At 33.6% G+C, this 72,089-nt stretch overlaps 2 protein-coding genes and 1 non-coding gene across 12 annotated transcripts; 2 read left to right on the top strand and 1 right to left on the bottom strand.

Moving 5' to 3' along the window:
- Positions 1-15,054: 15,054 nt before the first annotated feature.
- LOC121214963 (small nucleolar RNA R71) lies at positions 15,055-15,162 on the top strand. Its single transcript, XR_005910698.1, has one exon. It is a non-coding gene; the product is annotated as a small nucleolar RNA R71 (small nucleolar RNA).
- Positions 15,163-47,576: 32,414 nt separating this feature from the next.
- Positions 47,577-55,713, top strand: LOC107910743 (phosphatidate phosphatase PAH2). 10 transcript variants are annotated; one of them, XM_016838715.2, is made up of 12 exons: positions 47,577-47,684; positions 48,161-49,960; positions 50,295-50,875; positions 51,007-51,080; positions 51,982-52,066; positions 52,305-52,391; positions 52,549-52,621; positions 53,424-53,467; positions 53,946-54,074; positions 54,167-54,265; positions 54,787-54,926; positions 55,325-55,713. In XM_016838715.2, exons 2-11 carry the CDS (start codon positions 48,256-48,258, stop codon positions 54,841-54,843), a joined length of 2,934 nt encoding a protein of 977 aa, XP_016694204.2. In that variant the 5' UTR covers positions 47,577-47,684; positions 48,161-48,255; the 3' UTR covers positions 54,844-54,926; positions 55,325-55,713. The 10 variants fall into 10 exon arrangements, with proteins under 10 accessions (XP_016694204.2, XP_040945282.1, XP_040945281.1 ...); XM_041089349.1 differs by adding an exon at positions 54,616-54,684 and having other exon boundaries at positions 47,603-49,960; positions 50,295-50,902; XM_041089348.1 differs by lacking the exons at positions 54,787-54,926; positions 55,325-55,713 and adding an exon at positions 54,616-54,780.
- A 200-nt stretch (positions 55,714-55,913) lies between these two features.
- On the bottom strand, positions 55,914-56,325 carry LOC107908403 (polcalcin Phl p 7). Its single transcript, XM_016835569.2, has one exon. It carries the CDS (start codon positions 56,233-56,235, stop codon positions 55,939-55,941), a length of 297 nt encoding a protein of 98 aa, XP_016691058.1. The 5' UTR covers positions 56,236-56,325; the 3' UTR covers positions 55,914-55,938.
- Between the last annotated feature and the right edge of the window lie 15,764 nt (positions 56,326-72,089).

Raw genomic sequence — 72,089 nt, 5'->3', positions numbered from 1 at the left:
ACTTGAGCCTATTCATGACTTTTTCACATATCCATGTTGCAGAAGTATTGATTCGACCCATCACATATTATTCCAATCGAGGAGATTCAGGTTCAACCTAACCTTACCTACGAAGAGGAATTAATTGTGATCTTAGCTCGTAAGATAAAGATGTTGCGTAATAAGAGCATACTTTTAGGGAAAGTTTTATGGCGTAATTACAAAACCAGATAGGCTACTTAGGTAATTGAGGACACAATGAAATGTCAATATCCTTATCTATTCGGTTCAGGTAATTTGGAGGATGAAATTATTTTTAGAGGGGGAGAGTTGTCACACCACAAATACTGGGTTAGTAGAATCAGGTAATTAAGACATGAGCTCAAGAGAGATATCAAAATTAGGTTTGTAGTTATTAATTAAAATAATAATAGTAATATTAATTGGGTTAATAAATATATGTGTTAATAGGGATTATATTGAAATGAATTTTAAATTAAAGGTCAAAACATGAAAATAAAGAGTTTTAATTGAAAAGGGAGTTAGTTGAAAAAGGGAGAGAATAGGAAAGGGCCCTAGGCGAAATAAACCAAAATTTGAAAATTGGTTCGCTATATAAGAACACCCACCATCCCTTCCCTCCACATTTCCGTTCATTTGAAAAGTTTGTTAGATCCAAATTAGAAGTTTTCTCTCAAAATTCTCTGCATCATTCTAATTTTCTAAGCATCCAAATACATTTTTTATTCTCTAATTTCAAAAGAAACTCATCCTTTCTCTTATAATTCTCTACTATTTTTTAACACATTTTTGCTTAAATCGATCCAAAACTCATATAATTTTTCAAATCAAAGGTAATAATATGATTTCTTATTGTTTAAATAGATAATATGTGGGTTTTATAGAGTTTTTATAGATCTAATCAGGAATTCATAAAATCTATTGATGTAACACTTGTTGTTGCTTGAAAATGGTAGATTCCATAATAGTGAGCTAAGTAGTTGTTTTAAAACGCTTTTCAAATCATTTTGATGTAATTAAGAGGTTTATAATCCTAATTAAACAAATCCTTAATGAATTTGAATGGATCAAATGAATTTTCTTCTATGAAAACAAACGTGATTTCTTGGAATGAAGATTTGTGGAATTGTGTGAAATTAAAGGTATATATCTGTAATTTAACATTAAAGGTGATGTTAGGAAGTAAGAAAAAGGGATTAAATTGAGTGAGGGTGAAGAAATTAAAGGATCGATGATGTGCATGGTGAGCTCACTAGAGAGGTGTTAAGATGTTAGGAAGGTTATTTAACTTTAAATCAATTATGGTATGTATGTTTTTGTGTTGTTTTGTGAAGCCATGGATCATGAAGGAGCCTCAACGGGTAGAGACAAAGGCAAGTAGAAGGTGACTTAGGTTCGACAAGAAGTAATGAAATAACAGGTGAGTGGTCTTGTAAACTACAAGGGAACAATAGTTTGTATGCTAATAGAAAACTTAGGTAAATTAAACACCTATCCTAAGTTCCTAGAGTAAGTATTTCTATTTATGCAAGCCCTGTTATGTTATGTGCGAACCTATGTGTGAAAATATATTTTGTGTGAACCAATGATTGTGTGAACTCATGTTGTTATGCAAACCCATGTTGTTATGTGGACCTGTGCTATATGCGAACTTATGTTGTTATGTGAACCTATGTTATAAGCGAACCCATGATGTTATGTGAACCTTTGTTGTTATGCAAACATATGCTATATGCGAACTATGTTATGTTTGAACTGTGCTATATTGTGTCAGCTTTGCTAAATTATGAACTTTGCTACCATTTGAGAGCTCTGCAAAACTATAAGCCCTATTAAAATGTGTAATGTGAATGTGTTAAAAATGATATGTTGGCATTGTAAACACTTGAAACCGTTGGATATCATTGGCATGTTATAGGATTGTGCATACTCACCTTTATCATGTGATAGGGCATTATGGCCAGAAGACAATGTTTGAGAGATAATGGAATGTATAACATAGCTCCATTCACTGTAAATAGCGTGGTGTGTTTGGAGATTGCGAGCACTTTTGCTACACTTATTGGAGACAGCGCAAGACTCTTTGAGTCATTTAGAGTGTTTGGAGATCCATTTATCCAATGCATATAATTTTCGATTATGTTTCACAATTACAAATTGTCAATATATGAATATGACGTCTTATGAGTATGTTAATCACGTGAATTATAAATGTGTGAACTATTATTTGGGTGAATTGTTTTATCATACGAGTTGTATTTTGGTGTAAACTGTATAGTATGCTTACTTTTATCATGATTGATGTGTTTACTTGTAGTATGTTTAAGCACTGATTGAGCTTCAATAAGTTCACAGTCCTTACTTGTACATTGTAGAAAAATAGCTTGTGGGATAAGTGGCAAAGTGAACTTTCCAAGTGATCCATCACAAGGCAGATTCCCTGAGTATGTGTTGTGTTTCCAAACCCTAAAAGGTAAGGCAATGTGGGACTATTCTAAGGGATTAGACTTAGATTTACATTTTAAATAAATTTTGATGGGTTGTAAATGGACTTTACGGACATTTATTTTGGATTTTTGGATATTTTATAATTGCTTGATTGGATGATTGAATGTTTAAATTGTAATGCATAATGATTGTTTGATAAATTAATGAACTAACGAGTAAATGAAGACCAAGGAGTTCGTCGAGTAATGAGGTATGTCATTATATCTTATGTTGTTTGAATCAAAGTAATGACTTAGTATGTATAAGAAATAGGTTGTACCATGTTGTATAGATGCCTATGAATTGTCTAAGTGATGCATGACTAGGTAGGTAAAAACACATTAGGGGTCGAAAGTTAGGTGTTCACAGGGTAGGAGGGCATGCCACAGATTTAGGTTCATTGGAAAAAGTATTTTGTTGGGGAGGTTGCAAGTTAGGTGTTCAGAGGGTAGACTGAGTGCTTGGGGATCATTTTGGGATCGCAGGAACACCCCAGCATAGCGGAAAAATTATTTCGGTGATCGACAGCCAAGGATCAAAGTACGGGGAATGAATTAGGTTGAAATAGGGCTGAAAATATACATTCTTTATTGAAAATCTTGAAAGGATGTTGCTGATTCGATTTTGATTCCAAGCCATAACGAAAATGTAACGGCCTCTACGCAGTCCACCCCGTCAAAAACGAACAACCACTTTGTCTTAAACTTTTCAGAGAGAATTAAAAACGGTTACTAGACCTTTTAAATTATTATCTTGGTAACCTAAACATGCTAAGGGATTATCATCCTTTTACTCCTCTATGATATAACATATTAAAAGAAAAACCAATATTATTCCCTTATTAATAGAGAAGGCAAATGGAAAGTTAAAAAAGAAATTATATTCTTTCCAAAAGAATATAGGATTATTCCATTATTAATAGAGAAGGAAAATGTAAAGTTAGAAAAATGAATTATATTTTTTTCCAAAAGAATATTAATTTCCATGTCTATTATATTTTGACCGAAATTAATTAATATAACTATTTATATTAATAAATTCGGTAAAATATATACAATTAATATCTTGTATGAATCAAATTCATATATTAATTTTATCTATGTTCTCTATTTGTATACAAAAAGTTTGTAAATATAATGTGTTTAATATTTAACTATCAAATTAAATTAATTCATGTGACAACTAAATACAATATCAAATGTATTTGGTTTCTATTTGTTTCAACTATAGGGTTTGACCCTGTAGGCTGTTGTAACGTTGTTAGTAATACTAGAACGTTTCTAACATTAGAAGCAATGAGTGACATTTAGCAATGCATCATTGCCACCCAAGTTAGAAGAAGTTGTGATTCGACATAACCTTTCTGTGATAATCTGTTCATGTATTATATCATTTTAGCCTCAATACCTAGATTGGACACAAGTTATGGAATAGTCACACTTGTATAGTCTAATATCATATTTCTTGATTTTCTGAGTAGACTACAATAAACAAATAAGTACGAATATCATATCAACTTATTCGAGCATGGCCATGCATTTCTAGTCTCACTCCATCAAGAGGACTAAGATATTGCTCCCATTATGTGGGAGGGATAAATCCCACTATATGGATTGTGTTATATCCAACATCAGTCTTTATAGAACAACTTGCTACGATAGATGTTTTGACTGTATCAAAATATACGACTCACGATGTTGGGACAATGACGATCTCAAGTCTGAGGATCATTTACATAGTTATCATTATGAGTAATATTGTGACTATTAAATAATAATCCAAGAAACATACTCATAGCAGGTTAGTTCAATATGTTGTTTCCTAACAAATACTCATGTATTGATTTTGACATCCTTATGTCAATAACAACTCTTTGTCATCAATCAACTACACATTAGCCTCAATGCATTATTGTTGTCCAAGCCCACAATAATACTTGACTAAGGACCTTTTAAGAATAATCATATTTTCTTATGACTTTATTACAATTCCATTTATTTATATACACAGAAAAAGAAACGAAAATAATAATGACAATGCCTTATATTAATAAACAATGTAAAACGAGCATGTGATTACAATCATCTCATGATTGGTCTTTGGGCATACTCTAACAATCTCCCACTAGCACTAAGACCAATCAATCATATATCTAATACCGAGTGACTTAGTGTGACAATCATGCTTTTATTGTGCCAAAGGCTTCGTCAGTGGATGAGTGATGTTGTCATCTGTTGGTACTCTAAATAATTCCACATCTCAATAAAGATTTCTCAAATGAGATGAAAGTGAAAAAGTATATGTTTGGATCGCTTTTCTGGTGAGATGGATTCCTTTGCTTGTCCAATAGCTCTGTTGTTGTCATAACGAAGTTCTATAGCATCTGATATGCTAGGCACAACCCCAAGTTCAAATATGAACTTCTTGAGCCAAATAGCCTTTTTTGCAACCTCACTAGCTGCAGTATGCTCAGTTTTAGTTCATTAGATATGAAATTTATCTTGGTTTGAAATTTTCCAGCTCACAGCGCCTCCACTAAGGCAAAACACAAAACCCGATTACAATCGTGAATCATCCTTGTCAGTTTGGAAACTAACATCAGTGTAACCTTTTACACCCATCTCTTCCTCACCTCCTTATATAAGGAATGTATCCTTAGTCCTTCTCAAGTATGTAAGGATATTTTTAAAAGAGACCCAATGACCTTCATCGGGATCTACTTGCTATTGACTCGTAATGCTTAAAGCATACGATACATCTAGACGAGTACATAGCATGACATACATTATAGATCCAATAGCCGAAGCATATGGAATCTTAGTCATACGTTCTCTCTCTTGTGAAGTTGAAGGACATATTTTCTTCGAGAGTGAAATGCCATGTCTCATTGGTAGGAATCCTCTCTTAGATTCTTCCATACTGAACTTTTTCAGTACTTTACCTATGTATGTACTTTGGCTAAGAACTAGGAGTCGTATTGATCTATCTCTATAGATTATATATTTTTCTATGAACACCATAAAGAACTAATCCTTCCATGGGGGATTAGAAAGTAGAGGTATGATCTATTAAATATTTTGTAAGGTTATTCAACGAACCAGTTGTTTGAGAAAGGGAGAACGTGAAACAAACCCTAGGCCTGATAGCCTTGGAAAGTCATCAAGGTGGGAATTTACCTAAAATTGGTATTGCCCATCCATGAACACCTTAACCCCAAATCAGTTTGGGCTGTGAGGTTGGAGGATAAGTAGTTCTTGCTGACTCATTATATTAGTAGAAGATCAGAAGATCCTACTAGGGTAGCGACTAATTGATTAACGTGGAACCCGAAGTGACAATAGATGGAAATTACTGAAGCGAGCTAATCACCCATAATCAAATTTGATTTATTCTTCCCTTTTAATCTTTTGAGTTTTATCTTTTTATGTTGTTTTATTTTTATCATTATAAAAAACCAAAAAATCCTTTATTTTATATTCTTCGTACAATAACTGAATCTAAAGTACTAATTAGATCTTTTATTGCTTAGGTTAGAATTGATCTAGCGCTTGCCTCCCTTGGGTACGATCCTCGGAGTACTCATCCACTCTATTATAAAACTATATTACAATTAGACCAGTATACTTGAGGATATCGCCTCGTAATTCTATATTTTATTGCAGTATTCACACTTTAGATGTTAGTACGTCCGGACACGATGAATAATTTATTGTTTTGTAGGGATTTCTTAACGGATCAGCTGTTCAGGAAAGAAAGAATCTAAACCCTAGGCCTGACAACCCTAGGAAGCCATCAAGGTGGGAATTAACTCAAATTTGGTATGGCTTATCCGTGAACATCTTAACCTTTAACTAGTCTGGACTGTGAGGTCGAAGGATTAATAGTTCTTGCCGACTCAGTATTTCAGTGGATGAATGGAAAGATCCTACTGGGTATTGACTAGTTGATTGAACAAGAAAACCCGAGAAGATAGTTGATTATGATTACCAAAGCAAGCTAATCACCCATGCCCAGATTTGATATATATTTGATTTCTCGGTTCTCATTTATTTAATTTTCTTTTAATTACTTTCTTATTATTTTTAGTATAGTTTATTAAAAACCTTTCTTTTGATGCTTCATACTATACTTTGATTAAAGTACTAATTAGATCGATATATGTTTAGATTAGAATTAATCTAGTGCTCGCCTCCCTTGGGTATGATTCTCAGAGTACTTACCTCCTCTATTGTAACTATATTATCACCTAACTAGTATACTTGCAGATAGCACTTTTCACATCTTTTGTGCATGATTTCTACTTTGGATGTTGGTATGTCCAAAGGTGGTCAACAAATTAGGTTTTAATATAGTTACAATGGAGTAGATGAGTACTTTAAGGATCGTACCCAAGGGATGCGAGTACTAAGTTAATTCTAACCTAAGCTCAAATATATCTAATTAGTACTTTAGAGGAATTATATTATGATCAATATAAAGAAATATTTTCAGGATTTTTAATAATAATAGAAAAAAAGAAATAAGTAAAAAATGAGAAATAAAATAGTAGAATTTATCAAATCTAAACATGGGTGATTAGCTTACTTCAATAATCATAATCAACTGTCGCTTCGGCTTTTCTTATTCAATCAACTAGTCGATACTCCAGCAGGATCTTCTAATCTTCCACTAGAATAATGAGTCTACAATAACTACTTATATCTCAACCTCACAGTCCAGACCATTTCAGGGATAAGGTATTCACGAATAGGTCATACCAATTTTGGGTTAATTCCCACATTAATGACTTCTTAGGGTTATCAAGCATAGGGTTTAAGATCTTCCTTTCCCGAACAACTGATCCACTAAGAGAACCCTACGAAACAGTTAATTAATCTTACCTCCACTCGTTAATCCCCCACAGGAGGATTAGTTCCTCATAGATCTCATAAATAATATAGACTTGATATATAGAGTAAACATAAAAAATAATTCAAGAATATAGAGTTTAGAAGAAGCCTGATTTGTATTGAATAGAATGTTGAATCCTCACAAAGTTTGATCAAGTGAATAAATATGATCTCTTCCACAAAAGAAAATAACAAAACTTCAATAAACCTAAAGCTTAAGAAAAGTGTAAAACTAAAGAGTAAAAGTAGGAATAAAATTATACACTATGAAAAGATATCCATAACATGTGTTAGATGAGCCTATTTATAGACTTTAGAGTGGTCATCATCTTTAACCTAGGTTAGTTGTCGTCGTCCTTAACCTTAGGTTAGTTACCATCCTCGTGCTTAATGTTTGATTGTGTAGACCAAAACGCCTCTGACTCGTAACTATTTCCCATATAGAGGTGATGTCGTGATACACCAAGTCCTTTGTTGCTACATCGAGGGCAGTATACTTCATCTTTAGGGTGTCTTCAAGGGTGTGTTGCGACATCCCTAGGCTATGTCCCAATATCGAAGGCAGTCTTGAAATCCTTCTATTTTGCTCCCTTTGTTGCAACCTCTAGCTCTTTGTGTTGCAACCCAACGACCAGTATTGAGTTAGCACGCCTTCTAATGGTCTCTTGCACGCTGACAAAGTATATTAGCTCACCCTTATACCTCATTCAGCCTCTAAATTCAATAAAAGACTCAAATTACACTATTTATTGAATTTAGATAGAATTACTAAAACTTTGCAAAAGTGCTTTTATTCAAGATCCTAACTGAATTACGGCAGATCAAACTCCTCCACACTTAAGTCATTGCTTGTCTTCAAGCAAAACAAACAAAAATAGTAAATGAAAAGACGACCAGTGAGCAAATATGGTACAAATGTTAGCTTTGGAGCACATGAATAAGTATTTCATATTCACGCATAATCTCGGAATGATATATAGCTAACTTACCACTTTTGTTACCAAACACCTAATATTAGTATATTACAAAGCATAAAAGCATTAAGGGTCTCAAATATAGGAATCCATCTAGAAATTGTACAAGTAATTTGATTATCCTAGCAGAATACAGAGAATCATATATGTGATTGTTTAAAGTAATGTCAGTTCATGCATAAAGCTACCTAAATCACATAGGAATTTTTGGCTTGTAATGTTTTAAGGTGTAGTACAAGTATGGAACTCAAGAATCATAAGCATCAAATGGATTCAAGCACAAAAATATTTTATCACATCATATTGTCCCCTATTCTCCCTTTTAGTGACCCTTTCTCACTCACCGCCTTATTTCTCATTCTCTAACCTTCATTCTTTCTCCTTATAGGAAATCTTAGGATTATATAGTAACTATGGCTAGCTCATGAGTTTTTGTACACTTAATGAACGAGATTTTCTATTTTTGTGACTTTTTTCACTTTTTTTTCTTTTTCACGGTATCTCACTCACAACTACTTTTATTTTTCACGTAATTTTTCTACTCGTATAATTTCCTTTTCAAATTTTTTTTGCACTTTTAAGCTAACCTATAATCACTATACTACACTGACCTCTCCTATTACTCTATTTTTACGAAACCACTATAATGTATCTACTTATCCCTCAATATGTATGGCCAAACTTCTATCACCATGTAATTCAGGACCAAAGAAAATGGTAAGCACAAATTATCGTTTTTAGCTCAGGCTTTTGTATAGAGCTTCATCAAGAAGTGTTTTTTGGCTCAAAATAGGTACTAAGGAAGAACAAAAAAAGGTTAGCATTTTGGCTCTGAGTGTATACCAAACAATGCCTTAGGTCATCCCTAGGTATCTCACTATTAACAAATTTAGTAAACCAAACAATCACAAATTCAAGAATCTATCATTCATATTAGCATGCTCATTTCATTGTATTTTCTATATCATATGGTATATTCAGTTTTCTCAATGCCTATTTACAGTGTAATATATAGAACTTAGTAGTCTAATAGTAAAAATTTTTAAATCACCTATCATCAAGCAAAATTTACTATAAATACAATCAACCTATATGCATTGACCGCTTCCGGATGTACTAACATCCAAAGTTACTGCAACTAAGGATATGGATTTGAGAAGGTGTCTGTAAGTATACGAGTCAGGTTGTAATATAGTTTGTTTACAATGAAACACTTGGTAAGTATTCCGAGGATCGTACCCAAGGGATTGCAGTTTAGGGAAAACTGTTATTAAGCTAATTATAAAAAATAATTACCAATCTACCCGAGTCACAAGTTAGTAGTGTTAATCAAGAATCAAGTTGATAATAATAATAAACTAAATAAATTTAAGTAAACCTATTTCTACTCCTAGGTTCATGTATTGACTTTTCCTATTCCTTGTTTCAACTACGTGAGTTCCTTTTAGCCTAGATCCAATTTTTTTACCTAATTAATTATTTATGTAGAATTCTAATCAATCAAATAGTTGATATCCTAGTAGGATCTTCCGATCTTCCACTAGAATAAGAAGTTAGTAAGAACTACTTATATCTCAACCTCACAATTCAAACTGGTTTGGGGTTAAGGTGTTCACGAATAGGCCATACCAATTTTGGGTTAATTCCCACCTAAATGATTTCTTAGGGTTTTCAAGCCTAGGGTTTAAGTTCTTCCTCTCCCAAATAGTTAATCCGCTAAGAAACTTTATCATTTAATCAATTAATTAAGTTAAAGCAATTGAAACATGCAAAATTTGCAGAAAGTATAAATTGATTCTAATCTTTACACAAACATTCACCAAACAATGTTAAAGAAAGAAATATAAATAAGAGAATAAGGAAAAGAGATGCCCATGGATTTATCGATTAAAGCATGATTATGGAACAATCTCCTCTTGTGGAAGTCTCACTTTAGAATAAGATCTTCCCATTATATGACCATAAAATAACCTGAGTGAAAACTAAAATGAAAGAAAAAACTAAGAATCAAACCCTAAAAATTGTGTGTTTAAATTGATTACAATGACCTTTATATAGACTAAACTCGAAATATTAAAGTGCGTAAATTATCCTTGAAGTCCTTAGAGTTCGACTAAGACAAATACACCTAATTTCCCTCCAAAATGTAATTAAAACATGCAGGAGGTTTTGGGCTGCATAGGGGGTTGGTTACTACACAGGCCTACAGTATTGCTACATCAAAGTCTGATGTTGTGACATCGAAGGTCCGTGTCACGATATCGTGGGTAGTTTCACTCCTAAACTTGGTTTTAGCTTTTGTCTTCGATGTTGAGACATTAGAATCTTAGTGTCGCAACATAGGCATCAAATTTGGCCCGATTATGCACCTTTAGCTCTTGATTTGTCCTACAAGACCATGTAACCTTATTTAGATATATAGAATGTAATAAAAACAACTAAAAAGCATAAATTACTACTTTAAGCATGAAAACCTAAATATATACTAAGATGCTTTGACTTAACTATTAAACAAGCTAAAGTTATGTGTAAAAAGGATGTAAATAATAGTGTATTTCATGGCAGATCATACATGCTCTTAACTAATCACTTGTATTTCTATAAGCTCAAACACACAATTGGCAAGAAAAATCAAGAAAAAAACATAAAAATTAAAAATTAAACAAATTTTTTATGTTACCCCCCACACACTTTAAATAACACATTGTCCTCAATTTGTAGCCCTAAAAAGATAAAGAATGAAGTTACTCAATTGGTCGTGATAGTTTCGTAAGAAATTGGTGGGTGCTTCCTCCTTTGATCGTTGAAGGCTCAAAATCATTATGTCTCTTCCATGTGGGGTTCTAAAATAGAAAATTAAAATATATAACAAATAATAATATATTATTACCCCTACCCCTAATGATGTAAGTAAATAAAAAAAAATCTTCTCAATTTTAATACAATCTTTTAAAAATAAAAATTAAGGGTTCAGTCATCCTCCTCAAAATTCATCTGGTCATCTTCTCTCCTTTTTCATCTCCTTCTTCCCTGTCGCTTTCATATTCCTCTTCCTTCTGCTCCTGATGCATCGGCCCAAACATATATGGCATGTAATTAGGTACCATAATACTATTCTGCTGTTCGAACTCCTGAAAATTTGAGCTTGACTGCTGCATCCAGTGTATCATCCAATCCAACTTGGGATGACTGCTCTCGCCAATTTCTTGTTGAGTGCTCGATTTTGCTTTCCTTTGAGACAAAGCCGAAGCGACCGTAGTCTCTTGTTTCTGTTTGTTCCATTCCTTTATCTGTTTTGCCCGAAGCTCAGTACTGTGTATACAGGGTATTGCCTATTCTTTGAGATGGATTCATTGATTGCTACATAGATGCCACCATAATGCCTACTATTTTCCATAAAGTCATCACTAAGTGAGGAAAGAAGACTCCCACTTTCTGGCTATTGACGCACCGTTCATATTTTGATATATCCAGTTTCCGATGTATACCTTTATTTTCAAAATAACGTAAAGAAAAATCACTCGAAAAGTATTGACATTAGAAACATTCAAAGTTAAAGCAATTCTAGTGCACAAAAATTGAATCCACATTTTTGCTTTAAGAAACATTATTGCTTGATTAGAGGAGGTTGGGATATCAGTACTTGAGCGACATTTACATTCACCCCTCCTTTCTGTTAGGAACTTTATAATGTTATCCATGTTTATATCTCAAAAATATTCTAAATTAGTTTCTTCTATGAAATCTTTTTCATAAAATAGAGCATTATAAAATTCACAAGTAACCCGAGTGGGTGATTCGTACTTCTTCCCCTCGCACAGGTATTGTTTCCTATGAATGTTCTTTTTCTTTTAGACTCTTGGTCCTGTACAGATGTGTAAATTCTTGAACCATAGGGACTACAACAGAGTCTTTTGGGATTGTACAAAAACATTTTTCAAATCCCCTGACATATCTCCTGACAGAGGACCATCGATGGTTCAAATCCCTTCTCTTGAAAAAACATTTTTCCCTGAAGTTCTACGAAATATTTCCTAACATTTGGATTCAGAAATTGGAGAGATTTGGAACCATCGATAGTTTCGGTTCATTAGTTCTTCTAACCTTTCTTGGAGGCATAGTAAATATTTATGCTAAAACTAATGAAGTATCACGCAACAATTTTAATGAAACACTAAAACTAAGTTAAGAACCTTTAACCTTGATAAGAGATTCATTGGATTCCTTGAGAAACTTGTTGTATTGCCTCTAGCCTATTATGCCGATCTTGTACCAAAGAAGATTGCACCGAAAAGAGGAACTGCATAAGGAAGAAGAGAAGATAAAGAAACTTGAAGTTTTTTAAGAGTTTTAGGTTTTAAAGGATTTAGGGATTTTTGGAGAATATTAGAGGTTAAAGGAGTTTTAGGTGATGGTTACGGTGTTTTAATGTGAAAAATAAGGGTTTTAGGGTTAAAATCTGGGTAGAAGAAGGTTTAGTCTGCTGGGTTGCATAATCAGGTTGGGGCAACCCTACAGAAAATTCTAGCGATTTTGCAACACATGGGTTTCGTGTCGTGACACCCCTGGCAATTTGCCACTATCGTGACATCGGGGTTTGATGTCACATAACACTCTGAAATTTTGGAATTCTGGGTTTTCTGTCTTCGGTGTTGCATCACATAGAATCCATGTCATGACTTCAAGTTAATTTTATCAATTCCTTCAATTCTAACTTTGATGTTGCGACACGAGGTTGTCATGTCACGACACTAGCTCTATTTTAGCCCAAAATTCCAATTTTTAGAGTGTCTCAGTTCCTATAAAACATTACTTTAATACCAATTAAAATCTACACTAAACAGTTAGCTAAATATATGATGATTTATATAGAGTTAAATATTAATCCAAAATTTTCAAGTTTTACTGTTGGCTTCATCTGACAACTCCATTAATGCATATGAGGACACTTCTCTGGTTCTTTTAGTGTTAATCTATCACTCGTCGTGCCACTTCACCTTCTTATACTTATCACTTTCCTTGGACCTATTCTTTCGACCTTCACTGATTATAGAAACTATGTCTCTTGATTTAGGCTTATTAGAGTTAAAGATAGATAATTCATTACAATGCTCCCATAACTTCCTCCTATTTTTCTCACTTTATTGGTGGCCACATTTAAAAATTTCTATTTCACCATTAATTTTCATGGTTAGTTCATTCTTTAGATCGATGGTGGACCTTGATGTAGTTAGAAAATTTCTACCTAACAGAATGGGTATCTCTTGATCTTTTTCAAAGTATAAGACTAAAAGATATGCCAGAATAATAAAGTAGTGCATTTTGACTAGCCCATCTTCCAATACTCCATTCGGATGCACGGAAGATTTCTCAGCCAACTGTAGTGTAATTTGCATGTACTTGAGATCCCCTAATCTAATATTTTCACATATAGATAAATGCATTAAACTGATGATGTCTCATAAATCAAATAGGGCTCTATTGAAATTGATGCTTCCTATCTTAATGGGAATTGTAAAATTTCTTGGATCTTTTAGCTTTTAGGGAACTTGTCTAGATATAATAGCACTACAGGAAGTGCTTATATTAACTTTTTCCCCTACCCTAATTTTCCTACTCCTAGACATGATTTCTTTTAGGAATTTGGAGTATTTAGGAACTTTTTCAATTAGTTCAATTAAAGGTACGTTGACATTTAATATTTTAAACAAGTTTAAAAAACTTACAAACTCGTCTTCATCTCGTTTTTGTCTCAATTCCAACCTTGAAGGGAACGGTACCCGTGTGATCGCAGGTTCTTTAGTCAATTCTTTCTCTGGCTCAGCTACTAGTTCAATTACCTCTTTTGGTTCTGGTTCATTGTTAGCCTCTCGAGGGTCCTCCTGAAGATCTTCGGCACTCTTTCTTATCTCCTATTGTCTCAAAGTTTCTGGGCTACTCAAGACTTTGCTCGAACGGAGCACGATTGCTTTCACATGCTCTTTCCCCTCCTTTCAAAAATTATTTTCAATATTACTAGGAATGCTAGTGCCAATTTTGCTCTCATCATATTAATCAATTGTCTCATCTAATCTTCCATTTTAGTTAATGTTTTTGTCGAGATAGTGCACTCAGACTGGACTTGCTTCACGTCTGTTCTCATTGACTACATTTTCCCCTCTATCCAATCCAAGCGTTGACCACATACAATATGGTCATTTGGGTTGGTCCTTTCCTAAGGTTTCTACAAATTAGGAGGTTGGTAGTTAGCATTTTAAACTTGGTTTGAACTACTACCTCCTTGATTTCTTCCCCATCCCAGGTTCGGGTGATCTCTCCATTCAGGATTGTAATTATTTGAATAAGGGTTTTCAGCCCTATTCCCTATGTAGTTCACATCCTCGATAGGATTATTAATCTAATGGAAGAGTGGTTTATCTTACCATATATAGATGTTGTACTATTTGAAGACTCAATGAGATTAAGTCTATCCACTAGTTTTTGATATCTGTCGTCCTCCTGGACAGCCTTTACCAAAAATGGTCTCTAGCCATATATATTGTTCAATTGGCCACTGGTAGGAGTTCATCTTCATATTTTATATTAATTCGTACGCATCATTGTACATTCAATTCATTAAGGCTCCTCCTGCAACTCCATCCAATCCTGACCTTATGTGTACACCCAACCCATTATAAAATATTTGTAGTCGTAACCACTCTGGCAGTCCATGATGTGGACATTTTTGAATCAATGTCTTCAAAATTCTCCCAAGCTTCGTGAAAACTCTCTCCCTCTAACTGCTTAAACATAGTAATTTCCTTTCTTAGTTTGATCGTCTTGCTAATAGGGAAAAACTTTTGTAAGAACTTTCTTGCAAGTTCTTCTCATGTCGTGATAGACCCTAGTGCCTACGAATCTAACCAAGAAAAGGTGTTATCAATTAAGGAGAAGGGGAACAACCGAAGACGAATAGCATCATCGGGGACCCCGTTATATTTGAAAGTGTCATAAATTTGAAGGAATCGTTTTAAATGTTGACTCAGATCTTCTGCCATCGTTCCTTGAAACTACTAATTATTCTAGATCATCTAGATCATAGCTGGTTTAATTTCAAAATTATTGGCCATGATAGTTGGCCTTATTATACTCCCTTAAACCATATCTAGATTTGGTAGCACATATTCCATCAGAGTTCTTTCATTACTTGCCATGAGATTGTTTGCGAGTAGTTGTGGTGGTGGATCTTCTAGGGTATTGTTGTTAACTTTGTCCAACAGCAAATTTTCTCTTGGTGGTAAATTACATGCAACATGTGGTTGGTTTTGCATTGGCTGTTGTTGTCAACGATTCCTACAAATTATTCTTTCAGGATCTGTGAATGGCTCTATAGGTGTTCCTATACTATGAGTCATACACTAAACCCAAATAGAAAAGATTAGGGAAAATAAGAAAGTGAAATCATAGCTATAATCTTAAAGTTTTCTAATTATTCTATTAAAGTTCCAAAATTAAAATCAAATTAATGGCGTTGCTTCCCTAGCAACAGCAGTAACAACTTGACTGCCTCCGTACGTATAAACGTCTAGAGTAAAAATCTTGCACAAAATATATGGAAAGGTGAGATCCGCAAGTAGGTCGATCAGGTTGTACTATAGTTACAACAGAGTAGATTAGTACTTCAAGGATCGTACCCAAGGAAGGTAAGTACTTAGTGAATTCTAACCAAAGCACAAATAAATCTAATTAGTACTTTAGATGAATTATATTACGATCAATATAAAAAAAGGTTTTTGGGATTTTTAATAATAATAACAGAAAGAAAAGAAATAAGTAAATAATGATAAATCAAATAGTCGAATTTATCAAATCTGAACATGGGTGATTAGCTTGCTTCAGTAATCATAATCAACTATCATTTTGGCTTTTCTTGTTTCATCAACTAGTTGATACTCCAACAAGATTTTCTAATCTTCCACTAGAATAATGAGTCGGAAAGAACTACTTATCTCTTGACCTTACAGTTCAGACCAATTCAGGGTTACGATATTCATGGGTAGGTCATACCAATTTTGGGTTAATTCCCACCTTAATGACTTGCTAGGGTTATCAAGCCTAGGGTTTAAGATCTTCCTTTAATGAAAAACTGATCCGCTAAGAGAACCCTATAAAACAGTTAATTAATCATACCTCCACTCACTAATCCTTTACAGAAGGATTAGTTCCTCATGGATCTCATAAACTATATATACTTGATATATAAAGTAGACATGAACAATAATTTAAGAATATAGAGTTTAGAAAAAGTCTGATTTGTGTTGAATACAATGTTGAATCCTCACAATTTTTGATCAAATGCACAAATCTGATCTCTTCCACAAAAGCAAATAACAAAACTGTAATAAACCTAAAGCCTAAAAAAAAGAAAAACTAAAGGCTAAAACTAGGAATAAAATTATACACTATGAAAAGCTATCCATAACACGTGTTAAATGAGCCTATTTACAGACTTTAGAGTGGTCATCGCCCTTAACCCTAAGTTAGCTACCATCCTCGTGCTTAATGTTTGATTGTGCAGACCAAAACACCCCTGACTCGTAATTCTTTCCTGTACAGAAGTGATGTCATGATACCAGGTCCTGTGTTGTGACATCAAGGGTTGTATTCTTCATCTTCATTGTGTTTTCAAGGGTGAGTTGTGACACCGAAGGCAGTATTGAAATCCTTCTACTCTGCTCCCTATGTTGCGGCGTCCAGCTCTCCTTGTTGCAACGCAGCTGTAAAAACCTTAACCCGTAACCATCACTGGATTAGGATTACGAGGCATTACCGTACAAAACACAGATCAACACAGTCATTTATTTAATCACATATTCGAACCAACTAACATGCAACAAAGCCGTATTACATGTACTTTATAAATATAACATACGAACCATAAGGGCATCTCATTCATGGTATTCAAATACCTAAATTAAATTCAAGCATATTTTATTCCATATATCAATCACATATATCACCTCATTCTTTAATATACATCTATTTCAATGGCTAATTATTATACAAACCATTTTATATACCTATGCACTTTCACATAACGAGTTAAAAGAAATCATATTATACCATTTATTAGTTATCCAAATATGATTCATTAGCAAACATTAACAAATGGTTAAATATAATTCTTATACATTACCAAAATTCAAGTGCAATCCAACATAACAAAATTAGCGATTTTGAGCACAAATGACAAATCAAGCATACCAATTTCGCAACTAAATTTTATACTAATTATACCAAATACCAAAATCTCATTCTCATCAAAATGAACCAAATACCATAGCCGAATATAAATATGCATCATATATATATCATAAATTATCCCACCTAATGACCAAATCAATTTTCATCATTCACAAAACAACTTACAAGGCAAATTGTAGATCAATACATAGGTCATTAATAAGCCACACCAAATATCCAAATTCATATGGCATAGCATAGTCATCACAAAACAACCCGTGTTTCTGGGTGGTCTACCTCTAGCTGCAGTGTTGCTCAACCTCGTATTCTGCACTGTATCTTGCACGGCCAACTCAGGACATTCACGGATGAAATGATCTAATGATCCACATTTGAAAAAATCCCGACCATTCAATCTACAATTATCGGGATGTCGTTTACCGCAATGTTTACAGTCAGGTTCATTTGGTCTGACATTTCCAACAGTAGTTATTGAAGTAGCTTCCGAACTCATAGGTGCTCTGTCTCGATCTCGTCTAGAATAACCCACAATAGCCTTTGAATGGCTAAAATCATCTCGAAACTTCTTTGATGCTGTCTGAAATGACTTACTCGATGATCTTTTTCGCGAATCTCTAGCTTCAAGGTCAGCTTTTCTTTTCTCTTGCCCAAGTTCCTCAACTTTGCATGCTCGCTCAACGAGTACCACAAACTCTTTTATTTCCAGAATCCCGACTAACAACTTAATGTCTTCATTCAAACCATCTTCAAATCTTTTACACATTATAGCTTCAGTCTCACAAATTCCCGCTCATATTCTGTCTTTATCACTGTCACGCAACCTTGTTTTAACTCTAGGAATTCTTTGCATTTTTTATCTATAAATCTCTGACTGATATATTTCTTCTGGAATTCAATCTGAAAGAACTCCCAAGTAACCCGTTCTTTTGGAACCACTGATACTAGTGTATTCCACCAGTGATATGCAGTGTCCCTTAAAAAAGATACAACACATTTGATACATTCATCAGGAGTACAAGATAATTCATCGAACACCCGAATCGTATTATCAAGCCAAAATTCAGCTCGCTCAGCATCATTATCAACAGTAGCTCTGAACTCTTCGGCTCCATATTTTCTAATTTTATCAATCGGAGGCTTATTTAATCGCATCGGATTAGTAACTTAAGGTATCACAGGTATTTGGGGAGGATTAGGCAGGGGTGGAGGTTGTTGAGCAGTCGAATTTGTCTGGATATACTGTGTGAACCATTCGTTCATCATCTGGAAGAAGGCTTGTTTAGCCTCTCCCTTGTGGCTACTCATAATTGGCCTAGAATCAGCCAGCGCTGCCCCTTGAGTGGGAACGGGTGCATTACTTTCCACATCGTCAGCTACGGCTCGATCGGGATCCATTTACTATACAAAAACACATTTCTAATTGTCAAGAATCATCACTATACAAAAAGACATTTTTAATTGTCAGGAATCATCACATTATCGCGGTTTATATATATGGCATGTATAGTTAGACTCACACGCACTATGTTAGTCTTAAAACCAACTAAACCCTGCTCTGATACAAATCAAATGTAACACCCTTAACCCATAACCGTCACCAGATTAGTGCTACGAGGCATTACCGTACAAAACACAGATCAACACAGTCATTTATTTAATCACATATTCGAACCAACTAACATGCAACAAAGCCGTATTACATGTACTTTATAAATATAACATACGAACCATAAAGGCATCGCATTCATGGTATTCGAATACCTAAATTAAATTCAAGCATATTTTATTCCATATATCAATCACATATATCACCTCATTCTTTAATATACATCTATTTCAATGGCTAATTATTATACAAACCATTTTATATACCTATGCACTTTCACATGACGAGCTAAAACAAATCATATTATACCATTTATTAGTTATCCAAATCTGATTCATTAGAAAACATTAACAAATGGATAAATATAATTCTTATACATTACCAAAATTTATGTGCATTCCAACATAACAAAATTAGCCATTTTGAGCACAAATAACAAATCAAACGTACCAATTTTGCAACTAAATTTTATACTAATTATACCAAATACCAAAATCTCATGCTTATCAAAATGAACCAAATACCTTAGCCGAATATAAATATGCATCATATATATATATATATATATCATAATTTATCCTACCTAATGACCAAAGCAATTTTCATCATTTACAAAACAACTTACAAGGCAATTTATACATCAATACATAGGTCATTAATAAGCCACACCAAATAGCCAAATTCACATGGCATAGCATAGTTATCACATAGCAAATACAAACACATACCAACATTAACATTTAACTGAATAATTAACCACATGAATATATCAAATTTTCTGAATCACAAGATAGATTATACACATCATCTATCATTTATCAATGCATAAAAAAGCTCATTTATATAGTCAAAGTAACTTCCATCAATTACACCATTTACTAACCAACTCGCATGGATAAAACCACAACACATAAAGACATCTATCAACTACATTAACATCACTAAAACCGGTTCATAAAATCATACATCGCACAAGATATACCATATAACACATTTCCAAAATGAGCTAATTATAAAGCCAAATTCACATCACTTTCAAGCCAATTCACGTGGCTATACATATACAAATCAAAACCAACCATAACAAAACTAGCCTATACATGCCATACGTTAAAAGTACAAACTCTTAAAGTATCGAAATAGCAATCGATAGTGTGACGATGATCCTTGACGATCCCCGAGCTCGAAAATACTTTCAAAATCTATAAAACAATGAAAAGACACACAAAGTAAGCTTTGAAAGCTTAGTAAGTCATAAGCAATTAAATTATCACAAGAACATTAATAGTTCAATTCAAATAGGCCAAATTTAATCAATCTCATACACATATAAAATCATCTTACTTATATAATTACATATTACCACATTAAAAATTCCACTTACCTTGATCTTTCATGAATATATAAACTTCTCACATACCTGAACCATTTAGCTCAATTTCATCTTTGGTCTCATTTTGTCAATACCCGATGAACCATTCGGAATTGTTAAGGATACACGAAAATCATATAAAGCTTGTACAATGCCATATCCTGGATATGGTTTTACATGTTAACACATTTCAATACCACTGTCCCAAACAGGGTCTTATACGACACATATACGATGCCAATGTCCCAGACATGGTCTTACATGAAATCACATCTCAGAAGTCCTTATGTCATGACATCAGTATCCTATACATTTCTTAAGGTTCGTTCGGGGCTTTCGACTTCGTGATTAAATCAATTCATGCTCAAAACTAGTCATCCAATGCTCAAATCAATTTGGCAAGATATATATTAATACATACAATTCAATTCGAATACATATAATATATATACATTTGAATTTAAAAACATTTAATTACTTATGAACTTACCTCGTACAAAAACGAACGAATTGGAACGACTATTCAACAACTTTTAACTTTCCCCGATTCAAATCTGATTTTTTCCTTTCTTGATCTAAATCAATTCAAATTTAACTTATTTAAAGACATATTCATTCAATTTCATCCAAAAACACATAAATGGGAATTTTTCACTTTAGCCCCTAACATTTCACATTTTTACAATTTAGTCCCTATTTCAAAACAAAACAAAATACTCAAAATTTCATTTAACCCATGTTTGGCCGAATATTCCTTAGGTCCTTAGCAGCCCATTAATTCATTTATTTCACATTTAAACCCCTCAATTTACAAATTTCACATCTTAATCCTTAATAAGCATTTTTATCAAAAATTACTTAGTAACACATGATAATCTAACATCAAACTCTCATAATCCACCATCAAACAATAAAAAGCTTAATTACTCATCAATGGCATTTCATGAATACATCAACCAATTCAAAAATTTAAGCATAGGCTAGCTAGTATACGAAGCAACGATCTCAAAAATGTAAAAATTATCAATAATCGAGCAAAGAACATACCTAAATCAAGTCCCCTAAGTGTCGAACTTAAAGCTTCAAAAATGGCTTCTTTTGCTTTGGTACATTCGGCCAACAAAGATGATAATACATGCATTTTATGTTTTGTTTTATTTAATTACATAATAATATAAAATTTACAATTTTATCAATCATTTATACATTATAAAATCACTTATTATAAACCCATAACCGTCCACACCATTATTCAATGGCCAAATCACAACATAAGGACCTTATAAATAATTAATTAAAGCAATTAAGCACTTTAACGTATGCTACTTTTGCATTCTATGCGATTAAGTCCTTTTATCAAATTAAACAACCAATCGATAAAATTATTTCACGAAACTTTCACACATATTAATTCACATGCTGTAAACACATAAAATAATATTAAAATAATTTTACGACTTCAGCTTTGTGGTTCTAAAACCACTATTTTGATTTAGCTAAAACCGGGTTATTACAGCAGCGACTAGTATCGAGTTAACACGCCTTCTATCGGTCTCTTGCACTGTCACAAAGTATATTTGCTCACCTTAGGCCTTATTCGGCCCTTAAGGTCAATAAAATACTCAAATTACACACTTTCTTGAATTTAGATAGAATTACGAAAACTTAACTAAAACTTAACAAAAGTGCATGTATTCAAGCTCTTAAAGTGCAAAAACTAGTTTAGTTTGCTACATAGAATTATGGCAGGTCAATAAACTTTGGCTAAAACCAACCAAACAACTCTTTGAAATACAATAAAAACTGAAGTACAATCATAATAACAAGAATTGGTAAACATGCAAACTGTTTCTAGAAGGAAGTTTTCTTCCTGACCAGTATTCAGTTGGAAACTTACTAAACAGTTGTAACGACAAATCCTTCCTATCTAGTAAAACTTAAAGAAAGATTTAAGAGTTTACTAGTAGACAAATTAAGAAAGGTATCTTCTACAAGCTTAATGATTAGTTCCTTCGTTAACGATGAAGAACACTTTTGGGTTTTCTTCGATGATAACAAATGTGAGTAGAGAAGATGAAATAAAAATCTTCTCTCCGCTACCGGGTTGTCCTATTTATAGTGAACTCTACTCTAAATCCCACTCAAGCAAATCTCTAATTAATAATCGTGCACACTGGCTTCCACAAATTAATCACATCCTACGAGATTCTCTCAAGGTGTCTTGGTTATTGATATGTTACCTCCACTAAGATGCCAGATTACTTAAATCTTTCCCACCAACCACTATTTCTAATACATAATTACATCTACAGTAACACAAAACATGAGTGGAAGACTTATTATCGGGAGAGTCCGCCAAATAAGGGTCTTACCAAAATAAAGAACTCGCCAACCGTGAAATAGGAATCTGAAAACTTGGCGAAGCTTAGTGAAACACTTTGCCAAGAAATTTGTCAATGCTAACCAATCTAAGCCTCACGACTTAGGCGTTCTTGCAAGTACAATCTTCCAAAACATACTAGTTTACCAAACGAGGGTGTGACAACTCCCCCACCTTTATAAAAATTTCGTACTCGAAATTTCATACCTACGAAGAGACGAGAGTACTACTCTTTCATGGTGTTTTCTCTCTCCCACGTAGCTTTTTCAACTCTACGTTTCCTCAATAGAACTTTCACTAAGGAAATTTCATTATTCTTTAATGTCTTAATCTCTCTATCTAGAATGCAAACAGACTCTTCTTCATATGAAAGGTTCAGCTCCACATCTAACGCCTTTAGTTGTACCACATGATCTGGATCAAAATGATACCTTTTAGCATTGACATGTGGAATACATTGTAAATCCTGGACAATTTTACTGGGAGTGCTAAAAGATATGGCACTAGTCCTATGTGCTCCAACACCTCGTCAGGTTCAATGAACCTTGGTCTAAGTTTCCCTTTTAACCCAAAATGAATGATTTTATTCCAGGGTGAGACCTTGAGAAATAATTTTTCGCCAATTTCATAGGACACATATTTCATTTTTTGATCCATATACACTTTCTGGCAATCCTGAGAAATCTTTAAATGAATTTTAATGATCAACACCTTTTATTCTGGTCCGCGAACCAAGTCTGGACCAACCAACTTCTTCTCACTAAGCTCCAACCAGCAAACTAGAGATCGAAAATTATTTCCATATAACGCCTTGAAGGGTGACATGCCCAAACTAGCATGGAAATTGTTGTTGTAAATGAACTCCGCCAAAGGTAGATATTTCTCCCAATTCATTCTGAAGTTAATCACGTAGCTTCTAAGAATAACCTTTAACACTTGGATTACCCCTTTTTATTGACCATCAGTTTGAGGATGGAAGGTAGTGCTAAATCGAAGCTTGGTTCGAACAGACATCTACAGCTACTTTCAGAATCTAAACGTGAATTGGGGATCCCGATCAGAAACAATTGAAAAGGGAATGTCGTGTAGTCGGACTATATTCTAAATATACAACTCCAATAAGTAGTTTGTACGTACTGCTGTAAACTCAAAATTATATAAGGTTTTTCTATGTGTTTTTCCACTTTTTTCCTTAATAAATATGTTTATCTTGAGTAATTGTTATTAAAATAAGTGAATTTTACTTAATTAGTAATATTGGGCATGAATCTATAAACTATGTGAAATTCTGCTTAATTACATGATTTTTGTACATATTTTATATTATTTCATGTTAATTTATTAATATGTTATTTTTCACTATGTAGGAGGACTATTGAAGATGTGATTAATGTGAATGAAACATGGACATGCACAAAGTAATTCATGTGGATGGAAAGACCGTGCAATTTGGGTCATGAGGTTGATAAATTGACCCAGTAAAAGATGTGTTAATAGATAGACATGTTTGCTAAATTATTGGATTGAGAAACCATCCAACAAGGGGGAACTAAAGCCTAGTTTCGACACAAGTAGATGGCTGCCCAAAAGCAAGCATTGGGGTATTTAATTGAAGGTCCTTACTATTGGAAAATAATAAAAAATCAACCCAACTACTTTACTATTGAAACCATCCACCCTATTGCTATTAATAGCCTTGGTTTGAATTCAAAATGTGGAGACTAAGTCATCCCCTTCTCCTTGAAATGTGGTTAGCTATGTGTGATAGAAAAAGAAGGAATTAAAATTCTATTTTTAGCAAACTCAACCAGTTACCTTCACCTATAAATACCATGCATCAATCCCTTAATCCATCATCACCCGCAACTCATTTTTCTTCTCTCATTAGCATTTTCTCTATATTCCGTTTCCCTTTTCCTTCCCTTGTATAGTCACCCATCTCCTTTCCACCCTTTAGCCACAAAAGCATTGTCAAAAGCATCCTTCAGCCAGTTACCTTAGGACCTCTTTAGCAAAAGAAGCATCAACTAGAACAGAGGAGCGCATCAATTAGAATAGATCCGAAAGGTTGCTGAATTGAATCAGTCAGAATAGATCCAATAGGCCGCTGAACTAAATAGAGTTTACTCTTTCCTCTTGTCATTTTTTTAATTATGTTTGCTTTGAGTTTATTGTTTTTTGCATCAACAATGATATTTTAAATCCTATTTACTAGGATGATTACGTTAATTCAATAAGATCTATTTTATTCATGTTTAACATGTTTAGGCCTCAATCAATCATGTTTTCAATTAATATCATGATGCATTTCATTCATATGTGATTGGGTGCACTCAAATTAGCTGAGCAATCCTAACAGAACGACGACTAGTAAACACATAATTAAAAAGTGCAACGCTCAGTTTAGATCCTTAAACCTGATTAAGTTGAGGTTCGTAATATCTTTAGTTAGCTCTATTATCTTGCATAGTTTTTAGGTTTATGTAATTAAACTATTACAAACATAAATTTCCTTGTGATCTTACATAAATGCTAAGAAACCCTTAGTTAATATGATCAGTAAAATGCATATTTAACTAAGTAAAAGACTCTGAAAGGACTTAATTTGGTTTCCAAACTCATGAAAGATCTAGTTGCCGTGGAAATATTTTCGAACATTGTTAAGCATCATAAAATAAAATGGAATTGATTAATATAATCATCCTAGCCCATTTAATGTTGATTGTTTTTTATTGCTAAATCCATTCATTCATATGTTTATGTAAATTGCATCTAGATTAGAATTGCATAGGGATCAATCTTTGCATCTAGTTAATTTTACTTAGTTTAATCATAGCCATCCAAATTCTTGAGTTTTTACATCAAGTTTTTAATTATAATTTTGCAATCAATCAGTTAAGCTTATACAGTCCCTATGGAGACAATAACTCATTTTACTTACTTATTACTTAAGCGACTATGTACACTTGCACAAACCGCATTACAACAGCCACAAAATAATCTAATTTTGTTAACCTATCAATGATCACCGACACTGAATTCTTCTTTGACGCACTAAGAGGCAAGCTCAAAACAAAATGCATGGTGATGCTATCCCACTTCCACTTTGGAACCTCCAGCGGATACAACATACTATAGGGAACTCAATGTTCTGCCTTGACTCTTTGACAAGTTAAACACATCATTTTGCATGAGTTGGGTACACTTTGCCAGTTTTCTTGGATTAACAGGTTAAATACTTTACGAGTTCTAGATCGTGAGTTGGGAAATTCTTCTAATGAAGATTGAGATGGCGTGATGCATAAGCAATCAACCTTCCATTTTGCATTAGCACACATCCCAAACCATTTAGAGACGTATCGGTGAACACTACATATTCTGTTCTTGGTTCTGGTTGACTCAAGATTGGGGCCTCAGACCAACAGAATTCATTCCTTCTTCAAAATTAAATAAATAACTTCTCATCCTCAAAATCAATTTTAACCAATTTTATGTAGTCTTACGTATTTCATCTCCCTTGATCTTGACTTGATAATACCCCAAACGAAGATCAATCTTTGAGAACACTATAGCTCCACTCAACTGATAAAAAAATCTTCAATTTTGGGCAATGATTATTTGTTCTTGATGGTCACCTTATTTAACTGTCAATAATCTATATACAAACAAAGAGTCTCATCCTTCTTCTTAACGATTAATATCAGCGCACCCCATGGCAAAACACTTGGCCTGATAAACCTTTTGTCTAAAAATTCATGCAATTTAGTCTTTAACTCCTTCAGTTCTACCGGTGCCATTCTGTATGGTGCACTCGAGATAGAAGCAGTTCTCGACACAACATCAATTGAGAACTCCACATCTTTATTTGGTGGTATCCCTAGAAGTTCTTCTAGAAAGACATTTGGAAACTCATTCAAATTTGGTACTTGTTTAAGTCTTCCTTCACCATTATTGAATCCAAAATATACTCCAAATACACATCTTCACCCTTCGCAATCATTTTCTAAGATGAAACAACTAAGACTATACTATTCTTGATATCATGCTTCACCCCTGAAATAAACACCTTATTGAAATATCCGGGTAATACCCACACTCCTCTGGATTTATATTCAACATTCGCATTATCTGAGTTAGCCAATCCAACCCCAACATGGCGTCAAACTCATGGAAACTCAACAGCATCAAGTTCTCCAAAAATACATATCCACCAAAACCTAATGAACAATCTTTTACTACTCTATTGACCATAGTACTCTAACCAAGCGGGTTGGTAACTATCTGGCTAGCCTCAGTAGGGACAACCTTAAGACTCTTTCCATCTAAAAACTTATCACATATATAAGAATAAGTAGATACAGGATCTATCAATGCATGGATGTTGTTGTTGGATAAAGAAAAATTACTAGTGATAACGGCGAGGGCTTCAGTGTCTTCCTTCGCTTGCATCACGTAGACTTTGGCTGAGACATTCGGTCTCAGCTTAGCTACATTCCTCATTAAAGCTCCCTGTACAGACCCAGACCTTGCCACAATACTAGTCATCAACTCTAACTAAGATCTTGAGCAACTTACACAGAGTGTTTATTGTTCCCACCTCCTTTGGTTAGGTAATCTTGTTTAAAATGCTTTAGTGCTCCACAATTGTAGTAAGCCCTGGTGACTTTCTAGCATGTTCCCATATGGTTTTTCCCATAGTTATTAAAGATGGGGACCTTCATCTTCCTTGAACCTTCAGTACTAGCCATGGAAGTGGCTTAATGCCTACTTCAATCTCGATGGAAGCTAACAGTTTGAGACTCCGTTGCTGGAGAAACAGAATAACCTTTCACATCTCTAGGCCTTTTCCAGCAATTGTAATTACAATAGAGCCTCTGCACTTGTTCCTCTCCCTATCTCTAACTTTGCTCCTTTCTTCAATCACTGACTCCATTCTCCGAGCCTTCACATACAGGGCAATAAAATCCCAGATCTCTAATGCATACAACAATACCCAAAGTTATTCGTTTAACCCTCCTTCAAATCTGATGCAAATCCCTTCCTCATCTGAGACCAAGTCCTTAGCATATTTACTCAGCCAAATGAACTCTTGCTCAGACTCAAACACTATCATTCTCCTATGTTTATACTCCAAGAATTCCTTCTTCATTTTCCCAATCAAGAGCTTGTTGGTTCCCGGACTGAACATAGCATGTACGGAGTCTAGAAATACATGCCATTATATAACTTGTGATAATGTGATATCTCCTGACTCAAATTAAACTATGTTTTCGTATAGATAAAATATATCATCTAACTGAGCTGATTTCGATAAGGTTGGGAGTAACGTGTAAGCCTTTGTATGCGGAGCAGCTAGCAGTGCGCCCATAGCTGAGGGCCAGGGAAGTGAGGCAAAAGAAGTCTTCTTCCAATTGATGTTAGAATGGTTCTCTAAGTTCGTTCGAACTAACCCTATGGCTCCACGACCTCCACCCCCTCTCATACCCTAACCTACCCCCATTATTCCTCAAGGTTTGGAATAAATACGTGTAAGCAAGCCTTCGATTGATAAAGTACATAAGTATGGGGCTAAAGAATTTCGCGATACAACTAAAGACGATTCTGAAAAAGTCGAGTTTTGGGTAGAAAACACTATGAGGGTTTTTGATGAATTGTTATGTACACCTGTTGAATGTTTAAAGTGTGTGGTATCTCTGTTGAAAGACTCAACGTATCAGTGGTGGAATACTTTGATTGTTGTGGTACAAAAGGATCGAGTGAACTGGGATTTCTTTTAGATAGAATTCAGAAAGAAATATGTTAGTCAGCGATTTTCCAACAAGAAGCAAAAAGAATTTCTTAAGTTAAAATAGGTGCGTATGACTGTAGCCGAGTACGAAAGAGAATTCGTATGACTCAGAAAATATGCTCGGGAATGTATACCATTAGAGGTTGTTATGTATACCTGATTTGAAGACAGTCTAAATAAAGGTATGAAATTGTTAATCAGGATTCTAGAATTGAAAGAATTCATGGTTTTGGTGGATCGATCACATAAAGCTGAAGAACTCAGTAAAACTATAAGAAAAGTAGATTTTGAGGCTGGTGACATAGGTAAATGACCTATAGGAATTTCACAGTCGTACACTAGCTTTAGTGGGATTTCCGGGAAGAGATAAAGGGAAGCAGCATTCGAGTTCGAGACCTCAGGCTACATCTGTAGCTAGTGTAGGTAATGTCTGAAATAATAAACCTTGATGTCAACAACGCAGTAGAAGACATTTCAGGCAGTATAGATTGAGAGATGGATCGTGCTTTAAATGTGCTTCTTCTGACCATTTCCTTAGAGACTGCCTTGAGATATCTGATAAGGAGAAAGCTCGGAACACTCGTTCAAGTAACACGACTGCAAGAGGTAGACCATCCAGAAATAGTGGAAATACGGGTAATAGTCAAAGTGGAACAAAAGATTCTACGGTTAGATCTGAAGCTCAAGCACCAGCTAGAGCTTATGTGATTCGAGCTCGAGAGGATGCTTCAGCACCTTATGTGATTACTGGTACATTTTCTATCTTTGATACTAATGTTAATGCTTTGACTGACCCGGGATCAATGCACTTATATGTATGCACAACTTTAGTGTCGGATAAGAAAATACCTTATGAGTCTACTGAATTTGTGATCAAAGTAACAGATTCTTTAGGTCAGTATGTTTTAGTTGATAAAGTCTATAAAAATTGTCATTTGATGATTCAGGATTGCAAATTTTCGTCTAATTTGATGTTATTACCATTTGATGAGTTTGATGTGTTTCTCAGTATGGACTGGTTAACTCTACATGATGTTGTTGTGAATTGTAGATGAAAGTAAATTATGTTGGAATGTCAGAATGGTGAAATAATCTAGGTTGAATATGATATATTTGATGATACAGCTAATGTGTTTTAGCTATGTCGACACAAAAATATATCAGAAAGGGATGTGAGGGGTATCTAGCTTATATTTTTTATTCAAGGCATCAAAATTGAAATTTGAGTTGGTTTCGACTATTTGTGAATTCTCGGATGTGTTCCCATAAGAGTTATCAGGTTTACCACCAGTCAGAGAGGTTGAATTTGCTATTGAGTTAGTACCAAGAACTTGTCCGATATCGATAGCTCCGTATAGAATGGCACCAGCAAAATTAAAAGAGTTGAAAGCACAGTTGCAAGAGTTGATAGACAGAGGATTTGTTTGGCCTAGTTTTTCTCCCTGGGGTGCTCTTGTATTGTTTGTCAAGAAAAAGGATAGGTCAATGTGGTTATGTGTTGACTATCGACAGCTTAACAAAGTCACGATCAACAACAAGTATCTTTTGCCACGAATTGATGATTTGTTTGATCAGTTGAAAGGTGCAATAGTATTTTCAAATATTGATCTCCATTCTAGATATTATCAGTTACGAGTTAAAAATTTGGATGTGCCAAGAACGACTTTTAGAACCAGGTAAGGAACTATGAATTTCTTGTTATGCCTTTTGGTTTGACCAATACCCCTACCGTGTTTATGGATTTGATTAATAGAATATTCCGACCGTATCTAGACAAATTTGTAGTTCTGTTCATTGATGACATTCTGATCTATTCCCAAGATGAAACAAAGCATGCCCAACATTTGAGAATAATTTTTTAGATTCTATGCGATAAACTATTGTTTGCTAAATTTAGCAAGTGCTAGTTCTTGCTTTGAGAAATTGGATTTTTGGGACACGTGGTATTGGAAGACGGTATTAGAGTTGGCTCGAGTAAAATATCAGCTATAGTGGACTCGAAGCCTCTAAGAAATGTTTCAGAAATCAAAATTTTTTTTGGGATTTGTCGGATATTATCGGAGATTTGTTAAAGGATTTTCAATGATTGCTATCCCATTGACGAAACTACTCTAGAAAGATGTCAAGTTCGAATGGTCTGAAAAATGTCAACAAAGCTTTGATCAATTGAAAGTGTTGTTGACCGAAGCCCCTGCGTTGGTTGTTCCAGAGTCCAGTAAAGAATTTATTATATATAGCGATGCTTCATTGAATGGTTTAGGTTGTGTTTTGATGCAAGAGGGAAATGTGGTAGCTTATGTGTCCCGATAGTTGAAACCGCACAAGAAAAATTACTCGACTCATGATTTAGAGCTTGCAGCTATTGTATTTGCTTTACAGATATGGCAACACTATTTGTATGGAGAAAAATGTCATATCCTTATGGATTATAAAAGCCTGAAGTATTTGATGTCATAAAAAGAATTAAACTTGAGATGGCATAGATGGTTGAAGCTACTAAAAGATTACGTTTTGATCATTGATTATCATCCGAGAAAAGCTAATGTTGTTGCTAATGCTTTAAATAGAAAATCCTTGTTTACTTTGTAAGCTTTAAACATTTAGTTGACATTTATTGATGATGGTTCCATTGTAGCAGTAATTTATCGATACACCCTGGTAGTAACAAAATGTATGATGATCTAAAATAGATGTACTGGTGGCCAGGTATGAAACAAGAGATTTCAGAGTTTGTATCGAAATGTTTGATCTATCAGCAAGTCAAAGAAAAGCATCAGGTACCTTCCAGACTCTTACAACCTGTGATGATTCCAGAGTAAAAATGGGAACGATTTATACTGGATTTTGTATCGGGATTGCCTTTGCCTCTAAGGAAGAAAGATGTTATTTGGGTTATTGTGGATCGTTTGACTAAATTCACACATTTCATTCAAGTAGGTATGTATTATTCACTTGAAAAGTTGGAAGAATTGTACGTTTCTAAGATTGTTAGACTGCATGGTGTGCCGATGTCTATTATCTCTAATAGAGATCCACGATTTACTTTTTAGTTTTAGAGTAAATTGCACAAAGCTCTGGGCAGTCGATTGCATTTCAGTATAGCATGTCATCCACAGACCGATGGTCAGTCTGAACGAGCGATACAGGTTCTTGAAGATATACTTCGATGTTGTATTTTAGAGTTCAAAGGTAGCTGGGAGAAATTTCTTCCATTGGTTGAATTTGATTATAATAATAGTTATCAAACGAGCATTAAAATAGTGTTGTACGAAGCTTTGTATGGTCGAAAATGTCGAACTCCATTATATTGTACTATATTGAGTGAGAAAAAGCTATTCGGTGTTGATTTGATTCGAGAAACTGAAGACAAGGTCAAAGTAATACATGACAGTTTGAAAGCTGCTGTTGATCGTCAAAAATCTTATGCAGATTTGAAAAGAAAAGATATTGAATTTCAAGTTGGCGACATAGTGTTTTTAAAAGTATCACCTTGGAGAAAATTTTTTCGTTTTGGTCAAAAAGGGAAGCTTAGTTCGCGATTATCGGGCCATATGAGATCATCGAGAGGATTGGGCTAGTGGCTTATCATTTGGCTTTACCGTCTGAATTAGAGAAAATACATAACATGTTTCATGTATTGATGTCATGGAAATATGGATCAGACCCTTCACATGTGATTTCACCTGTAGATGTTGAGATTCAGCCGGATATGTCATACAGTAAAGAACCGATCAGAATTTTAGCTCGGTAAGTCAAATAATTAAGAAATAAACGTATAGCTTTAGTTAAAGTTCTCTAACAACGTCACAGAATTGAAGAAGCTCCATGGGAATCAAAAGAAGTATGAAAGTGCAATACCCAGACCTATTTTTTGGTAACATTTTCGGGGACAAAAATTCTGTTAGGGGAGGAGAGTTGCAACAGCCTATTTTTAGTGTGTTAGAAATAATGATTTTGGGACCACAATCTTGACAACTGAGTTATTATTTTAATATTTATTTAATGTTTACAGGATTGTATTAGGGTCGTATTAAAGTTTCGTTAAGAAATTTTGATGTTTAAATGGTTAAGTAAGTAAAAAGGATTAAATCGTAAAGGGTGTAACAGTTGAATTTTATTAGTTAAAAGAGTTGATGACTATAGAAAAGTAAATTAAGGGATCTAATTATGCCATTCACATTTATTGTGGAAAAATATGGACAAGATTTAGTTGTTTTAAAGTTAAGTTAGTAAGGGTAAATTAGTAATTAGTTAAATAAATACAAACTAATATTAAAATACTATCATCTTCTTCCTTTTATCAGTTGTTTCAACTAAAATTCCATGGGAGGAGGAGCTTGAAGTTTTAGCTAGGATTAATTCATTGAATGGTATGATTTTAAGCCCCGTTTTTAATGATTTTTATGTTTTTGAGTTCGTTTTAGCTTAGTTTAGCTAGTGTAACACCCCCTAACTCGTATTCATCGCTGAAATAGGGTTAATGAGCATTACCGAAAACCCATAACATAAAAACATACATTTCCAATCATTTCATAAATCATATCTTATTCCATTCAAACAAAAGCATATCATCCCTTATTCGATCCCTCGATGCCTTAAAAACACTTTAGAAACAATTCGGGATTAAATTAGGAACATTTGAAACATTGAAGAAAGAAATAGAAAATTTCATACTGCAGGGGTCACACGGCCATGTGGCTAGGCCGTGTGACTCACATGACTAAGACACACTCTCGTGTCTCAGTCCATGTGAACATTCAAAATAGGGACACACGGCAGTGTCCCAACCCGTGTCCGTGCCCGTGTAACTCTCTGATTTGGGTCACTCGGCCAAGTCATACGACCGTGTTCCAGGCTGTGTGCTAGGCCATGTAACTTACAGAAAGCAACCTTTAAAACCAATCTTAGGTTGTGTGGACAAGAAATGGACCAAATTCAAGCCATTTCTTTCACCTAATTCAAGCACACACCTACAAGCCATTTGCACATACAATCAAGCCTTAAAACATACCTAAAACATGCATATTAAGACTAGTTCGAATGCCAAATTCAATTCAACCAATATGCCATATAGGCACCTCAAATGCAAACATACAATTTACCTAAACATATAATGTACTTAATACATTTCATTTATCAACACTTAATTCATTTTCCATTTCAAAACTCATCATAAATTGACCACTTTATACCATTACAAATAGTTCATATCCAGCTTAAAGCATACTCCACTTGGTCTCATATAAACATACCAAATATGGTCATTCCAAATAGACCTAAACATGTGCATATTTAACCATACCATATTATAATCATGCCATATCAAAATAACCTTACCATTTGGACCATTTCTTACATGCATCAGAACCATCTAAATAACACAAATCTAGCCATTTCCAAATGGTTCCAACAACCAACTTATATACAAACCATATTTCAATCATGCACATCTATTCAAAACCTTTCTAAAGCATACCATAACTTGACCATGTTGAGGTCAATTCATTTCCTAGAATTTTGGCCACTCAAACATGCATTAACACGTTGCCAAAATGACACACATCAATAAGGCATCAAAAGCACCAAAGTTACATTAACCAAAATAACATATACATGCCAAACTCATCAACTATTATAAACCACAAGTCCACCTATTCATGCCATTATAACCTTTCTTAAGACATCAAAATCTACTAATTTAATCTCTGGATAGTTTGATAGGTCTCCGATGAGCTTCCAAACTGGTCGAGCTTCCGATAATCTGTAAAGTAAGAGAAAGATATCTACGTAAGCAATGAATGCTTAGAAAGATCGTAGAACATGAAACATAACTTATCACTTCAATACTATAATACATAGATTAACACCAATACTTTAAACTTGGTATAATCCTATTGAACACCATCCAACTCACATTTGAGTATATCCATCAATATCACATATACTTTTCATATATAACATATTAGGATTTATAAGTCGTAATACATAATCATTAACCTTTTCATAAGATCATGAATAATTCTATTTACTTACTTTCCCTTCCATTCCGAATGCTTAGCGTAAGCCTAAACAACATTATCATTTCACGAATTAGTGTATCTATCCATGTTATAGGTAAATTCTTTCATAGCATATATAGACATATCACATATAAGTACATCATTTATCACATCAAACTTTTTATAACATCATAATGCATCCAAATTATGAACTTATTGTTTTATTCCCTTTTTTTACCTGTTTTATATACATAGTACATGCATAAGCATAAACATCAATCATAACCACAAGCTTGGCACAAGCCTAAGCACATTATTAACACATGTTAGTTCATTTAAACATAATTCATATGAATTTAACATGGATAACCATTATACTTAAGTATGATTCAATTGGATTTATCATCCATCATAACATAACATGCTTTTCATGTATCTCACCATTTCAATGTACTTCATAAATACATGTCTTGGTTCACATTGAACACATACCTTTCCTTTCATTTTTCATCCTCGTTGAACCGTTTAGAATATCATCGGATACGTGGGATAGCTCACACGAAGTGTGCTCAACTTATAATCATAACCTTTCCTTTCTTTTACATCGTTGCTCACACGAGCTATGAAATGGGCCTACTCACACAAGCTGTGGGCTGAAATATAAGCTACACGATGCTGCTCACACGAGCTGTGGAGTATTCGCAATAGATGCCAGACCTCAACCATCGGTAGGACATTCAAGACTAGCACCCGAAACATGGAAACCCTAATGACATGTCGTTTGTATCCTATGAATTCCTAAGGTTCAAATGGGGCTCGATAGTTGTCGAAACGTCGTTGGATTTTCATCGTTTCATTACATGATAAATTGCATAACAATATATATATATATAGATTCAATCACAATAGAACCACATATTAAACATTAAATTTAATCAAAATTTAAGTGATTTTAGCTCATACGAACTTACCTAGCTAAAATGCAAAAATATCAAAGTATAGGGGCTTTTTGGTACTTTTCCATTCTCCTTGATTTTCCACTTGATCTTAGTCTAAATTAATAACTTCATTCAATTTATTAATTTAGATAGTAAAAAAAGGATTTTATGCAACTTAGTCATTTTTGACATTTTTACAAAATTGCCCCTAATATTTTACTTTTATTCAATTTAGTCCCTAAGCCTAAAACATGCAATTTAACCATTTTATTACAAATTCACATCAGTTGAATATTAATGGCACCCAAAACAGCCCACATTTCTAATAATTTCACATTAAATCCTTGTATTTTTACTATTTCAACAATTTAGTCCCTAACCGGTAAATTCATCAAAATTACTTAACAAAATACTTTTAAATATCAAAAAAAATTTCAAATTCATCATTTAACATCTAAAATCACAAATATTTATTAATGGAAACATTCAATATCTTTAATAGTTTCAAAATCGAAGGTACGGGCCAGCTGAACCTAGTTGCAACGATCTAAAAAACATAAAAATTATTAGAAACGGCGCTAAAATGGACTTACATGCACACAATGAAGTTTGGTCGAAGCTTCAAAGCCTTTAACAATGGCTTTCTTCTCCCCAATTCGGTGAAAGAAATGAATTAGAAATGATGATACAAACTTTTTTTTATTTAATTTAATTTAATTACAAAATTACCAATTTGTCCATTTATATATCATCCAAATTTCACGTTTTAGTTGCCCAAAACTGTACACTAAATCCTTAAATGGTTTAATTTCCATTTAAGTCCCTTTTCTTTTATTCAATAAGCCATTTAATCACGTAAATCAAATAGTGATCAAATTTTACATCATTTACAAATTAGTCCTTTTTAATTAATTAACTATCGAAACATTAAAATTTCTTAATGAAACTTTAATAAAACCTTAATAACACTCCGTAAATATTTATAAAAATATTTACAATGCAGTTTATAGAAACGAGGTCTCGATACCTCATTTTCTAAAATCACTTAACTTTATTGTCTTACCATTTGAACTTAATAAATCATTTATATAACCTAAATTACCAAATAAAAAACCTTTTTAAAACCATATTTGACTTGTAAATATTAAATAATAATATTTACAAACTTTTTCGTCAGATTTGTTGCCCCGAAATCACTATTTTTGACACCACTAAAAAAAGGTTGCTACAGCTAGCTCGGGGGTTAATTTGAAATTTTTTTTAAAGGTTTAGGGACTTTCCATAGATATTTTTGAATGTGTTTTGATGTTATTTGATAGATTATTAATCATTTTTGCAAAATAAACATGTTTTGTTAAGTGATTTTTGTTGAATTTTTTAAATAGGAATTAAATTGTTAAAATTATAAATCCATGGGTTTTGTTGTGAGTTGTGGGTAATTATGGGTTGTTTCAAGGTCCCTTGTAACATTGGTTAAGTTGGATTTAGGCTAAAATGAGTTATATTTAAGTTATGAGCATAAGGACTAAATTATGAAAAGTTAAAGTATAAGGGGTAATTTTGTAATTTTGAATAAATATGAACTATGGATTAAATTGAATACCTAGAAATACTTAATTGAATGAAATTATTTATTTAGATCAAGATAAACCATAATCAAACTTAAATCGAGGAAAAGCTAAAGTTGTAGATTAGTTCGACTCTACTACTACACCCTAGTTATCGAGGTAAGTTCGTATGAATTGTAATTGTGTTAATGCTAGTTAAATTGACTACCTATTATATTGTGTTAGTTGTAAGTGGATTTAAACATACATGTATTAATGCTATGATGAATTGACGGATAACGAGTCCCGTTTGAACCTTAAGAATTCTTAGGATACAAATGACATGTCATTAGGAATTTCATGTTTCGGGTGCTGGTCTTGAATGTCCAAACGTTGGTTGAGGTCCTGCATTTTTTCAGATTCTCCATAGCTTATGTGAGCATTTATGTAAAGGAAATGTGACAGTTATATGGAAAAGCACATTATGTGTGAGCATTCCTGAGTATCCGATGTAATTCTAAATAGTTCAACGAGAAATAAAAGGAAATGAAATGGTAAGTATGCTAATGAAATGAATCATGATCTTATGAAAAGATTGATGAGTTAAATGATGTGTTTATATACGAAAATTTACTAATCTTATGGTTGAATACATTTGTATCATGGACAAGTGTACTAACTTGTGAGTTTGATGATGTTGTATAGGTTTATACTAAGTTTATGGAATTGGTAATAATTTATACTTAATCTATGAATTGTATTAATAAAATGGTAATTTATGTTTAAGTTTATATGAGCTTACTAAGAACTCGTTGCTTATGTAGTTATTTTCCTTTGTCTTATAGGTTATCGAAAGCTCGATTGGTTAGAAGCTCGTTGGAGACCTATCACACTATCCATCAACCATTTAGGTAGTTTTTTAGTATTTTGGCCAAGGTTAATAATGGCATGTATAGGATATTTGTAATGGATGTTTAGGTATGTTTAAGCTTTTGAAGTTATGGTTGAATTGGTGAACTTTAATGCCCTATCAAGTTATGACATATTGGTTACTTTTAAGTACTTGTATATAAAGTCCTTTTGGTATGTAAATGGTCAAATGTGGTAACATGTAGTGATTAAATGAACTAGGTTTGCATGCTTGGAAAATGACAATATTAACTTGTTTTGGTAAGTGATGTGTTGGTATATTTGTGGTGCCTTTAAATTGCATATTGGTTAGGTGAATTAGGGTGTTTGAAATGGCATGTTCATGTGTATTTGAATGATGTTTAAATCCCATGAATTTGTTCCCAAATGGTATGATTGGTTATGTATGATTTGGACTTTAAACGACTTGATTTTAAGTTAATTTTTGGGATTACATGGCCTGGGACATAGGCTGTCACACGGTCGTGTGACACACAAGGCCTGGTGACACGACCGTGTGTCATTTGTAAAATTCTATTATTTCAAGTTAGTGAGTTAGACGGCCTAGCACACAATTGTGTGTTGCAACTCAAAGAGTTACATGGCCTATGACACGACTGTGTGACCCTACTTAGTGAGTTACACGGGTGAGGACGCAGGCTGAGACACGATCTTATGTCCCTTTGTTTGAATGTTACACAGCCTGGGTTATGTCACATGGCCTAGCCACACGGCCGTGTGACCCCTGTTTTCCAATTTTTCCTAATTTTTCTTAAAACTTATGTTTTGTTTTAATTTAGTCCCGAATTATTTCTAAGCTATTTTTAGGGCCTCAAAGGCTCGATTTAGGGACAAAATGCATATGATTGATATGATTTTTAATGAGATTAATCTATTTAACGATATGATGTTAAATAATTTCTGAATGATTTGTTAATCTGACGATGGAGACGAGTTAGGGATGTTACAGGGTTTCTAACTAAAGTTTATTTCCGAGAATCGGCTAAACTAAAGCTCTGATACTAATAAAACTGTAACACCCTACACTCGACCTGATCGTCGAAGTTGGGTATGGAACGTCACAATTTAAAACCAACTAGACTAACGAAAACATTTAAAATTCTAACACTTTACTTCGGCCGATACTCCAGATACTGGGGTGTTAACCCAAAATATCGAATGGCATATAAATTTTTAAAAGCACATTAAATACTAATACACCACGTATAAATAAGCTACGATTAAACATCATTTGGTAGAAGCCTTATAGACATTGATAGGTTTATGTGAAACGTAAAATGAGTTAATACTCAGGCAGAAGTTTAAAATTCATTACTGGTTGTCTAACAGCCTTTAAATAGTTTGGCGTATAGCCCAAATACTGCTCGTAAGAGCCTAAAAATATAAAATCAACATTTAAAATACAAGTTTTTGAGTTTTAAACTGGCGAAGCTTAACAGTCGTCCTATCCCCAACGATTACATATTACAAACAAAGATAAGAGATGGCTAACGGAATAGGTCGTAGATCTGGCTGAATCCCTTAACTAACTCATCCAACCTAAAAGGCTAAATATAGGAAGAAAAAACTAAGTAAGTTCATAAGAACTTAGTAAGTTCCATGTAAGCACAACCTCGTAATAAGTTTCAATTGACACTGCAAGACCAAGACATAGATTTTATAAAAGACATGCCACTACAGTGAATACAATTTTCTTATTTGAAGTACCCGCTAGAGGATACTCCCTGCAAGCAAACACAACCCATTAGTGGACACTTTCTGCTATTAGAAACCAGCATTTGACGGACAAATGATACGACTATTCTATTAGTATGCCGCAATATAGGCTAACCTTTATAACCATTTCGCATACTTTTTACACTTCATGCAATGTCCACACATTATCTAACACATTATACACCTTTTTACTAATGCACTCTCTTCTTTGTGCTAGCTTCTAATCCTTGTTCCAAAGAACCAATATTCATTTTTCTTCAAGCTGCTCCATAAAGCTAATAGACTAATCATAACCTTCAAACCTCCATCATTCCTCCTTGTAATTCAAACACATAAGTGGTCCCCAGAAAGGCTAGGTATTCACCAGTCACAGTTTGCATCAAAGTGTCATACCGAAGGCAAAACATATAATATTGTATCTTCTTTTCACCATCATATATATCAACCCTCCGATAGCTCCTTATACCATTCTAGATATAGAGTTTATGCATCAAGGAATGAGTATGTATATCAATGCATGTGCAAGACTTCTGTCTATAATTTACTGAGTTAAACAGTACATGCAACGACTCCTTACCACATCTTTATGAAATAGGTGCCAAAACCAAAGGTTAAGGTGACTTACCTGGATAAACATCAAGGCAATTTAAACATGTTAACATAATTAATAGACTCAAAGTATAAAGAAACTCACCAGAAGCCTTCACACAGAGTTTTCTACTCGACAAGTTCTTTTCCCTTAACACTAGGACCTTCTCCTATATCTTTGGCTAACAACAATCAAATAACTCTTTTAAATGCAAGAACAACCGAAGTTTAATCATAATAACAAGAATCGGTAAACATGCAAACAGTTTCTAAAAGAAAATTTTCTTCCTTTTAGTATTTAGATGGAAATCCTACTAAACAGCTCTAACGACTACTCCTTATTTGGTAAAACCTAAAGAAGGATTTAAGAGTTCCTCCATTAACGATGAAGAACACTTTTGGGTTTTCTTCGATAATAACGAAGGTAAGCAGAGAAGATGAAATAGAAATCTTCTCTCCACTAACGGTTTGTCCTATTTATAGCTAACTCTAGTCGAAATCCCACTCAAGTAAATCTCTAATAAGTAATCATGCACACATGCTTCCACTAATTAATCACATCCTACTAGGCTCTCTAGGTGTCCTAATTATTGACACGTTACCTCTACTAGGATGCCAAATGACTTAAACGTGTCCCACTAACCACTATTTCTAATACACATTACATCTATAAAAACACAAAACATAAGTGGAAAACTTATTACTGGAAGAGTCCGCCAATTAAGGATCTCACCAAAATAAGAAACTCGCCAACAACGAAATAAGAAAATGCAAACTTGGCGAAGTTTAGCAAAATACTTTGCTAGGAAATTTGCCAAAGTTAACCAGTCAAAGTCTCATGACTTAGGTGGACTCACCAATTCAATATTCCAATACATACCAATTCACCAAACGAGGGTGTGACAGAACTGGAACTTAAAATTCGTATAAAATTAAAAAGGTGAAGCCTATAAGGGTGCCCCTCTATATACATGATACAACTACGATGCCATTTGCGTAGACTTGGCGGTGTCTGACTTGGTCCCTCCACACAAATCTTGAGTCACTCATTGACCCTGCATTCAAGGTAGAAATTTCTCATAAGTTCAAAAGAACTTAGTGAGATCCTATACAACAATATTCATAGAATACTTTTAAATTTTTGAGTAAATAAAAATTAGTGCACGGAATTTAAACTCCCTGAGTATCTTAGGAGATTTCGCAGTTTGATTGATGCAGACAACACCTATGTGTTCTCTGAACGAATCGTTTACAGACATATCAGGTTGATCTAGTCGTCATTCTACTCTTTCTAACAACCCTTTTTGAGACTTGACCTTGTCTAGATTCATCTCAGACTTCCATTTTACCCTTTTAGTTTGACACATCAAAAGATAATTATGTATGCAGTTATGCAGATTTGAGACTACTATTGGTAGATTTGCAGGTATCACACCACAACGGCGGATTCTTATCCTGATCCCTACATTGCACACCAAACTTAATATGGACTTACCTTAATATCCCAAAATCACCGTCTTATGACTTAGCATGTACATATGCCCTTCTTTTAATGGAAGACCCATTTACTAATACCCTCATTTTATGGCCCTTGAATATGAGACTTGGCTGATAGTTAAGCACCCCTTTTTCCTTGCGAACTCATACTTGTAAGATAGTCTAATAAGACTTTACCACTACAAACCATCTAGTAAGATATTCCCAACAACATATAATCTCTAGTGGATTATCCTTTCCTTAGATTTTCCTTAGTGAACCTCCACATTAGATAGTCCTAAGTGGACTTCCCAATGCTAGATAGTCCCAACAGATGTCCTCTTTCCTTGTTAATCCTTAGTGGACATTCCACCCCATATAGTCTTAGGAAAAATTTTCCCTTTTTCTAGCGACCTCTATACCAATGATTACTTAGAACTAAAATATGAATAATCGTCTCACTTTCTAATAGTCAATGTTGGTTTATTCTTCAACTCTGGCGGATGACTGATACTAATTCACAAATACTCTGAAGGGAATACCCCTTCCATCTACATATACCCGCTTACAAGATGCTTCCACCTATTCGTCTTACCTTCGCATTTTTAGCAGGACCTCTTATTAGCACAGTTACCTACATTCGCATACACACCATAACAGTTATGCTAGACTTTTTGCCACGTGAATCATATAGTGATTTCCACCTATTTGCCCAATGTCTTCCCTATTTACTAACCTAGCGGACTTCAATTCGCCATAACACGTACTTGTTCACCACTGGATCATGCTATGGCTTTCCATGGTCTTTCGACTCTGAAGAGTCAGTAAACCTTTTTCGAGGTGTCACTCTATAGAGCATATAGGTCATTTACACAGTGTCAATCTAAAGAGTTTATAGATAACCATTTCTATGGTGTCGCTCAAAAGAGCTTATAGATAACCATTTCCATCCAATCCTCCTTAAGTTCCCTTTCAATCTACCCATTCCTCCATTACGCCAAGTTTCCTATCTTTAACTAACCTGCCAATACTTCCCTCCGTACTCTGTATTTTAATAACATGCATATCACACATATCATCACATTCACTAACATATCATAGAGCATGCCACATAAAAGTTCATAGATACACAACCATGTCATACATTTAGAGAACATTCTTACAACAATCATACAATCATACAACCATATGCAAGCATAACTTTTCCAGCTAGCAACAATTATATACGTAGTTAACAGACTCGACTTAACTCAGTGTAGAACAAACAAACAACATAACAACCAGAACAAACTAAAGCAACACTCAAATAGTTGATTACAGATGCTCACCTATTATCCATCCTCTTTGCCAAATTAGCTTTTCCAAATACTAGAGTCTCCTACATCCTGGTTAGATAAGCATGACAACCAAATATACAAATTAAACTGAGGGTATCCAAACCTTAAAACTCAAAATCCAGTATCATCTAGAAGCTTTTCAAAGATTTCAGAAATCCTTACTTCTCTTTCCTTAATTTCACGAGTACAGTGAGATGGAGAAGCTTACCAGCTCACTAAATTCTCTACTTTCCAAACTTGAACCTCACAATCGTTACTTTATGTAGAGCTTTCCTCAACTTTCTCTTCTTCGAAGCAACCAAAGAAGATGATGTAGAAGAGAAGGAAATGAAACATAAATGAGAAGTATTCTGCCTACAGAATCATTTTGTCTCCAACTAAGGAACTAGTCGGTTCCAACTTAACTGAACCAGAATTGAAACTCAATTATTTACCATTTAGCTACTAAAGTTTCTAGATTTTTCAATAGAGTCCATCTAACCCACAAATTCTTTCAATTTACTCCAAATTTCTCCTAAATTCTGAACTTTAATGGAAACCGAGTGTGACATAGCTCCTCTCTCTATAAGAACTTACCAACAAAATAAGAAAAATAAGAGAAAATCCTCATTACTTTTCAATCTAAAATCTTTCCCTTTCCCTTTCTTGTAGCTCCTCTATTTATTTATTTCTTTTTAATAAGTAATAAGTACCCAAATTGATAATAATAATAAATAATCATTAATATGGCTCAACAACCTATTAGGTAAATAAAGGTTCAATTTAAACATGATAAGATGATAAATTCTTATTTTCTTACCTCTAACTAAGCTTTCTCACTCTAGACACCCAAATCCTAGGTTATGGTAATAATGGAAATTAAGAGAAAAGGTTGAATGGAAGTTCATTAATGTGGTTTTTCAAAAGAATAAAAGAAAGTGGGTGGAGATTATAATGGAAAATGAGAGAAAATGGGAATAAAATGAATGAAATAAAAACTGATGACCAAGCCATTAGGAGGAAAAAAGGGGGTTCTACCCCTTTTCTATCCTTTTTGGTATTTTAAAATTCAAGAAAAATGGTCAAAGGGTCAAACATGTTAAATTTTGTGACTATAATCAATTTATGGCATCAAAATGGAAATTAAGGGTGCAAAATTTATTTCATCACCGTATACACTTAAAAACAAATATTTTAATATGTACATATACAAAAATGTCAAAAATGTCAAAAATACTCTTGTAGTGCAAAATTATCATTTTACCTCTCACTTTTGAATCTCACTTGAATAAAATCGATACTCCAAAAACAAATCATTATACTAACTTGTGACTCTAAAAATGCATATATTCTAAGAATTTTGAAATAATCAAAATTTTTGCATAAAATTACTAACAAAATTTTCGGAATCATATTTATGACAAATTGAAGAAATTTGGGGTTTTAAAAAGACATTTCATTAGTGTTTGACTTTGTACTTTCTTATGAATTATGCAATATGAACAAAAAAGTTATTATCAATTTCATTTTCATTTTTTTGCTATCTTCCATGTTGGTTTTCCTTATTCATGTTTGGAGTTTGTGGCTACTTTTTATAACAATGTCGTCATCAAAATTGAACATGCTTTCTCTCTTTAGGAGTCTAATGTGTCTTACAACTACACCCGACACTTCTTGATGTCCATTTTGATTAGGTTAAGATATGCCATAAGTCATTGCAATCTTTACAAATTTAGAATTTAGTCACTATACTTTTATTTATAGGAATTTAGTCATTTTACTTTTCAAATTTCAAAATTCAGGTTCCATTGTAAGCATAGTTTAAAATTTTTGTTAAATTTGTTGGTTTGATATTTTGAAATAAAAAAAATACTCACTTGATGACAATGTAACTAAAAAAATGATGTAATGAACCTGAATTTAACAAAATAATTTTAAAAGTATTAATATTTGAATTTGAATTTTAAAATCTAAAAATTAGAGGAACTAAATTTCTAAAAATAAAGATAAAAATATTAAGTTCTAAATTTATGACAAGAACGATAACTTAGAACATATTTTAACCCTTTAATTAATAACAAGGGTACAACGCATTTATTATGATCGGTTCAATTGCCATTTCAACTGATTTTTATAGCTTGGTTCAACTAATTCATACTGCTTCACAAGTCAACTAGGTTTTAAAATTTTCAAACTTTTTTATCCCTCAACATTTACATATTTTTTTTTTTGCAAATTTGACCCATACATTTTAAAAGTAAGTATTTCAAAAAAATGTTTAAAAATGTTTTTTTCTTATTTTAAACAAAAAAATTAAAAATTATAATTTTTTAAAATAAAAAATCTTTAAAAATAAAAAAAATAAATTTAAAAATATTTTAAAAATATAAAAATTCCAAAATTCAATGTTATCTAAATTGGACCAGACCGATTGGCTTAAGAACCAATTGGGTATCGTTTGGTGAGAGGTAAAAAATTGGTTGACCCGTGAATCAGTATGGATTGGTTGAACCGGGCTAAAAACCAAATTGAATTGGCACTTGAACTGATTTTTATAATTTTTAATAGTTTATTTTCTTTGAACCGGCCAAACCAATCGTTTTAGGAACCAATTAGTCAGAGTAGTTTGAAATTGGTTCAACTGTCGGTTCAACCGATTTGTTAGCTCGATTCAGTCAGTTCGTATCAATTTGTGAATCAATTGGTTTTTTATCTCTCGTTGAATGGAGACCTCAACTAGTTTTCAATTTGACTGGCTAGTTTGGTCCAATTTAGATAACATTGAATTTTTTATTATTTATAATTTTAAAATATTTTTTATTTTTTGAATTTTGAATTTTAACGAGTTTTTTTTATAATTTTCTATTTTTTAAAAATATAAGTTTTTCATTTTTATTTTTTTAATTTAAAATATGTAAAAAAAATAATTTTTAAAATTTAATGTACTTTTAAAGGTTGAGGACCAAATTGACAAAAAATTAAAAAAGTTGTTTTACCTTTGACACCATTAATGGTAAAATTAGATGGAAGACCACGAGTTTAAAAAAAAGTATAGGACTCAATGTCACAAAATTAAAGTACAATGACTAAATTTTAAATTTTAAAAGAGTACAAAAGCCTTTAACATATTTAAACCTAAATATATGGCATTTTTTTTTCTTTATTAGCATCTCATATGTGTGTATATATAGTATATATTGGGAAAGATTCACTTCCATTAGCGTAAGATTTAAGTTGTTTTACATCTTTTCATAGTTTTTATACTATTAATATTTTAATAGTCCAATCATTAATTTTTTAAGATATTTATACTTATCATTCATGTAAATTTTTGAATCGATCAAATATTTTTATCACATTAATCTTGTTTATATTAATATATAATTAACAGTTATATTTTTTATAAAATAAATAATTATTTTTTTAATTTATAATAAATTTAATATACATAATCTATACAAATAAAACACAAAATATAACAATAAAATTATTAAAATATTAATTATTTAAAAAATTACAAAATAATATAAAACCACTCCAATTTTATATGTATAACTATCATATATATATATAATCCAATTCCTTCCAGAATTTGGTTCTTTGGGTCCATATCTAATTCAATTGATTCCAAATATTAAATAATCATTGGATTCCAAATTTCTTTTGTTTTATATTATCTATTTTAAGGAAGAAAAGAAAGACGTAATCGTAGTTTTAAGAATCCATGTCATGTCTTGTGTGTTAGGTTTGGAATGCTGTCTTTTTGGGTTAACATACTAAATTTCACAATTAAATACTATTTTTATTTTTCATTTTGATGTGTAAATTTTAGAATTATGTTTTTCTTTTCCTTTTGAAATTAGTAAAAATAAAAATTGAATTACTTAAAAATTTCAAATAATTATTTTGCATCATTTCAAAATATCATATTATTAAATTTTGAAAAAAAATAAATTAAAGAATTATCAAGTTGGATATAATAAAAAATAAAAAATTATAATTACTAAAATAATTTCAAAGCTAAAAATTATATTCACCTGTAATATTTAAAAACTGAAAATTATATTAACCTGTAATTTTTAGTCTGACAAGAAACTCTCGTTCTTGGATGTTGCTGTGGTAATATGTCATCACATTTTTCTCTTTCGACGTTTCCCAAGTGATAATCAAAACAAAATCTCTCTGATGTTAAATTTAGCCATAATAACAACTTCCTTTTTTTGTCACTCAAAAGATTATGAAGGGCACATTCAAAAAATTTATGTAATTAATAAGAAAAAAAGAGATTAATTTAATGTTCAATATTTAATTAATAAAATCTATTAAAAAGTGGCAGAACATTCGGTCATCAAAACCCAAAAAAAGGAATTGATGAGAAATGCTCTAATCCTCCCATGCCCATGCCCTCACGTAGGAGATCACGAAACTACTGCTGGTCTCTCTTTCTCTCAAGCTTAAATCCTTTCCGTTTCCTTATTATTTTTGAGAGAGATTTTCCTTTTTCTTTTCTAATAAGTTGGGATTTAATGATATTACTAATTTTATTATCAAATTAGCTTACAGTTTCTGGGTAAATTCGAATTCAGAAAAAAAAAATGAAAATGGACATGCTGTATTCCATCATCAAATCAGCTGTTGGTGTTCTGTTTGGGTTTTGATCCGGCACGTCTCCCTTTTTTTGCTTTTTATTTTGCCGCTTTATATCTGCATTGAATTCGAAACACACTCAAAACAACAAGAGAAAGACACAGTTTCTCAGTTGTTTTTTTCTTAATTAATGCTTTTTCTTTTGAGTTACCATACATTGAACAATTCCCAAATCCTTGCATTTTTTGTATATTTACATTCTTGGGTTTCCTCTTTTGATTGATTGGATTGAGGAATAAGAATTTATAATGTGGGTATTTGCAGAATTTAAACTCTAGAGTTGTGGAAAGGCCTATTGTATGTATGAAGAGGATGTAATTGAGATCTGGGGTTAGTCTTAGAAATCCAAGATCAAGAGGATGTACGCGGTGGGGAGACTAGGCAGCTATATCTCTCGTGGTGTATATTCTGTTTCAGCTCCATTTCATCCTTTTGGTGGTGCAGTAGATATAATAGTAGTGGAACAACCCGATGGGAGCTTCAAATCATCCCCTTGGTATGTTCGATTTGGTAAATTTCAAGGGATTTTAAAGACAAGGGAGAAGGTGGTTACCATCTGTGTTAATGGCATCGAAGCCAATTTCCACATGTTTCTTGATCATACAGGGGAAGCATACTTTCTCAGGGAGGTTGATGGTGACGAAGAGGAATCTGAAGCTGTTTCATTTCCTTTTCCTTCAGGATATGAAACAGATGAACCTTCCTCTGCTTATAGGAGGCCACTGAAGTCCAAAAGTTGCAACTTCGGTGGTGATAAGTTGAATTCCATGGATCAAATTGATGTGAACAACATGAAAATTGTTGCCAGGACGACTTCCCAACAATCAGAGATATTTGGTCATGTTTTCGGACTGGGATCAGAAAAGGAGGATGATTACAGGGAGGATGGCGGTGGTGTAATGAGATTGGAATCATTGGAGCGTGCTGAGATTGCTGCTGGCCTGTTGGAGATGAAGTGGTCCACTAATATCGTCTCTGACAGTTCAAATGGCAATGCTTCCCCATTTTCTTCTACAAATGATGCACTGGATGATAAAGAGTTTGAAGAAGATACACAGGTTAGTGATGAACAAAGCCAACTTCAATCTTCTGTGAATGATAAGGAGGAAAATAGTATAGGTCATCAGATATTAATAGGGGAATCTGACTTCTGCAAAACCTCTTCACTAAGTGAAGGTTTTATGGAAGAAAAATCCGAAATAATAGCCAATAATTCAGGAACTGTAGATGGTAATAGTGTTGGGAACTCTGATCTGCAATGTCAATATAAGCTTGAAGCATGTAAGGACGAGCAGTTTGATGGAGAACTGGCTGATGATGAAAGGAGTGTCAATAAGGAGACTGTTTCAGACAGGCTTCAGTCTTTTGTTCCAGAGAGCTCGGTTAGAACATCGGATGGTTCCAGTGAACAAACTCATGAAACACTGTGCCTTTCTGATGAAGGAAATGGGGAAGTACACGTTCATGCTGAAACACTGGTAAGAACAACTGAGCTAGTACCAGAGGTGAACTCTCATCCAATGAGCAGTGTTCTACCATCAGAGAGTTCTGAAGATGAACAATTCGTTTTCAGCGACCTTGCAGAATTCAAACACCATGAACCAGATTGCATAAATAAAGATCATCCTTCAATTTGTACCGAAAGTGAAGAAGTAAATGGTTTGTGTAATGTGAATAGTGAGTCATTAGATTCTGACAAGTTTGTTGAGGAGAGTCCAGCAGCTAATATGGAGAATTCCATAGAAAGGTCAGGGATTATCTCTGATCCTATTAGTATTTTTGGAAATCATGGAGTAGTTGGTGAAAAAGATGGGTTGCAAGTGGAATCACTTCCTATTATGCAGTCTCCTACTGCCAAACTTGATTCAAGTAACAACTGCCCAGTAAGCCATTCTTTAGACTCGACTTCTGAAACCATTAGGTGGACATCGATCAGGAAGGATGATTCAAACGAGATAAGGTCCGATGCAGATGAGGAACAGCAATCGGCACATGAAAGCTCTAGTAGAGAGGAGAGTGAGACTTCGGGGAAGCTGAAAAATATTATTCGCAGTTCTGCTGTTGGTAAGAGAACTTAGTTATCTTTTTTCTTCAATAAATAAGAGAACTCAGTTATCATGAATTACTTACACTTGTTGAGTCTACCGCAGAATGCACTGAAATGATTCATGTTAGTCCTTTGTATTATCCAAGAAGAGATTAGAAATCATTCAACAAATTGTTTTTTTCATTTCTTTTTAATAATATTTCATGTGATGGATGAACCTGTAGAATCATGCTAAGGTACAACATACTATTTGTTATGATTTTAATTAAACATAGAATAAATATTCTTTCTTGTGAAGCTGCTCTTTAGGCTGTAAATTGTGGAAAGTGACATGCATTGTGGCTTGTGCAGAGATATCTTTTTGCAAGCACTTGTTATATGAAGGGATGGGTGCTGAAGCAGCTCGTCAAGCTTTTGATGCTGAAAAACTGGATAACAAGAAATTTAGTTCTTTAGGTGAAACTGTTGTAAAGAATGATAGGCTTGTTGTTCGAATTGATGGCCATTACTTTCCATGGGATGCAGCAGCACCTATTCTTTTAGGAATGGTTACATTTGGAAGTGAAAAAATAATTGAACCCACAGGCATGATACCTATTGACAGACTGGAGAAATCCGTTGAAGGGGGTCCATCAAAAGCCATAGTCACCCAGAGTAGAAAGTGGAGGCTTTGGCCTTTTTCTTTGAAAAGATCAAGATCTAGGAAGGCTGCGCAGCCGGGTGCAGCAGATACCGGAGGCTCAGATATTGGGAATGCTGCTGATGATTCTGTTGCTAGTGATGATGATGAGAATTTTCTTACACCCAAGCCAGTGAAGAAGATGATCAGGGCAATCACCCCAACCTCTGAACAACTAGCATCATTGAATCTAAAAGATGGAATGAATCAGATAACCTTTACATTTTCGACTGCTATGTTAGGGAAACAGCAGGTTCTTTTTGTTGGATTCTTACTTGAAGTTAAATATTCTTTCTGATTCTTATTCAATTTTTTGTTGTCAAGTTAGTTTCTTATTTATCACTTTTTGTCTGATGTGCTGACTCAAAAACATGTATTGAACAGGTTGATGCCAGAATCTATTTGTGGCACTGGAACACTCATGTAGTAATCTCAGATGTTGATGGGACAATTACAAAGTAAGGAAGTTCCTTAGATTTGCTGATGCAGGACAACCTATCATGCTGCTTCACGTTTTAGATTGAGTACTGATTCATGTTAATGTCATATTATTAGGTTCTATTTGTTGCAATTAAATGTCAGTTTTTAGATCACAGTCACATAATTCATATTAATAATGGGTCTAACAATAAATTAGTAATTAGAATTTATTTTCTTTATTAGGTATTGCTCAGTCTAGGCGGTAAAGGTTGGTCATAGTTGATTTAGGTGGGGAATCTCCATCCACATGGAATCATCCCATCAATGGGCCGAGTTTTGGGTTAATTAAAGGAGAAACATACATATGTAATAGAATGAAGAGAACATAAGTATGGATGGTAATCTGTTGGACAAGGTGAAACCGTGAACAAGGATTTGATGATTTGGTTATTAGCTAGTACTTTGCAGAATATTAGCTTTTAATAGCCCCCAAAAAGAGGCCATGTTTTAGATTTCAGGCTGTCTGGACTTCTGGCGTTTCAGTCATTTGAAATGTAGTTGCTAGGAGTCTGAGCTTTATGGCAGCTTGCATTTTTCCGTAGTTTGTTTTAGTCAATTGTTTTTATTTATTACCATATGCAGCATCAGCACCAACTTTTGATAACATCTGAGTAATATTTCATTTTGTCTTCAAGCCTTAGTTTTGGGTTCAACATTCGATAATGCCATTTCTCAAAATTAGTTTGCTTATTTTCATAGCTCTAGTCTTGACCCACATCGTATTGGAGACAGCTAGCCTTACATAACCTGAATTGGTCCTTGAAATTTTTATTGTAGGTTCCTTTAATAATCTGCTTCTTTCCTATCTTCTTAGTGCCGTGCCAACGAGGCTTCTTTTGGTCATTCCTAGCATCCCTGATTTTATGTTTATTGTTACAGATCAGATGTCCTAGGCCAGTTCATGCCGTTGGTTGGGATGGATTGGTCACAAACAGGTGTTGCACATTTATTTTCAGCTATTAAGGTAGGATACTTTTTATATTACATTTTAATATTTCCAGTCATAATAATACTTTAGTCTTTCTTGCACAGCCAACAACCAATTGGTTTTTGAACCATGTACAATCTTCATGAAAGCCCTTGCATGTTAATTTTCTTATTTTCTTTGTTCGGATTTTAGAAAGAAAAACAATTTTCGAGTTCATATGGACTCTAATGCATTAATATCTTCCATGGATCAAAATTCTTCTTCTATATTGCAGGAAAATGGGTATCAGTTGCTTTTCCTTAGTGCACGTGCTATATCGCAGGCATATCTCACTAGACAATTTTTAGCGAATCTTAAGCAGGTGACCTATTCTAATTTGATGCTTTTCTTATATTGAACTGTAGAATGAGAATCAAGAACTTAAAATTTATTGTTTTCTGTCTTTATTCTTTGTTCAACTTACAACTGTTGCATGTAAAGGGAGAAACTCTTTAACTGACATTTCTTCTTATCTATAGGATGGTAAGGCATTACCAGATGGGCCGATTGTTATTTCTCCTGATGGCCTTTTTCCATCCCTGTATAGAGAAGGTAACTTTTTTTCATTTCAGGGACCTAATAAACAGTTTACTGAGGTTGTTTTCATATGCAAGATATAGCATTTTATTAAATGCGGTCTGTCCTTTTATCCTTTTGGTTTTGTTGCATGAATCATGCATTACATAGTCTAATTAGGACATTAGTTATGTTGTTCTAGGACATTTGTCTAGTTATTACATTTGTTTTGTATTTCTAGTACATTAGTTATGTTCTTCTAATACACTAAATTAAGAAAACTGTGGCATATGAATACCTAAATTGTCAACCTTGTGCAGGATAAAGAAAATGCCCCCTTTTACGTTAAGTTGTATCCATAGGGCATGGTGCAGTATCTTGAGGATTTAAAGTCTATTAAACCCTTTTACACCATTACATTAAACCCCTAGAGAGATTTAAGACATTTCTGCAATAACTTGGATGAGAAGCATTAGCTGTACCTTTACAATAGATGCATGACACGCGCATTTACTACATGAAAAATCAAAGTTCAGTTCTATCACTGTGAGCTGCAATAATTTAAATGAAAGCTTGTTCTATGATATTTTGTTTGTGATTCCTATCATGTGCCTTTTATGGAAGAAATTAGAAGCTACCTTGTGTGTCCACATTGAAAATCAAATTGAAGGTTTGGTGGGCATCACATTTGTAGTGAACATGTTATTGTTTCTGGTTTGGAGTGTATGCTTTTAACCCTTCAAGTCTATAATATCTGTTCTTTTCTGTCACTTCTTCTACCCCACAAGATGTCTGTAAATCACATGAATAAGACTTACACATCCTATATTCTTCTCAGTTATTAGAAGAGCTCCTCATGAGTTCAAGATTGCATGCTTAGAGGTTAGTTATCTGCTCTGATTTACTTTCTTCTGATATGATATTTGTGCTGCTAAATAAATTATGGTTATTTATTGCTTATCAATTTTTTCTGTATATATCCCAATGGGTTGCGAATTAGATCAGTTGAATGGGTTACTTGCAAGTCTCAGAGGAATTTACTGCATTTCGAGGGATGTCTTACTTTATTCCTCTTCTCAACAAAATGAAATTTATTTGTTTAATTATAATAAATTTTTATGTTATTACAACTCTTGAAATGGTTTTTGGCTTGAAACACATCATTTTATTTGATTTTGATCTGCCTTTATAGTTAATATTATGCATCACCACTTTTACCTTAAAATTTATTTATAGCTTTGCATATATACTATGGATTACATGTAAAAGATTTAAATGATTTCTAATATAGATAAGTGGGTGATAAGTAAGTCTTAAATTAGTAACATTTTAATGCTTTTTTGTATCTTTGGACTAACAGGAAATAAAGGCGTTGTTTCCATCTGATTGCAACCCATTCTATGCTGGTTTTGGGAATAGAGACACCGATGAAATTAGCTATCTTAAGGTTGGAATCCCGAGAGGAAAAATCTTCATTATTAATCCAAAGGTAATCTAAGGCTTTGATGCTTAAAGAAAGGAGACCAAAAGCTTCTAATATTATTGTACAAAACTTCTCTTCTAATAGTTTCAAGTTTGCAGGGTGAGGTTGTTGTGAACCGCCGTGTTGACACAAAATCTTATAGTTCTCTTCACGCTCTTGTGCATGGCATGTTTCCACCAATGGCTTCTCATGAGCAGGTTTTGTTACCTTTTCTTTTCCATTTATTTCTCACAATCTGGAGTTAGTTTCCAAAGCTATAGACCATGACTTCAAACTTAGTATTAATCGGACCCCTTGTGGATATTTCTGTTCTGGAAACATGGCTGCTAAGGCAACTAGGCTGAGTTTTGTTATTCTTGGTTTGGAAAGAGACCCAATTGTTCCCCACTTTCTTCTAGATTAGGTCTTACCTTCCTGTGTTGGATTTGGGGTGCAAGTGTTGGATACATGTATGTGTTTGACATGGGTATGTTTTATTTTTGTTTTATGTATTCGGAAGATCTTTGGAGGGTCATATTCTCATAACCATATTCAAATATTTGTCTAGGACATGTACTGGATAAGGGTACTTCAACAAAAACATGAAGAGTTGGAGCAACATAGTCACCTTCTCCTAGTATCATATCGTCTGAAATATAAAGTGTTGCTTAATTCTTTTCTTGGGGTGGCTTACCGTTTTTTTTTTTTTGCTCTGCTTCTTTATTTGTATTGATTACAGGAGGATTATAATTCGTGGAATTTCTGGAAACTGCCGCCTCCTGGAATTGATATATGAAGTTGTCAGCTAGAATATAATGCTTGAGCATTCGGATATTGAGATAGATGAATGATGTCTGCCACCATTCTGGAGTTATCCAGGTATTTTGTTGTCAATTTTGCATTGTTGTTAAACTCAGGATGGACCGTTGGGTGGTTATCCGAAATGGGCTAGTGCCAATTACATTCTCGATCCTGATTGGAACTTAGAACAATCAATGTTAAGACATTTAGCAGCTGAACCAGAGACCTTTCAGCATTTTGCCCCCACTTTCCGAGACCCAACTAGCTATCACCTTTCTTACGTAGACTCGTGGGTGTTGGATATCAGTATCTATCTGACATGGTTTTTAAAGATTTTTCCTTATTTTTGGACGATCGTCATGCTTAAATATGTTTTAGACACGTAATATTAGCTAAAATGAAGAATCCAAGTGACATAGCCCATTGCGATTGAAGTTTTCTCGGATTTCTAATAAGAGTGCTTTGGCAAATTACAGGTTACATGTGACAATGGCTGTTGGCAGAGCTTCTTCCGTCATATGCCCTTGAAAGTGCAGAGCTGGCTAACTCTTGGCAGTCCAAAATAATTTAATATTCATACAAAAAAAAGTTTTGTTCTCTAAGTTACATTTGCCTTGTGAGTAGTTCAATTTGTAATTTGTATAGTGAATTCATCTGATTCCCTATAAAACATTCATTAAAAATCTTAAGGGAGGAGGGGTAGTGTTAATTAATTATATATATATATTCATTGTTTATATAAAATCAATCTTCATAATTAGTTCAATGGAGATAGTTTGTATTCAACCTACCCAGTTTACTGGACTACAGGCATCAGAAAGCTGATATAAAATGGATATATATAACTGAAAAGTATTCAGATTCATTTCTTCATCTTATGTACTGACAAATCTTATCATCATTTCCAGCAAATATTTATATTTGTAACATAGGAAAAGGTGTACTTGGTGCCATTTCTTACAAAAAGCTGCGAGTATTCAACTTGTAAACTATGAGCTCAGGAGAAGAAGAAATTGTAATGCTGTTTGGATTAGTTAATTCATTCAATTTTATATATATAAAGAACAAAGGGGTGTAATGTTGGCTAAAATCAACACCTTACAAATGCAGAATCCTCACATTTAAGTGTTTTTCTGCAAACTCTGCAAGGTTTTTTTATCTCATTGTCATCAACAAAGCCATTGGCATTGGCATCCACAGATCGTATGCCGTATTTGCTCTTCCTCCTAGCAAACCATCCACCCGAGACTCGTATAGCATCAGCAAGCTCATCTTTGCTTATCTTTCCATCTTTATCTTCGTCAAATTTCTTTAACCATCTCTTGAACTCATCAACCGTCATCTCGTGCTTGCCATCGACAGAATAGCTTCGAGTCTTAATGGCCATTTCTAATAATCAATGCCCTCAGAGTCTTGTCACTATTTTGCTTGCTTTCTTGCTACGTACCCAGTATACAACTGTTTGAAGGCTTCTCAAATTTATACATATCTCCCCACCTTTTCCTGTGGTGCTTTAGGCTATAAAAAATACAATATGGGAGTAGGATTAACTCCATTAAACATGCAAACGCATACGCCTATAAAAACAAAACAAGAGCATCTAAAAGTTTTGGACCGGGCAAATGAGTATGAGTATAGCTTTTGCGAAACTTGCCTAATATTCCATTATTCCCACTTAAAGTATACATAAATGAAGCCTCCAGAAAATGCAAGAGAGACAATGTTATAATTATAGTAAAGATTTGATGGTTGTCCAAGTCCAAGGAACCAAGGGGGGCGACAATGGGGTCATTGATCTATAAGCTTATGTTTATTTTTGCTGCCATCCTAGGCAAGTATCAATTATAAAGGACGTGATCTGATCCTTTTAAGTGAGCAAAATTGTACCCAATGCATTTAACATTTAACAGTTAGATTCATGCTGGATTTAAAATTTTTGGTTAGGTTACCCGAAAAGGTTATACGCATGAAGGGAGGTTGAAGATTAGGACAATCACCAACAAGAAGTACATCTCCACAAAAGCCCACATCGAATCTCTTAAAATAATATATAAAGTAAGAATTTTCAAATAATTTATTTCCAAATATGCACCGGAGTTTTTTTTGAGTACATGTCATTTAGGTGTAAGAATTTTAATCATTGCTTCAAACAAGTCTTAACTTGTATAAAAGTGTAAATATTTAATTCTGATTACTAATATTTTTTTTCATAAAGATAAAGAAGATACGTTATAGAGAATTACACATAATAACAAAGTTAAGTCGGAACAAGTAGTAGTGTTGCTTCATTTAATCTCTTTTGAAAGAACAACTATTGTTTAGGATAATTGTTATTTGAGAATTGTTATATTTGGAATATCCATGTCCAAAACAGTTGTCATCGAGTACAGCTATCATTTAAGAATATCTCTTGTTGAGAACATCAAATGTTTGAAACAACTCTTCTTTAGAATAATTGCGTTTTAAGCACTATATTCAGAAGAATCGTCATTTAGAACATCTATTTAGAACAATTATTTTTCAAGAATAACATTGATCAAAATAAATCATTTTTTAAGAAAAGCATCGCCACATAACAGCTCTTGTTTGGAACAACCTTTACAAAGAACAATTATGTTAGATAACAACTCTTGTTCGGAACAATCTCCACCAGAACAACTATACTGAGAAAAATGATATTTGAAACATGTCTGAATAATCCTTATTTAGGAACACCTCTTACTAAAAAATAACTCTTTTTTTGTTTAAAAAAAATTCACTTTCGTTCTAAGAGCTATTCCGCAAAAGATATTTCACAAAGATCTACTTCACCAAAGTAGAAATAGAAATAGAACTTAATTTATTGGATAAAGATATAATTGAGAAGTTTCCTTTTAACATTTCTCTATAATAGTAAGTACTTTTCTCCTTTTTTTTAGAAACATAGTGAACTCATGTTCCCTATTTATCATTATTATCAACTTAAATTGTTTTTAACATATCATTAATATATTTATAACTAAAAATCTCATCCATTACTCTTGTTTATTAACTAATTTTGCAACTCCAGTTTCTATAAATATGAATTCTAACATGTCACAACTCATTTAATAACGTTTAACGTTTTGGCAATTCCCTAAACTTTCTTTAATCTCTCTCAACATATTCCTTTATTACAGTTAGCTTATTTCACCAATTTTTCATTTTACAAATCATCATTTGTCACAAAGCTTAAAATTATAAAGTCTATTTTAATATTTCTCTCCGTTTTTATCTCATACATTCCATTTCTTTTGTTTGTAACATTTCTTCTCTCCTACACAAAGTGCTCTATAAAGAAATTTCAAGAATGATAAAGATAAAAAATATATATATTCAATTTTTTTAGTGAAGGGTGAGGATTAAGGATAGTTTAGAGCTCAAACTCAAAATTATAGACAAACTTTTTGTAACTCCACCTATATTTTATTCTAACAAATGGTCCTTAGTTTCTTAAAAAACGACTCGGAGTTCTTTGATGATAGAATCATCTTCATGTGCATCGAACTTCAGCTAGAACTCGTTCTCTTATCATGATACAATGTTTAACAACCGGGGAAGTGCTCTTATTCTTGACGGCACATATATAACATACTATCACTCAATCAAATAAACAATTATAGAACATAATCACTATAATCCACGTGAAATAAAACATAACCCCTTGTTTTTTCGGAGCATCTTTGAAACTTTAAACTATTATTTACATGACAATGAATGATAAATGTGAAATTCTACTAGAACAGCCACTTGTCTTTAAGCTAGGAAATTAACTCACGTTAAGCTACTAAGATCCGTAGTTCCATAAGTAGTTAAATTTTCTTGAAATCAAATTTGGAAGCTGGAATATATGCAATTTGACTTTCACATGAACCTAGGGAAGGGGTTAAGGAAGAAAGATATATAATTTACTTATAAAGTAACCCAATAATAATATATGAAAAAAAGTTAAAATATACCCTTCGAAAATTTGAAATTCAACCCTATACTTTTATTTTTAGGAAATTAGTTTATTCACTTTTTAGATTTTAAAATTCAAATTTAACTATTAATTTTTTTGGTTAAATTCAAATTCACTACAATGCTATTTTTTAAAATTTTATGGCACGCAAATGAGTGTTCTTTTTTTTTTCAAAATATTACACCAACAAATTTAATAATATTAATTGTTAGATTTGAAATTTTTTAAATTTAAAAATTAAAAAAATTAAATTTCTAAAAAAAAATATAAGAACTAAATTTTAAATATTCAAAATTACATATATTTATAACATATTTTAACCTTGAAATAAATGTAAAGCTCTCGCAAGTGGGGAGAAAGCCAAAACTACTATTAGTGGGAGTTAATATATAAAATTTAACATGAAAAATTATTGAAAAGACTTAAAAAAGTAGTATTTATATTGAAAATTTATAAAAAATTTATAATATATTTTAATTATAAAATAAATTATCGATGTAAGTAGATTCCTCCCATATATTAATATTGAAAATAATATTTAAACTTCTTTTAATAAAATATTTTTGTTGTCAAGAATTTTATAGTCTAATAATGATAATTAAAAGTTTCTGAAATTAGTTTATATTAGTTTATTAGCTTATACCATGCATAAGTTTGATATTATGTATTAATTAAAATATATTATGTTTATTTATAAAAAAATGTTATGAAAATTGTAATTTTTAAAAATATGATGATTGAAAAAATAAAGTAAAATAACATATATATTTTTACTTTTATATTAAATAAGTAATATAAATATTATGGTTGAGAAAGAAAAAGTAAAATAATATTCAAACATTTTGACATATAGAACATTTTTTTTCATTTTTGAAATATAGTGTCACTTGTATGTCGCTTAAGTTTATTATTATTTTTTTAACATAAAGTTATATAAATTAATAAAAGCAAAATACGGAGTTTGTGTAAAATATTATAACTATTTACATTTTTTTTCTTTTATAAATAATAAATTTAAAGGTAATAGAGATACTGTAAAGCTAATAAAGTTATATAAATTTAAGTTAATTATATAGAACATTTTGAGACTTGTTAATATAAAAAAGATTTATCTCAATCCCTATTAAACAACAATTGAATAAACTTAATAAAATCCAATGAAACTTCATTGATCTAAGGGATTAGATAAGCATAATTCGCTACGATCTGATCCTCCATGTATGTTTCCTCGAGTTATATGATCTTCATTGATGAACTATATACATCCCACAATATCAATATGGACCAAAAATTTGGTTCAATAAATTGTTATTAACTCAAATATGGAAACAGTCTAGTCTGTCACAGTTGGTTAGGGAGTGGACACTCCTCCAATCTTTTCATATTTTTCAACAATCTCCCCTTTAGTAGTTTGTTGAACAAAACTTATACTACTCAAGAAGCTATATCAACAATTAAACTTAGCCCCCTAGCTTATTCCCCTTAATTCCAAAAACTTAGATGATAACTAAGTAAATTAACCATCATAATGAAAAGTAGATATTAGGATTATAATCATCCCAAAGATATTCCAAAAAAATAAAATAATTCAAAATTTTTCATAAAATTCATCATAAAAAATTAAGAACTCCCCTTTAGTGGTAGCTTCCCAATTACATCATCTGTTCTCCCCTTTTTTGCTCAAGAAACTTGTCAAACTACTCATCATCAGAGAAGGCAAGAAGATCAGCTTGCAAAGCCTTTTCCTTGTTAATTATCTTCTTTACAACTTTATTTTCAGCTTATAGTTTGTCATAATGTCCCTAATGGAATTCAATGGTTGAGTTAATCTCAATAATTAATCTTTTTCTCATGCCCGAGGGAACTGATTTGGTACTTGCAGCAGTGGGCACTTTCTGGGATGAAGCATCTTCCTTTTTCGCATTTTCGGACTCAAAACTTGAAGCCTCTTTGACTAGTTCGTTCCTAATGTGTTTTCTTTCTAGCTATTTATAGGAAAATTTTTAATTAAAGTATTGGTTTCTCAAATTGCAAGATCCACAGAGATCGGAGTTTATCACTCTTGATAAAGTTGGAGAGGAAGCTAAATGGCTTTGGAATTTCTTAGATGATATTCCATGTTGGCCAAAGTCCATGCCAACTGTAACGTCCCAAAATTTGAGTTTTGATGCTAAGTTGTGTCGATGGATATGTGTCTACTTCTGTGGTTGTGTGTTCTCAAATTTCACCTATCAAATTTTGCAGTTATAGTCATAAGAGTTTTGTTTCTATTATTCTGTCACTGGAAGTCAATTCGGTAAGTTCTGATGTTAAATTCTACTAAAATTCATTGTCTTTTATTTTCGGTCAAAGTTGGTTTTTTGAGTACCTTCCTCGATTTATCTATCTAAACATTCAATTGATGTTCATTAGGAGAAGGCTTTGAGGAAAACTATTCCCTAGACGCCTTAGGTTCATGAATTTTCTATATCGTGCCAAGGTAACGGTTGTTTTGAGTTGTTTTGCGTCGAGGTTTTGGCATGTTTGGTTGATTGTTTAATTAGTCTTGTAAGTTCGATTAAGTTGTGTAACTAGACAATTGTTGGATGTTTTTAAGTTTTGGAGTGTCTCTGTTGCTTCAACGTTCAATCTTCATTAGGTGGGTACCGAAACCCTTCTTTTTTTACGTTTTTCTTCGCTAAAATTGGAACTATTGATGGCACATGGGTGGCCATAGGGACGTGTGTGCTAGCCGTGTGGCTCACACGTCCATATGGGAGGCCTTATGGTGGACCGTTGATAACATGTTAAATTTGCATGATTTTTTGTGTTTAATTCGGTTAATTCTTGAATTATCCTTGCTAAATCAATGATTTTATGTTTTAATCTTGTCAGGGATACAATTGGGATGCTAGAAGTTAAAAATGAGCAGAAAAGGACCAATTTACAACACAATCAATAAAGTAGAGGTGAATTAGAAAACGTGAAAACAACTAAGGACTCATCAGATATCTTTTGACTTTGTAAAAGCCAAAATAAGAAAAAATCTGATTTTTTAAAAAATTCTAATTATGTATTGGGTGGTTAAGCCAAATTTAGTAAGTGATATGTATATAAAAAGGGCTTTAAGGTAGCTTGGAAGACACACTTGACACTTGACTTCATTTGGATTAAATAAGAATTATTTTATTTCCTTTCCAAATTTATGCGTCAATAGCTACTGCAATTCCATTTTCATTTCCTTGTTCTTTGCAAAATTTGTTTAATTACTTTCCAAGTCCCTTCCTTTCCCAATTTACACCATTTTCATTCAAATCTACTCCATAGCCAACCATTTCATGTTTGACTAAATACCAACTTAGCTTTAGGCTGGTATTCTTTCCGGTCAAGAATCGTGAGATACGTATCCGTACTAAAAATCCTTCCAATCAGTATTCACATTTTTCCTAAGTATTGGGATTGACAAATCATCCCTTAAAGTTAACTCGATTTTAAGCCAAAAAACACGTTGGGTTGGAGTCGTGTTTGTGGACAGTTGGGGAAACGAGTTGGTCGTGCTGTATTCGAATCTCCGAGAACAAATCAAGAGAGAAACGACCCATGCGGTTGAGGCCGTTAATCCGAGTTGGGTTCTTTAGAGAGTAAAGCTGTTGGAATCTTGAATCGAGAATGCGGGTATCTCGGATAGATAATCGGTAAAGGTTGGTTTGCAGGTCGTACTGGGACCAGCTACGAGAGGAAGAATTTGAGGTTGGGACATTCTTAGCTGCTATAACCAGCTTATTATTTGGAGAAGAAATTTAATTTTTAACGATCGATTCTAAATTCGAAATCCATCGAGTCTAGGTCTAAGGCTTATTATCTCTGATTACAAAATCTGAATTTAATTTCCAATTTAATCTAATTTCTAATTTATTTAATTATTTATTTGTACTGTTTCAATTATTTAATTTCTAAACATTTCACAACTCTCCTGATTTATTTGTTTATTTTTCAGCAGGTTCATTTGGAGTTGTGGGCACTACTATTGCCATGACTATCGACACGACAGAAATTTTGATCAAAAGTTATACGCGAAAATTGATTATAATACCAATCCCTATGGACTCTACCTTACTACCACACTTTACTACTATTTAGAGTTATTTTTGTAGGAATTATTTTTGGTGGTTTTGAGGCCCATCAAATTTGGGCGCCGTTGCTGGGGATTGGAGATAGTTTTCTAATTTTTGTTTGTTTACTTTATGACCAGATTAGAACCTAGAACTCTAGAGTTTGAACTAGAAATTGAGAAATTGGCTCGAAAACTGTGAAAAGAAGCCATTCGACGCTGTAAACGACCAAATCCTAGATTCGAAAGCATATCTTACACCGAGGAACTTTTCTCATTTGACGAACCAGACGATGTGGCCGAACTAACTATACGCCAACTTGAAGTAGCACCAGCTGAGCAACAACCTTTATGTATAACCTATCCGACAGGAGGAACACCATTCGAGTTGAAGTCGAATTAGATTCATTTACTACCGACCTTTAGTGGGTTACAGAATGAAAATCCGCACACCCATATCAAAGAATTCTGTATCGTGTACACAAGCATGAAGCCTCAGGGAGTAATCGAAGACCAAATTAAACTTCGTGCTTTTTTTTCTCATTAGCCGACTCTGCTAGAGAATGGTTATTTTATTTACCTCTAGGATCTCAACACAGGGTCTGACATGTTACGTTTGTTTCTTGATAAGTTCTTCCCTTCATCTCGAGCAGCCGAACTAAGGAGGGACATTGTAGGAATCCATCAGAAGGAGACTGAATCGCTCTACGATTACTAGGAGTGGTACAAAAAGTTGTGTGCAAGTTGCCTACAACATGGACTGACTGAACAATCACTCTTGCAGTATTTCTATGAGGGGTTGCTCCCAATGGAAATTAAAATGATAGATGCTACAAGTGGAGAGGCACTAGTTAATATGACTCTATAGAGAGCATGAGAGTTGATATCGACAATGGCCGCTAACTCTAAGCAATTTCGACCGGTTACAGAACCCACGAGACAAGTTCATAGGTTAAGTTCTCTATCTTTAGAAGAAAAATATTATAAGTTGACTAATGGTTTACAAAATTTTCTTACAGATAAAATGGTCCCAGTACGGTTGCGTAGAATTTGTGCTAACCAGACCACCTGACGAACTTATGTCCAATTTTACATGAGGATTTGATAGAACAAAGAAATGTTGTCGATAACTTTTCAGGACCACTCTAAAGGCGATATGACCCCTACTTGAACTCATATAATGTGGGGTGGAAAAATCACCCAAATCTAAGTTATAGGTCGAATCCTCAGTTCAATCAACCTTACCATCCAAGACCGCCTCCAAATCAACAATTACCACCGTCAAAGTCATCTTTAGAAACCATAGTGGAAAGGCTAACAAATAGTATAGAGAAATTTTAGCAAAAGACTGACATGCATTTACAGGAGTTAGATAAGTAAGTGAGCAAGCTCGCGCTCACGGTTAGCCATTTTAAGTCCCAAGGTAAGCTTCCGTCCCAAACTGAGCCTAATCCTAAACATAATGCAAGTGTTATGACATTAAAGAGTGGGAAGGTTTTGGAGCCCGTATCTGGCACAAGTCGTGCCCACGACACTGGCCGAGATGAGAATAAACTTGACTTAGAGGCTTTAGTAGAGTCAACACCACAAAAATCATTTCTAGTACCACCTCCGTTTCCTAGAAGACTTGTCCAATGTAGGAAGGAGTGAGAAGAAAAAGAGATCCTCGACACCTTTCGAAAGGTAGAAATCAACATACCTCTTCTTGATGCGATTAACCAAATTCCATGATATGTATAATTCTTAAAAGAATTATGCACGAGTAAGAGGAAGCTTTTAGGCAATGAAATGGTAAGTGTCGAAGAAAATGTCTCCGTCGTTCTACAAAGGAAATACCACCCAAATGTAAGGACCAATGTATGCTTTCATATCTTGTAAAATAGGTAGTGTCGGTATTAAAAAAGTAATGTGTGACTTAGGAGCATGAATTAACGTTATTCCTTTGTCAATTTATAAACTACTTAATACGGGTCCTTTAAAGGAAACATGTGTAATTATTCAGCTTGCAGATAGATCCGTAGTGCATCCAGAGAGAGTGTTGGAGGACGTTCTTGTTAAGGTAAACGAGCTAATATTTCCTACAGACTTCTACATTATCGACATGGAGGATAACAATTCAGCCAATTCGTTTGACATACTTCTTGGGAGACCATTCTTGAGTACCGTACAAACGAAGATTGATATATGAAGTGGGATACTCACTACGGAGTTCGATGGGGAAGTGGTGAAATTCAACATTTATGAGGCCATGAATCGTACAATCTATCCTTTAACTGAATTACATTTAGAATACCATGACGAGGATGAATTATGAACTTTTCTTTGCAAAAGTCTAGACTTTGATGCCATGGAAGAACTAGAGAAGTGGATAACCTTTGAAAACTTGTTCGTGAAATAGCGACTTATATGGAGGCACCGCAATTACGAAAAAATCAAGTAAAATTTTTGAATTGTCCCCTTCACAAACTAAGCTTTTACCATCTATTTTGTAGGCTTTAGAGTTGGAACTCAAACTACTTTTGGACCATTTGAAGTACGCTTTTCTCAGCAAAGGAAATACCTTACAAGTAATAATCTTGAGTAAACTCTTAAAGGTAGAAGAGAAAAACTTGGTACGAGTTCTTAAAGATTATAAAGAGGTAATTGGATGGATGATAGTTGACATTGAGGGTTTGAGTCCCTCAACTTGCATGCACAAAATTCAAGTTGAAGAGAATGCTATTCCTAAAAGAGACTCAAAGGCGTCTCAATCCGCCCATGATGGAAGTGGTAAGGAAACAGGTTCAAACTTTATTTGATGCTAGGTTGATCTATCCCATTTTTTATAGTAATTGGATCAGCCCAGTCCATGTAGTACCCAAAAAACCCAGTGTTACCGTAATTGAGAATTCAACAGGTGAGATGGTTCCTACCCGGGTCCAAAACAGGTACAGAGTCTACATTGATTACAGGAAGTTGAATTCCTGAACTTAGAAAAACCATTTTCCACTTCCTTTTATTGACCAAATGTTAAAACGTTTAGTTAGAAAATCCCATTATGTTGTCTTGATAGTTACTCAGAGTTTTTCCAGATTCCAGTGGCACCGGAGGATTAAAAGAAGAGAACATTTACGTGTCCATTTGGTACGTTCACTTACAGACGGATGTCATTCGAACTTTGCAACACGCCAGCCACATTTTAAAGGTGTATGGTAAGTATATTTTCTGACTACGTTGAGAAAATAATTGAGGTGGTCGTGGATGACTTTACTATGTACGGTGAGTCTTTTGAGGTGTGTTTGTCAAATATTGCGAAAATTCTAGAAAGGTGCCTAGAATTTAACCTTGTTTTAAATTACGAGAAATGTCATTTTATGGTGGATAAAAGATTAGTTCTAGGTCATATCTTTTCTACTGAGGGAATTTCTATTGATAAAGTAAAGATTGACATTATTAACTCACTTCCATACCCCATAACTATGATGGAAATTCGTTCTTTCCTTGGTCTTGCAGGTTTCTACAGACGGTTCATTAAAGGCTTTTCAAAAATTATGCAACCACTTTGTAATTTCTTACAGAAGGACAAGGAGTTCGAATTTGACCAATCATGAAGGGATACGTTTGACATTCTCAAACATAAGCTTATTTCGGCACCCATCGTTTAACCACCGTATTAGAGCTATCCTTTCGAAATAATGTGCGATGCAAGTGACCATAGCGTAGGAGCAGTCATTGGGCAAAGAATCAAGAAAGAACCACACGTTATCTCCTATGCATCTAAGACCTTGGATGTTGCCCACGTTGCCCAAAGTAATTACTCGATCACCGAAAAAGTGTTTCTAGCTATAGTCTTTGCTTTGGAAAAAAATCGTTCATATTTATTAAGGACTAAGATTGTTGTTTTCTCTGACCATGCAGCTCTTAAATATCTGATTGGGAAAAAAGAAGCAAAACCAAGGCTTATTAGATGGATATTACTTTTGCAAGAGTTCAATCTCGAAATAAAGGATAAGAAAGGACGTAAAAATTTGGTAGCTGACCATCTGAGTAGAATACCTCCATCGAAGTATGTCACACCGCTTAAAGATGATTTTCCAGATGAAAGTCTGTTTGCTACTCACACATTTTTCCCTTGGTACGCAGACATGGTGAATTACCTTGCTACAGGTATAGTCTCTTCTAACTTGTTGCAATCTGAAATAAATAAGATAAAACTTGAATTGCGATACTATGTTTGGACGACCCCTATCTTTGGAAATATTGTTTCGGTTAGTTAATTCGACGATGTGTTGCAGAAACTGAGGTAAAATCAATTCTATCTTTTTGTTATTCTTACGCATATGGTGGACATTTTGACCCTAAACGAACTGCGCATAAAGTACTTGAATATGGACTATATTGACCACATATTTTTTGAGATGCATATTTGTTCTATAAGACATGCGAAAAGTGTCATACATCATTTTGTTTTCGTTACAATCATACAACTAAACGACCTTTCACCTATTCCACGATAAATCTTATGTACGTGACCTCAATTATAATTGTCACATAGGTTCAAACTTACCAAGCTCAACTTCAAATATAAACATAGCGCCTAGTAGTCACGAACTCAAGGTACTTACCCGATCCGCTGTCCGTGATCAACTCAATAATGTCGCACACTTAGTGCCCATATGATTCAAAAATATATATTAAGTCCGCACACTCAGTGCTATATAATCAACTCGCACACTTAGTGCTATATAATCAAACTCGCACACCTAGTGCTGAACAATTTAAACCCGCACACTTAGTGCCAATCTCATGATCATAAATGTTTATACCGCACACTTAGTGCCGAGATCAACAACTCAATACATCTCACCTCTTTTCTTTTCATTCAACACTTTCATCACCACATGCATACATGTATATAAATTTATCATTCCATTCGGCATAATTACATAGACATTATGTCTATTTAGATCAATACAAAATATATGCTTGATGACTTACTTTGTGTTGGGTAGGATGGTTCCAACTCGGCTACTCGATGATCTTTTCTTTGCCTTTGCTTGATTCTCCTCCTTTAACTCCTTGAGCTTAATCAATAAATCAACTAGTTTAACCATCTTGCTAAACATTCATAATTCAATTACACATGCATATGTATGTTTGTATATTCGGCAACCATCCTCACTAATTACCCATTTAGTCGATTATACACATAATTAAAGGTAACATCACGAATGGGCATACTTATGTATATATACATATATATGTATATATATATACTTCGGAATGGGCATCACAATTAGATTTAACACCACCTTCATACTCAATTAGATGGCCGAATGCATGTATATGTGCACAATGTCAACTATAACATCATTTAAACACCTAATTTCATCTCATGAACACTCGACCCATTTTACCCCATATGGCCGAATGTGTAAGATTACATTCAACACCACCGATGTACTTAGTTAGGTGGCCAAATATACCAAGTTAGACTTGACATTATACGTCACAAGAACTCTAATTTAATTTGTCAATTGCTTGGCCAAGAACTCACAAGTGCCTTATCTACAACCTATTCGGCCTTACTACTTAAACTTAGCCTTTCATACACTTATCTCTATTGTTTTAGAAGGCCGAATCCTTATGTGTTCCAACATCTAGCTTACTCAATTCAACACATCAAAACGACATTTAGGCCGATTTTGCTAGCACACAAGCCTTTGACCGAATGTCCTTGACCTCTAGTCACCTAAATTTTATTCTTTAAAACTCATCCAACTCATATTTTTCATTGACAACCTCCTTAACTTCAATTTATTCACATCTTTAATCATGCTACATTCGACCATTATTTAACAATAATTCATGTATCCTTTTTATTAAACACTCAAAATCAACCATCTTCATACCTCATCACCAAAGACATCAAAATACCAACCAAGAATGTAACATTCATGGCCGAATATCATCTCCATCAATTAACAAAATTTGAACCATGGCTAGGTAGATTTCAAACTTACAACTTAAAATATACATGAATCTCAAAGAATAATATCAAACATACCTCAATCTAGTTACATGCATGGCCAAACTTCTTAGAAACTTTTCCCCTAGGCACCGAATATTCAAGAGCTTCTTAATCAACTTGAAGATGACCAAATGCCTTAACTTCACTTTCTTCTTTTTCTTTCTTTAGGTACGGCAATTGTGATAAGGAAAAGGATGAACACTCCTTCTTCCTCCCTTATTTTATTCATCCTTTTTTTCTTTTTAATTCCCTTCTTTTATTTATTCTAATTTACTTACCAATATTAAATAATAAACAACATAAACTTGGAGGAATGGAACCATGCTTGGCCGGCCACTTATCAAGAATTGGGCACTTTGACATGCAAACCCAAACTTTCCTATTTTAATACTATTTGGTCCTTACTTATTTACCTATCATAATTTTCTAAGTCTCTCAACTAGATCCTTTCAAGCAAAATTCACATTCCTAATACAAAATTAAAACATCAATTTTTTATACAAGTACTATCACACATATAAGATATGCAAATAAAATTTTAACTAAATTTTATGACTCGGTTTTGTGGTCCCGAAACCACTTCCCGACTAGGGTCAATTTTGGGCTGTCACAGTTTGCATCGAGGTTTCAATATGTTTGGTTGATTATTTAATTAGTCTTGTAAGTTCGATTAAGTTGTGTAACTAGAAAATATTTTGGTTGTTTTTAGGTTTCAAAGTGTCTCTATTGCTTTTACATTCAATCTTCATCAGGTGGGTATCGAAACCCTTCTTTTTTTTGTGTTTTTCTTCGCTAGAATTGGAATTGTCGACGATACACGAGTGGCCACACAAGCATGTGTGCTGATTGTGTGAGCCACCGTGTAACTTCTTAACTTTGAATTTATGGACACACCGACATGGGAGAGGCCGTGTGGGGGAAATAAGATGTACGGGTCACATGGGTGAGACACACGAGTGTGTGTTTAGGCTGTGTAACTCATTGAGTTCACATTAGAGTCACACAAGTGAGACACATGGGCAAAACACACGGGTCTGTGTCCAGGCCTGTGACTCACTGAGTTTATATTTGAGACACACTGGCAAGGCACACTGGCGTGTGCCAGGCTGTGTGGGCATGTGATCCTGAATTTTGAATTTCTATTAGCGTTGTAATTGACATGCAATGTGGGGGTAAGCCATCACATGAATTGAATTGGGTTGTATGAATTTATTTATCAAGAATGTTATTTGATCTTGGACATCAGAATAAGATAGATATTACTGATATTAGCATTTTGTTATGTTACAATGTGTGACTATATTTGCAACCACATTACATATATGTGTGACTGATGTCTATTCTGAAACTGTATGTGGTGGAGGTTATGAAGTGAAGGAAGTGTTCTGTATTGAATCGGTGGTCAAACCACCCACATATTGCATTTAATTTGGCAGTGAGACTGTTAATACTATAATGTGTCATATTGACACAATAAGGTGTGTAGGGATGGACGGGTATAATATACCTATCAGTGTGTAGGGGAGGGGAATAGAGATTGTGTGTAGCAGTTGGACTAGGGAATTGCATCTGTATCTATATCAACATGACATCTGTATCTGCAAATGTGTTAGTGTTATACGTGTGTTTGTAACTGATCTGTTGCATTCCCGGACTGTTTTGTGTCTGAATCTGTTTTAGATTATCACTTGAATAATGACACCAAATTGTATCTGGACACTCAATATCATCTGAATTCTTATACATAGTATAGCTTAATTATGTTTTATTTTATACTACAATGCTCTAACTATTCATATGAATTTCAGGGAACTCACATGACTAAACTGTCGGCGGACGGGGGACTCGGTCATCTATAGGATTTTTTATATATATATGTGCGTGTGAATCTATAACTTTGAATTCGTATTGCAAAACTTATAAGTCTTAACTATGCTTTGGACAATGAAGGTTTTCAGAATTAACAATAGTTGAAAGGTTTGCTTAAAATGTAACTGAGTCTTGGTAAGTTAAACCCCTTCTCTCAAATGGAGTAATTTTGATTATGTAAAATCAAGGGAAAATATTATGGATCCACTAACTAAGTTTCTAACAGGAGAGCTTATGTATAATTTATCGAGGGGAATGGGCTTAAAGCCTTTAAAAGGCAATAATAAAGTGTTATGATGGTAACCCTATCTAGTTGACTTGAGATCCCAAAATCTAGGTTTAAAGGAAAAAGTAAGTCATATTAAAATTATAGTAGTTCTTTGAAATTTTTATTATTTCTTGCCTATTCTGTAACCTCCACAACCCGACCTAGAGATTAGACCCGAATTTGAAAGAATACATTAACCGCCGAGATGACCTAGTAAGCTATTGGAGTTTATAAAACTATCATTTTAAAATATTTATTTATTTTAGAAGAAAACTTAGTAAATTACCGATTTATTTACTACCCAAAATTTTAATTATAATTCAACAGTGGAAAAGTGATATCTATTTATGTTTTAAAGAAAAATCGGGGTTATGCATAACTAATTAATATTCATACTTCGATATCCTAAAATCAAATTAAATGTAACACAAGCTTTATAAATAAATAAAAAAACACAAATCCTATGTCTCATCCAACAATTCAAAACAAAAATAATACAATCTCTAAATAAAAAAATAACAAATTAATGTTCTTAAATAATTTTAATAAATAAAATCGAGCCAAGACCTTCTGGATGCCATGTCCACATCCTAACCTGGTCGGTTATCTGTAAAGATGGGAAATAAAAAGGGAGCGAGCTATGAAGCTCAGTGTGAGTTCCGTCACCAACAAATTAGTGCAATCGATTAGCGTACAAAACCACATCACATAGACATAATTCGTAAAAGTAATTATCAGAATATCGACATTTTAGAGCACTCAACAATATATGTATATATTTATGTATATGACATCTCGAAAACCCTAATTTTGTATGCTCATGTTTTGTGAGGGCCATTCAATTTCGGTTTAATAGAAAAGATCTTACTCCACTACTGCACATCACAATGAGAGCTCCCTTGAACTCCAACCACCAATACATCGATTTGTGGCTTAGCCACTATTGTTTTTTAGATAAACTGCGAATGACTATAGACACACAGCAAAATTCCGAAAATGGAATCTGCCTTCGCTTGTAGGTACAC

Source organism: Gossypium hirsutum, chromosome D02, assembly GCF_007990345.1.
Source record: "Gossypium hirsutum isolate 1008001.06 chromosome D02, Gossypium_hirsutum_v2.1, whole genome shotgun sequence".
Lineage (NCBI taxonomy): Eukaryota > Viridiplantae > Streptophyta > Magnoliopsida > Malvales > Malvaceae > Gossypium > Gossypium hirsutum.
The sequence above is the reverse complement of the archived record's forward strand: the minus strand, read 5'-3'. Positions and strand labels throughout refer to the sequence as shown.

What these genes read in the sequence shown, in the direction of transcription:
- LOC107910743 (XM_041089347.1), top strand. Translation starts at nt 48,256, where the DNA reads ATGTACGCGGTGGGGAGACTAGGCAGCTATATCTCTCGTGGTGTATAT. An exon ending in TATTCGCAGTTCTGCTGTTG is followed by an intron (nt 49,961 to 50,294) that starts GTAAGAGAACTT and finishes TGGCTTGTGCAG; the next exon opens with AGATATCTTTTTGCAAGCAC. An exon ending in TCTTCATTATTAATCCAAAG is followed by an intron (nt 54,075 to 54,166) that starts GTAATCTAAGGC and finishes TCAAGTTTGCAG; the next exon opens with GGTGAGGTTGTTGTGAACCG.
- LOC107908403 (XM_016835569.2), bottom strand. Translation starts at nt 56,235, where the DNA reads ATGGCCATTAAGACTCGAAGCTATTCTGTCGATGGCAAGCACGAGATG.